Source organism: Lampetra planeri, chromosome 27 (genome assembly GCF_965212315.1).
Source record: "Lampetra planeri chromosome 27, kcLamPlan1.2.h2, whole genome shotgun sequence".
NCBI classification, from domain to species: domain Eukaryota; kingdom Metazoa; phylum Chordata; class Hyperoartia; order Petromyzontiformes; family Petromyzontidae; genus Lampetra; species Lampetra planeri.
Genome location: NC_136133.1, coordinates 3,696,136 through 3,765,210, shown reverse-complemented (window position 1 = coordinate 3,765,210; position 69,075 = coordinate 3,696,136). Strand labels below are relative to the sequence as shown.

At 47.0% G+C, this 69,075-nt stretch overlaps 1 protein-coding gene across 1 annotated transcript; it reads left to right on the top strand.

Moving 5' to 3' along the window:
- Positions 1–11,452: 11,452 nt before the first annotated feature.
- Positions 11,453–67,247, top strand: LOC144728038 (epidermal growth factor receptor kinase substrate 8-like). The gene is made up of 22 exons (XM_078607257.1): positions 11,453–11,760; positions 28,627–28,660; positions 38,461–38,528; positions 40,153–40,214; positions 42,066–42,227; positions 43,211–43,354; positions 43,750–43,832; positions 45,393–45,520; positions 46,047–46,090; positions 46,695–46,824; positions 47,832–47,920; positions 50,690–50,764; positions 51,203–51,351; positions 52,085–52,355; positions 53,458–53,495; positions 55,277–55,373; positions 56,439–56,525; positions 57,134–57,197; positions 58,285–58,320; positions 59,982–60,159; positions 61,292–61,424; positions 62,600–67,247. Exons 2-22 carry the CDS (start codon positions 28,635–28,637, stop codon positions 62,657–62,659), a joined length of 2,124 nt encoding a protein of 707 aa, XP_078463383.1. The 5' UTR covers positions 11,453–11,760; positions 28,627–28,634; the 3' UTR covers positions 62,660–67,247.
- The last annotated feature ends 1,828 nt before the right edge of the window (positions 67,248–69,075 follow it).

Below are 69,075 nucleotides of genomic sequence, written 5' to 3'. Positions count from 1 at the left end.
AGACGTGTGAATGAAGAATGAGTGAGATCCAGTGGCAGATACAGGCCAAAATGCGCTTATTTTCAGCAATCAATTAATTCGCTCGTTTCTCAAACCGCTTGTCCTGGTGAGGGTCGCGGCAGTCATTCGTGTAAAGTAAAATATAATTTAATTTATAGTTATAATTGAAAGAAAAAAAATCATATATTTTTTTTAAATGCAATAGTGTTCATTTCCTATGAGGAAGGACCATTGCCCGAAACGTCGCCTATTATACATACTGTATTATACATATGGCCCTGCATTTGGGGGTGGGGCCTGCACTTCGATGTCACGGTGTCAAATGTAATGTTTAGTTTGAAGGTGTGGAGGGGGAGCAGGCGGTGTGATTTACCCCAAGATCTGGCATCCCCTCTATGGACGGCTCTGACGATACAGGGGCTCCTGTACTTACGAACGAGTTAGGTAACAAAAGTATGTTCGTAAGTAGATTTGTTCGTAAGTCCAACTTTACTCCTGTCGATTACAAACATGCTGTACGGCGTATACACTAAACACGGGGAATGGCTTTAAACTTTGAATAATCTCATGTAGATATAGATGCCACTGGTTATTCATGTTCTACAGATGTATATGCCACTGGTTATTCATGTTCTGCAGATGTAGCTGCCACTGGTTCTTTAAGTTCTGCAGATTTAGATGCTAATTCCAGAGGTGTGGACTCGAGTCATGTGACTTGGACTCGAGTCAGACTCGAGTCATGAATTTGATGACTTGCGACTCGACTTGGACTTGCATAACAATGACTTTGTCCCACCTCTGGCTAATTCCCTTTGGTCCTTCTGTTTCCTCTCTACTCTCTTGGAAAACTAGGAAATGCGAACAGGTTTGTTCGTATCTCTGATAGTTCGTAAGTCGAATGTTCGTAAGCAGAGGAGTCCCCATACGTATAAAACAGGTGACGACGTTTCAGGGACTTAACCAGTTACTTTAGCGACCCCCAGACGCACCCTTATCGTGGTAAACTTGTCGGCCGGATGTGGACGTAGCAGTTGCAGGTGGGACACGGTGCACAATTGCGGGGGCGATTTGGTTGCACAACTCAGCGCTCACGTGAGGACCGGCCTTCGGCCTTCAGGTGCGGGCCCGACTTCAGGTACGCACCCGACTTCAACATCGCGGAATGCAGTGCGATGATGATAACATTGAAATGCGTGTGCTTTTATTTACCAAAGATGTTTACCTTCCCCCCCCCCATGTAAAATCTGAGTGGAATATATATATATATGCATGGCAGATAAGTGTTTTTAGATATGATTAGGGCATATCTACAACAGTCCCTGGGTCTGGGTATGACTTGTTTGCTCGATGGGGGAGGGAGGGACTCAGCCAGGCAGTGGAGTGGCCTCCAGGAGTCGAGCGATCAAGGGGACGAGGAGGCCTAAGAATCAGAATATTGACACTGGAGAAATCCGATGCGCTGTAAAGCTCTTTTTTCACAGATGTCCAGTAGGGGCACGAGGTCAGAACGTTATAACAACAAGCAATACAAAAAACACGAAAGGAGTGCAAAGTATAGGGAAAGTAAACAAATAACTTACAAAGCACATACAAATAAAACTAACCTTTTTTATATCTTACCAGGTAAAACCCACTGAGATATTAACTTGTTTACCAGAAGTTACCTGGCGACAAATGATAGCTCAACAAAGTGGCTTGTCACGTGCAAATTTAAAGCAGCAAAATCATCTAAATAATCTAAATGCAGATGGTGGGATGCTGGCAGGGCAGATCTTGATGGTGGCATCAATGGCTTTTGGCCACGATGGCATCTTAATCTTGAACCTTGAGAGGGGTGTAGAGAGTGTGCATTTCAGTTTAACACGTAGGAGGCTTCCACGAGCAATATCCACAAGTGTTTTTTGGGTTAGATCGTGTAAATATAAATGTGTCGTTAAACCCGCCACCACCCAACACAGCCAATTAGTAAGGTTTGTCACGTAAACTAGCATCATCATCAGGCCTGATGATGATGCTAGTTGTAATTACTGGCGAAAAACATCGTACTCAAATTGTACATGTTGTGGATTTACTCTCCAACACACCGTTGTGCTGAACTAGTAGCGATAAAACACCTCTATTAGGGTTGTATTTGTGTTAATTTTCTATGTTTGGACTATGCCCAAATCACCCGGAATTGCTAGCAGATTTCAAAAGCTAAGCAGAGGGTTGAGCCTGGGTCGTGCACCTTCACTAGGCCACACTAACCGGCTTACGTAGCCCAACTCATGTCTTGCAGGACTCGCCAACGACCTCCCAAAATGTCTCATCTCCAAACTCCAGATGATCCCAAACGCCCCTTCCAGTCTTCTCATCCGGACCCATAAACGACGCCACGTCTCCCCCCAGTCCTCGTGTCCCTCGTACCCGCTCCCAATCCAATCCCAGATCAATTTTGATATCCACACTCACCGTTTTCGGTATCCTTCATCAACTCGTCCCTGCCTCTCCCCTCTCATCTCACTCCGCTCCCCTCCACGCACACTCCTACCTCTCCCCTCTCATCTCACTCCGCTCCCCTCCACGCACTCTCCTACCTCTCCCCTCTCATCTCACTCCGCTCCCCTCCACGCACACTCCTACCTCTCCCCTCTCATCTCACTCCACTCCCCTCCACGCACTCTCCTACCTCTCCCCTCTCATCTCACTCCACTCCCCTCCACGCACTCTCCTACCTCTCCCCTCTCATCTCACTCCACTCCTCTCCACACACTCTCCTATCTCTCCCCTCTCATCTCATTCTACTCCTCTCCACACACTCTCCTACCTCTCCCCTCTCATCTAACTCTACTCCCCTCCACGCACTCTCCTACCTCTCACCTCACTCCACTCCCCTCCACACACTCTCCTACCTCTCCCCTCTCACCTCACTCCACTCCCCTCCACACACTCTCCTACCTCTCCCCTCTCACCTCACTCCACTCCCCTCCACGCACTCTCCTACCTCTCCCCTCTCATCTCACTCTACTCCCCTCCACGCACTCTCCTACCTCTCCCCTCTCATCTCACTCCACTCCCCTCCACACACTCTCCTACCTCTCCTCTCACTCTACTCCCCTCCACACACTCTCGTCGTTCTCCCCCTTATCTCACTCCACTCCAGCAACCCCGGCCTTCCCATTGAATACCCCAGTCAGCCTTCGGTCAGTGGAAGGTCACTCACGCACCTTCGATTAGTACGGTTGGCTATATTCGGTGCGAAAGAAGTTAATCATACATACATGGTGTAGTTAGTTTTGTGTATTGATTACCATTGTCTGGTGACGAACAAGAAACTACACAATACAAATCTATCCCATGTAAAATAGCAAAAGTTATCACCGGTCAAGCTTATTGTAAATCACGTGTTTCTTCTTTTTTATATGTTGATGTTGGTTGAAAAATCTTCCATTGTGTCACGAGGGAGCTGGTTTCAATCACTGACTGTACATGACACGTAAAGGAGCATTTTCCTGGATCACAGGGTCTGGAATTCCCGACCCAAGCTAGTCTTGTTTGAAAATGGAGACGTGATTTAAATGTTACCTGCTCAAGGAACTAAACAAATACGTCAATATAATGTGTTTTCCTGTTGCTCACAAAAGCGGCATAAGTGCATTGGAGGAAGTCAGTGTTTAATACAATCATCTTTTAAGGGCATGCACTGAACTCAAAGATCAATTTTTTTTTTACAATTTCCTTGACAGAGTCATGACAGTTTTTTTTTAATTGCGTTACAAATGGGTTCTGGGGGAGGAGGATATGCATACTCATTATTCTGCAGCAACAAAGCCCTTCCGCAAAATCCCCCAAAACAACCTTTGCTCAGTCGGACGTCACTCCTCCTCCTCCTTTGTTATCCCCATGAGTCTGGAACTCACTTCCCGAAATCGACCGTGCTGTCAATTATTGGCTGCAATCAATATCTGCGTGATAAGCCACTTTCGTTGAGCTATCGTATATGTGGCCAGTTCGATTCTGAAAATGAGCTCTGTAGCTCAGTGGGCCTTACCTGGTAAAATATCAATTCAGTAGAACCTCGGAGATCGAACGCACCAGAACTCGAAGAAATCGGTGTTCGAATTGCCTTCTGGAACGAATCAAGTTCGATCTCCGGGGTACCACTGCAGTTCAATTTATAGTTCAGTTTTCGTTCCATATTGTGTCTGTCTCCAGTCGGGTGCCACTCGATGTGTAAATGGAAAAGTGAGTTTTCAGTTCCCTTGGATCACACCCTCCTCTCAATTGATTACTTTTGGTGTAAAATATCAACAGCTGCGAATCTCATTCGACTCTGTTCATCTTCTTGGTTCTTTCGGTAAAGTCGCGTAAAAGGGAAGTAATAAAATAATAAAAATAAAACATACTAATATAATAATATAATATAATCAAATCATATAATAAATAATTCTCACGACGTTTCGGCCACAACGCACTTCCCTTCTACGTGACTTTACCGAAAGAACCAAGAAGATGAATCCCTGCAGTCACGAAAGCTTTAAATCGAGACTCTGTTCATGTTTACACGGTGCTCATAAGTCCCTCCTCGTCTGCGCCTATGTCTCTGATATGCCTTTGTGTGTATTAGGTTGCGCCCTACTGCCCACCAACTCACTCACCTACTCACTTCGATACCCATTCACTCACCTCATAATTCAGGATTCCACTCCTCCTCGTCTCCTCTGCACCGATGCCTCTATGCCTCTATGTCTCGACACCAGGGGTCGGCAACGCGAGGCTCCAGAGCCTCATGCGGCTCTTTAATGGCTGCTTTGTGACGTTATTCATTAAGGACCACCGTCTTAAATTCACATGCATTGTGGCTCTTGAAATATGGATTTTTTTTTTAACCTAATTTGATTAACGAGAAATATTGTTACTTTTTGGCCGATCCCATGGGAGTCCACAGTTTACCATGGAACTCTAAAACTACGAACTATTTTTTTAATTTATCAGATAGGGCCCACAGAGCTATATAGCTCTTTTTCAGAAGCGACGTGGCCACAAATGATAGCCCAACGAAGTATAAGCAGCCAAATACTCTAAACGCGTGATGTTGATTCTAAATGTAGAGGGGTAAACCGGAGGACCCGGAGAAAAATCCACGTGACCACGGGGAGAATATGCCAACTCGAAATATACAGCAGCAGGCGTCAGGGTCGGGATCGAACCCACGACCTCCTGTCTACCATGCGAGGTAGTTAACATCTCCTAGCCACCGTGATGACGATGAGAGAGGCGCAAACTCCAAATATACAACAGCAGGCGTCAGGGTCGGGATCGAACCCACGACCTCCTGTCTACCATGCGAGGTAGTTAAGATCTCCTAGCCACCGTGATGACGATGAGAGAGAGAGAGACGCAAACTCCAAATATACAACAGCAGGCGTCAGGGTCGGGATTGAACCGACGACCTTCTGTCTGCCATGCGAGGTAGCTAACGTCTCGCCACCATGGCGCCCCACAAATATTCTCTCCCTTGGCTCCCACTCTGTTAATTATTATGAGCCATCGGCCATCGTCCTTTCTAACCATGACATGTCCTGCCCAGGCCCCGCTAAGTTTTATTCACCGTCGGGATGATGTCATTAGCCTGCGCACATTCTGAAATCTCGAATCCACGTGGTCGGTGTTCGTGTCTCGATGCGATTCCCAAGGAAGCCTCTCTTTTTTTTCTTCTTGGTTCTTTCGGTAAAGTCACGTAGAAGGGAAATAATAAAATAATAAAAATAAAACATAATAAAATACAATTCTCACGACGTTTCGGCCACAACGCAAGCAGCCGTCCTCAGGTGAAGAACAGGTCTGTCGGAAAGACAGCGTTGTGGCCGAAACGTCGTGAGAATTGTATTTTATTATGTTTTATTTTTATTATTTTATTATTTCCCTTCTACGTGACTTTACCGAAAGAACCAAGAAGATGAATCCCTGCAGTCACTTTGCCGAAATAACGTCGTGAGAATTGTATTTTATTATGTTTTATTTTTATTATTTTATTATATCCCTTCTACGTGACTTTACCGAAAGAACCAATAAGATGAATCCCTGCAGTCACGAAAGCTTTACATCGAAAAGCCTCTCTTTTCCACGCATCTTTGCGCGGTCAAATCACGGCGGTGTGACATTGCACGCCCGACACTGTCGCATCTCAGTGTTCGTTAAAAAAAAACCGGGGTGTGTTGGGGCTTTATTTGTTTTCTCGCCAGTAAGCATGCAGATTGCTGGGCGTTTCAAACATCGAGGCAGTAAAAACCGTTACCATTTAAAGTTCGTGAATTATGGCTTTCGTCGTAAAAGCAGAACAGCCTGTTGGCTCGCACGTAGCGCGGCTGAAGCCGTTCGGGCGTTTCTGAGTGAAGTTTCTGCACCGGATCGGTTCGCCGGCCTGCCCAGGTTCGACGCGTTCAGTCCACGAACTGGCATCCGCGTGGCAAGAATTGATGGTACTGTGCCGTGCTGATATCTGGTGGCATTGTTGTCGGGGAGAGGAACACTCCATTAGGTTGAGAAATCACGACGGATGTCACCATCGGCCCGGCGACCGAACATCGATCAAAACCATCTCCCCGTCTCCAGAGGAACGGCTCAACGATCCGCAGCGCAATGTTGACAGACCTATAGCATGACTGAGGAATACGTCTGAGTTTGATCTGGAGTGAGAATTAAACATTGACGGTCGAATTTAAGATGTGGTTTTTTTTCTTGCACCATCATGTATAATTCCTACTGTGACATCCGCTGAGCACACGACGGCTGTGTCCGTTGTCCAAACTTTTCCTCCAGCACACGCGAACTACCGATTGATCAATTGGTGTCGCACCTATTATGACTGCTGCGTCGACAGAGGAAGAGTTGTGGGGAGTACGACTTCACAAGATTGGCTATCGCATGATGTTTCTGGTCATTGTAATCACCAGCCAAATGTCGTACTCGAATTGTAAACGTCGCGGGTTTACCCTCCAACACACCGGTTGTGCCATTGGAACCTCATTTGCCAGTAAAAAATATGATAATTGTTTTTTTACCCTTTTATCTGGCAACAAAACTGACACCATTTTTACAAGGAGTCATGTTTGCATAGACAACAATACCTGCAGTCATAATGCAAACCAAAAAACATAACTCTGATAATGTATGCACTGTCCTTGAAGTTGATTGGTCCACACCCGAGACAGCTTTAGTATAAACTCATGAGCACGTGTTGTTAACGTGACAAACCTTACTAATTGGCCGTGTCGGGTGGTGGTGGCGGGTTTCACGACGCATTTATATTTGCTCGGTCCAACCCAAAAAAACACTTTATTACGGAGAATATTGGTCGTGAAAGCCTACTACGTGTCCAACTGGCGAGAGTAGGTTGGTTCAAGGGTGGGGCACGAGCTCCAAGCCCCACCGGGATAAGTCGTCTATGAGGACGACGCGACATTTTTTTATCCTTTATATTAAGTTCACTTGCTTGCTTGCTTGCGCGCTTACGACCGTGCAAATCTTTCGGTCGTTTTTTAACCCACTTCCCGTGATCCAATCGAGCTGACATTTTGCACACAGACTCGTTGTGCGTGACAATTTATTTTCGTGAAAAATTTTTTCCAAAATTTTCGACTTTTAGGAAAAAGAAAATTTCACTAACACAATCATATATTTTTCCTAAACACAGAAAATTATTCAAGAAAACAACAAAAATGTACAATATAAACAATCATACAAAAACTGAAAACCTTATAATCCTTATATACGACTTTCCTTATATTTAATTTAAAATACTAATGTGATAAAAATGAAACTCTTACTCAAGAAAAACAGAAATGAATAATAAAATAAAACCGATGCCACGCATATAAAGGATTTATAGTGAAAAACTTTGTTTTTACGGGTTAATTTTTTTTACGAGTACATCTGACACAGACTCAGCTTCCCCATACGTTCCTGCGCAGTTGTAACCGCTTGGCCAATAGTAACCACTGGCAATGACACGAGGCTCAAAAGACGCAGTGACATGGCCCAGCGGTAGCGCGTTCGCCACTTTGGTTGAAGAGGTTCGCGGTTCGAAACCGGCAGGCCGCCCTGGTTATTGCTGCCGGTGTAGTAGCCATGAAATATGAGCTGTATGCCTCACGGTGGACGTTTAATGATCCCCTGACGTCGTTCGAAACGAGTAGGCCATTGTGTGTCGGCATCATGGTTCAAATTATCAAAACTATTACAATTACCCGCAAAACTACTCACTTGGAATTACACGCAGCAGCATCAGCATCATAGCCACCTCCTGTGAAACTACTGCAGACTGTGTCTGTGAAACACCAGTGCCTCAGCTTAGCACTCTAAGAATGACAGCACCAAAAGAAAATGTACTGAATCATCATAATGTCAACCTATGTTATTAATTATAAAAAGTGTATATTTTTTTTATATCTGGCTAGCATGCACCGCCCAGCACGCAATCGTGACTGGCTGGAGGCCATGCAACGCACTCCATCCATCTCTCCGTGTCTCCCTTCATGTGTACCTCTCTCCAATGTCTCTCGCCACGTCTCTCGCCATGTCTTTTTTCATCTCTCACCATGTGTCACTTTCGGTGTCTGTCTTTGTGCCTGTGCCTCTCTCTTTCTCTCTTCACGAAGGGTCCAGATATCGCAAAGCTACTACCTCTGCTATCCCGTCAAGCGACCCTGGCTATCCACACATCTTAAGGGCCGCTTTATCTTTCCATATCTGATCGCGAGACGGGGAAAATGCCCATCGAATGGCAGTCCAAACCCCATATTTCTCATTCTCGGAAGTAACGTTTATCCAAATTTAGCGAAAATAAAATTGAATACGATGGGATTTCTTTGGTGCAGTTATTGGTAATCGGAGATTAAAAGATCAACCCCCCCCCCCACCCCCCATCGATACGAGAACCCGCTTGAATCGTGGGCCTGCCCGCACTGTGCCGAGGGTTTGGGCGATAGCTGGTTAGGCGCTCCGCTGACCTCTGAACCGCCCAGCCTCCATCCACAAGGACCAGGTTTGGTATCATTCTTTGGTTCTTTCGGTAAAGTGACGTATAAAGATAAAATAATAAATTAAATTAAATACTAGCATACGACGTTTCGATTGCAACACAAGCAATCATCATCAGGTATGAATGAAATAGAAACACAAATCTAGTATACTTAGAAATGTAATGTAATACAACAGAGAGTCGGATAACATAACAGTCAACACCCTATCTGGTTGATTACGTTCTTCCTGAGAATGCTACATTACATTTCTAGGTATACTAGATTTGTGTTTCTATTTCATTTATACCTGATGATGATTGCTTGTGTTGCAATCGAAACGTCGTATGCTAGTATTTCATTGAATTTATTCTTTTATCTTTATACGTCACTTTACCGAAAGAACCAAAGAATAATTCCTGCAGTCACGAAAGCTCCAAATTAAGGCTCTGTATCGCCGCTCGGTGTGCACAGCCTTCCTTGATAGTGAAGGTTGAAGTTCCACCGTGCGGCATTGCAAAACAAATTTGCGCGGTGCGCCGCAGAAAAAAAAACCGTCCGCAACATGAGAAACTCGCGTGCTTTGTGGGTGTCCCTCCCCCCCCCAAAAAAAATGACATGCAAATTATGTGGACATGCAAGTCACTGATATATTTAGCCTAACCTTTCACAAATAATTGGGTACATACGTACCGACTGGCGGTGCCAGTGACGGACGTAAACCGTCACGTGGTGACCGAGACGGGCTACAAAGTTGAACTCTGGCACACATGGCCACGCTCATTTCTCGCGATGTGTCTTTTGGGTCGTACCACCGCATGTCGTCGGATCACGACGTCCTAACGACGCAGAGCTACGCGTGTTTGGCGTTGCTCCGTTTCCAAAATAACCTGAAATAAAATAATAAAATACAAGCGAAGCGTTTTCAGTGAAAGCTTCAAATTTATTTTTTTACACTTTTCCTATTGGAGAATCGTAATGATCAGACCCTGAGTTCAAATTTACTTGATTAGTTCCTCCGCTATTACTATTGATCGTCATTATCGTCATTATAATCATGACTGTCTATGACCAAATCATCCAAAATATGCGCCAACTCATCATATTTCTCGTGAAGCTAAGTTGTGTTGAGCCTGGATAGTGCTCGGATGGGCGATCACCAGAGGTGTGGACTCGAGTCATGTGACTTGGACTCGAGTCAGACTCGAGTCATGATTTTGATGACTTGCGACTCGACTTGGACTTGCATAACAATGACTTTGTCCCACCTATGAGATGTGGACTCGAGTCATGTGACTTGGACTCGAGTCAGACTCGAGTCATGAATTTGATGACTTGCGACTCGACTTGGACTTGCATAACAATGACTTTGTCCCACCTCTGGCGATCACTATGCACACTTAACAGGTGTCATATGCTGCTGCAGGACTACCACGTGGGCAGCAGAGGAAGCAAAACTCCATTGTTGTACTGTACGTCTCACGACTCGCACTGACCAGGGTGGTGAAGTATGGCGAAATAACCCACGTCGTGTTGCGAGGCCCTCATCCAGCAGTGGATTGACAAATGGGCTGTATGTCAGCATGATCGTCAATACCAAAACTGTTGTTTAAACAATATGCCCGACCAAAACCAATTCTTATTTACAGTCATCATAATCGTCGCTCTAGGGTCGGTCACGTGTTGGCCGTGACTGGGAGTCAAACTCACGCGCCTGGTTCACAACGTAGTGCGCTGACCACTCCGTCACTGCTTAGTCCAAGTTAACCGCCTGCATTATTACTTTTTATTTCATCAGTCACATCAAAAGGGCAAATATAATATACCTATCATCATAGAACCGATTGAGCCTGGTGTCATTGCACAGAACAGCCCGGGAAGATGACACTACAGAACTAGTCCGGGAGACTGTGTAGAGAGACTTGAGAGATGGAAAAATGTACCTGTGGATCAGGCCAACGAAGATTAAACAGAGACCCCGTTGACGAATAAGCATTCGTTTAACAAGCCTGACTGCCGATGAGACCCAACAAGTCAAAACCGGTCCAGAGTTTGGATGCTTTAACTAGCGCTGCTGGATAAACACGCATCTCGAAAGCCAATCGGCTCACGCGCCGTGTATGTATTAATATGCGGTGAAGCAACATAAGCCTGCTTGTGTGTGTATATATAATCATTTAATCAGTGTAAATAAAACCTGCGCTTTGTTTTGTCAAACCAGCCCTGTGGATTCCATTAACTCCTTTCCTTCTTGCGGTCTGCTGTGAATGGTAAGCCGGCAGCCATTTCTGAGGTCACTTCTGGGTTCAAGGTGCAGAGAAACGGGTGCACTTCGGTCCACCTGAAACCTCCGGCAGAGTCTCCGTGCGGGGCAGGGTTTTTTTATTGGGCAACTCGAGCCCAAGGTGCTCTTTGATACCCGCGAGCGGCCGGAGTGGGGCTGGGCAGAAACCGCGCAGCTGGGAGACGTGACGCGGGCATCGGGAGGGCACTCACACTCACACACGCACTCACACTCGCACTCACACGCGCGCGCACGCGGCTTACTCGCAGAGGCATCAGAACATGGAGCCATCTCTGCCCGAATAGTACGGCGGCTGCGTGAAGCCACAGTTCGCGTTACATAGCTCTGATTATTGTTGGAAAATATTTTTTTTTTAAATTGTGTTTTTCGTGTTGGAGTAGCCAGTGGTGTTGTTGTCGGAGAAGACGGCCCGGTGTTTTTTTGGAAATTCAAGCACGCAAGACTCGGCAAAGACAGGTGAGGGCTGTTCTTTTTCAGTTGTTTACACCGTGACTGCAACTGCTGCTGCTGCGACGTCTCGATTACTACTGCTCGCGGTTTAAGAGCGACTGGATATATCAGTGCTCAACGCTTGTGAAGGGGGGCATGGGGTGGGTGGTGGTGATGGTGGTGGTGATGGGGGGGAAGAAAAAAATAAAACCACGCTCCATTGGCGAGTGGTGGCAAGGTGTTCAAATGGTTCTGACAAGCCAGCCAGCCTCGGCCAGCCTCCTGTAAACGTTAACGCAGCGGCATCTCGAGGATTTGTAAAATTCGCCGGGTGGTGATGACTGTGGTGGTGGCGGTGGTGGTGGCGGTGGTACGGTCAATGCGTGTCCTCCCCACGCACGTTTTGTGGCGCGGGGTATATGTGTGTGTACGTTGCACGTGTGTGTAAATGTAGTTGCTTCAGCTCCATACTATTAACATTCCTTCCCTTTATTAATGCTAACTCTACTCCCTCCCTTTGATGCTGCTAATCCTGCATAACGCACGGGCATAATATGACTTTGAAACCCCCCGCCCAGCTCCTAGGCATTTCACAAGTAGTGACTAATCCCATATCTGCATTTCCAATAAATATGCTAAATTCCTCTTGATAGGCAAATTCCTTTGTCAAGGCGCTCTTCCCCCTCCAACCCAGCTTAAATATACGCTTCCAAGCTTGGTGGTGTTCATTCATACGCTGTCTTTCCGACAGACCTGTTCTTCACCTGAGGACGGCTGCTTGCGTTGTGGCCGAAACGTCGTGAGAATTGTATTTTATCATGTTATATTTTTATTATTTTATTACTTCCCTTCCACGTGACTTTACCGAAAGAACCAAGAAGATATAAATATGTCGTTAAAACCCACCACCGCCCGACACAGCCCCCATCAGTAAGGTGTGTCACGTAAAACGGAACGTGGCCAATTCGTCACCAGTAACGGCACACCGGTTGTGTCGGAGAGCAAATCCACAACATTTACAATTCGAGTTCGACGTTTCGCCAGTAATAACAACCGGCATCATCAGGCGCCGGCCACATGCACGTATATGTGTGTTGAACTTCTTTCGCACCGTACGTATCCCGACCGTGCTTATGAGGTTGGTGTGTAGCGAAGGGTCGTGCTGGGGCACCGTCAGCGTGGTTGGCCTTTGCGGTGTCGACACAAGAGCTCGAATAGACGCGGGGGGGGGGACCGAGAGAACGCGGCCGGTGGTGATTTATTGATGGCGGAGATGCAATCGAGGTGACGGATGACAGAACGAGATGTTTCGGGAGAGGTTTTGAATGAAGGAGCCTTCGCCCTGATCGTATGTTTGTGTGCCCACGTGACCGCGATATTACCATGCCGTTTGATTAACAGAAGCTGACCCGTGATAATGGCAGCTTTTTTTTATTGGTTCTTTCGGTAAAGTCACGTAGAAGGAAAATAATAATGTAATAAAAATAAAACATAATAAAATAATTCTCACGACGTTTCGGCCACAACGCAAGCAGCCGTCTTCAGGTGGAGAACAGGTCTGTCGAGAAGGCAGAGTCGAGACGGCTGCTTGCGTTGTGGCCAAAACGTCGTGAGAATAATTTTATTATGTTTTATTTTTATTATTTTATTATTTTCCTTCTACGTGACTTTACCGAAAGAACCAAGAAGATGAATCCCTGCAGTCACGAAAGCTCTAAATCGAAAAATGTCAGCTTTCATAAATATTGTCAAATCGCTGCACGTTTTTTTTGCTGTTAAAAGCTTATTACCCATTAAACTAAAAGTCAAGCATAGACTATTGCGGTAGTTAATTTCATTGTCTTGTACCGCTGACCTATCACGTGTGCTCGAAGCGTTATGGATTTTAAGGTGACAATGAATATAACGCTTATGTTTGGGTGAACTGCCGTTGAATAACTTAAAGATGTTAGGCCCCCTACATGTAGAGCCCGTTTTGTAAATTCGCTGCTGGGTGAGGAGGTTTCCACTCCTCGCGACCCTCAGGGGCCTTTGTCCATACTTGACCACGCCGATGAGTGATCGTTCCACCTTTGAGAACAGCGATGGATTTGACTGCATTTCCCTCTGCTGCCCGCAATGCCTATGACACCTACCTATGACACCTACCTATTACACCTAACTATGACACCTACCTATGACACCTAACTATGACACCTACCTATTACACCTACCTATGACACCTACCTATTACACCTAACTATGACACCTACCTATGACACCTAACTATGACACCTACCTATTACACCTACCTATGACACCTACCTATGACACCTACCTATTACACCTACCTATTACACCTACCTATTTCACCTACCTATGACACCTAACTATGACACCTACCTATTACACCTACCTATGACACCTAACTATGACACCTACCTATGACACCTAACTATGACACCTACCTATTTCACCTACCTATTACACCTACCTATTACACCTACCTATTACACCTACCTATTACGCCTACCTATTACGCCTACCTATTACACCTACCTATTACACCTACCTATGACACCTACCTATTTCACCTAACTATGACACCTACCTATTACACCTACCTATTACGCCTACCTATTACGCCTACCTATTACACCTACCTGTTTCACCTACCTATGACACCTACCTATTTCACCTAACTATGACACCTACCTATTACACCTACCTATGACGCCTACCTATTACACCTACCTATTACACCTACCTATGACACCTACCTATGACACCTACTTATGACACCTACTTATGACACCTAACTATGACACCTACCTATGACACCTACCTATGACACCTACCTATTACACCTACCTATGACACCTACCTATTACACCTACCTATGACACCTACCTATGACACCTACCTATGACACCTACCTATTTCACCTACTTATGACACCTACCTATGACACCTACCTATGACACCTACCTATGACACCTACCTATGACACCTACCTATGACACCTACCTATGACACCTACCTATGACACCTACCTATGACACCTACCTATGACACCTACCTATGACACCTACCTATGACACCTACCTATTACACCTACCTATTACACCTAACTATAACACCTACCGATTCCGCACGGTGGTTACACACCCAAGCACTGTCCAGGTCCAAGGCTGCTTAGCCTCCTAGTTCTGATGATACAGTCATGCTGGGTGATGTGGTCTATGTTAGTCATCTTTATTCGCGCTGGAAGTTTAAGTTACATGTTATTTTATTTAACTCGTTGGCAAGAACTCAAGGAGACCAGAATACATTGCATGGAAGTATGGCAAGGCGCAACAACAATGCGGATATCAATCTTGACTTAAAGCTTTCGTGACTGCAGGAATTCCTATTCTTGGGTCTTTCGGTAAAGTCACGTAGATAGGTTCAAAGAAAATAACAAAAAATAACAAAAAACGACGACGTTTCGATCGCAAAACAAGCGGTCGTTTTCCTGAAGACGACCACTTGTGTTGCGATCGAAACGTCGTAGTTTTTTGTAATTTAATTTTAACCTATCTACGTGACTTTACCGAAAGACCCAAGAAAAATGCGGATTCAATGTCACACTTTTGGGAAGCTGGCATTGTAACAATCGTCATATCATTGTGAAATATTTTTAGGAGTGGTGCACAAGCGTAATTAACAAACCAAAAAATGACTCAACACATTCATCGATAACACCGTGGCCTTAAGAGTGTAGTGTAAAAATATATAACGTGACCTTCCGCAACGGTCCTTCATATCACACGAAGGGTGCAATTTATGTCCTATGAAGAAGGGCCATCTGCCCGAAACGTCAACCGGTACGTTTACTTATTAAGGCCACAGTCTTATTGACGATTGTATTGATGTTCATTTACATGACTGTGTGAAAATTGAGATGTCGTTTCGGGACAATGATATCACAGGCAACCCTAGCGAGCTTGCGGCGTCGGTCACATGACACGCGGAGTCAAGTAACTGGTCTCTACAGCAGTGCTCGTTAGCGGTCCTGATCCACAGGTGGAAATTCCAGATTTCAATTGTTGGGGGGGGGCCCATCCTCTTCAGTTTCATTTATTTGGTATAGCCCTGTGAGCCATTCGGCTCTTGAATCGGGTGCAACCGCAACAAACAAAAAACAAAAACATGAACAAGAAAACATCTTAAAGTGACTATGCGCAAACAGAAAAATCCAGGAAAAAAAACTCTTACTACTTGTAGAACACCGTAATGGAGCTTAAATCTCGTAAAGTCGAATTAATTTGACCTAACCTGGAGGAATCATGAGCGACGTCAAGCTCCTATTTTGTTAGTGTTTCGAACTTGCGACTTTCCAAATGATTTGGGTTAATAAAACGGTCAATAGCCAATAAGAATTAATAGTGGCAGCCTAGGAACTAAACGCGTCAGAGAATTTTCTCTACCACCGAGGAAGATTAAGCGACGAAAGCCAATTCACGATGCAGGTACCGGGTGGATCGTTAACATCGGCAAGGTTCGTGAGAGGTTTGGCGGTGGTTTCAGGAGGCCTTCGTCCATCCAAGGACTTTACCCTTCCCTACTTGCATGTCGCCAACCCACACTGACCAGCGTCACGTGACGCCTCGTCTAGCAGTGGAGTGCCACAGGCGCTGTGCACGTGCAGACACCGTGGCATTATAGTTAAACACGACTGCAATTCGCGCTTTATTTAATCGGGGGAGGAGGGTGGGGGTGGCGAGCGAGCGAGCGAGCGAACGACGGACGTACGAAATATGATACCCTTCTTGGACTATCTTCGAGTACAATATTAAGTTTCGCGGACAGGTATTATTCGTTTTATTTGACCTACTGTATGTGCACGCTCAGTTTTAATTGGGCCCCATATATACCGTATATATATATTTTCAAAATACTGTATATTAGAATTTGTTGCAATGTATTCTGCGGCGTATAATTATGACCGGCGTAAAAATAAAAACAAAAATCGCTTAACGATTATGTTTTTTTAACCGATGTCTATCCTTGCCGTCTGAATTACTCCGTGGCATTGTTACCGACGGTCCATCGCGTGGTGCAGGGAATGAATTAATTAGTTGCCGGTTTCAGTCATCACTCGCAACTGATCAATCAGCCTCGGCCAGAAATCGATCTCGTCGATTATCACGGCTGGCTACGTACGGCGCCGACAGAAGTTCAACACGCATACTCGTGCATAACAGCCTCATCGTGTGCTCACCATTGGGCCCTCCCTCGACAATCAAAATATAAAGAAGCAGCCCTCCAATTTCTTGCACACGCCGCGGCTGGCGGAAGAGCCTGAGCTAATCCATTCTGGCCAAAGCTAAATGATTCAATACGGGTCACTGTGGAATGTCTTGGTGACAACAAAACGTACAACAAGCGGTGTTCTTGACGAACAACCGAGGGGAGGAAAAACAACTGAGTAGACTTTGTCACCGGCTGTATACGTGCCGTGTGTGTGTGTGTGTGGACAAGTAGCTCTGCGTGTAAAGCGGCACGATAACTATTTTTGGTCATAGACTAAAACATTAAAAATGTATCTTCATACACCTGTCAACCCCCATATCAGTGTCCTACCTTATTACAGACCTTACTGGTCACCCCCCGTGTCTCTTATAAATCTCAACGTTCATCCCACAAAGACCCATCGCAAGGGAGAAACACAAACAAATAGACACCATTAGCACATTCACCACCGCTACACTCACCACTACGTACACTCACCACTACTACACTCACCACTACGTACCTGTCAACCGCTTATTTACAGACCAATTCAGACCTTACTGGTTACCCCGTGCCCTTATAAATCTCAACGTTCATCCCACAAAGACCCATCACAAGGGAGAAACACAAAAAAAAATGCCAGTATTGAAACGGCTGTACGCCGTATGGATCTGAAAACTCAATTTCCCTGTACAAGAATACGGGGTAAACCGTATGGGTTGACAGCTATGCATCATATACTAACTAGTGCTGTACTTTACCCCTATTATACTGCGTGGTGGACTGAGGCCGTTGAAACGCGTCACCTATTGCCGTATATATTCCTGTTTCGGCCACAGTGTTATTGGCGAATGTGTTGAGTTCATTTCGAATCGACTGCGCTTACACGTTTCGTCTCGTCAGCCTCCGATCGTAGTCAAATCCGAAATGTAACGTAACACTGCTTCGCCTCCATTGGAACCTCATTTGCCAGTAAAAAATATGATAATTGTTTTTTTACCCTTCTATCTGGCAACAACAAAAAAAGGTGTCAGTTTTGTTGCCAGATAGAAGGGTAAAAAAACTATTATCATATTTTTTACTGGTAAATGAGCTCTCATACTCTGATGGTGCATTGTCTTTGAGTTGTGCGCCTTTTGGCGTCATCTGGTCCAACCCATGTGAGACTAGGCTCTAAGGAAAGCTGTCTCGGGTGTGGACCAATTAACTTCAAGGACAGTGCATACATTATCAGAGTTATGTTTTTGTTTGCATTACGACTGCAGGTATTGTGGTCTATGCAAACATGACTCCTTGTAAAAAAAGGTGTCAGTTTTGTTGCCAGATAGAAGGGTAAAAACCAATTATCACTACTTCGCCTGGCATACATTTTTTCCCTTGCTTGGCCTAGCGGTCAGCATAATGACAGGCGAGTCCCAACAACCCTTGAAGTGTCAACATCATAACTGGCGACTTACGAGCCACATTGCGCCCAATCGGAGCTTGAGCAATGGGGGGGGGGGGGGCTAGGCGATACGTTTAACCGAACTTGCACACTACGGCGCATAGGCCGCGTGTCATAAACAGCTTGTAAATATCTCTGAATTGCTCCTTCGCCTGTAAGGTGAGGCCCCTCCGTGCTGCGTGTCAGCCCTTCAAGTGACTCACTCGAGCACTCCGCCGTGGCTGAAAGGCCTCGACTAAAATGGCATAACACTCACAATTGGTATTTTTGGACCTGTTCTTCCACGCTTTGGTATAGATATAATTAGTTTTTTTTTTACTCAACGAATGCGAAGTCCCAAAGGCCCAAGCCGTGTCGAGGGCGAGTAGACCTCCGCTCAGTTTGTGAATCGGGCAGACTTCAAGGATTCATACTCTTTGTTCTTTTCGGTAAAGTCACGTAGGAAATAAATAAATATATTTCTATTTAAAGCTTTCGTTACTGCAGGGATTCATCTTCTTGGTTCTTTCGGTAAAGTCACGTAGAAGGGAAGTAATACAATAATAAAAACATAATAAAATAATTTTAATAATATTTTTAATAATATAATTTTATTATGTTTTATTTTTATTATTTTATTACTTCCCTTCTACGTGACTTTACCGAAAGAACCAAGAAGATAAATAAATAAACTCACGACGTTTCGGAGGCAACACAAGCTTCCATCTTCAGGTGGAACCGTCACAGCAAAATTACTGTATCAAGTCACCTACGAGACTTTACCGAAAAAAACAAAGAGTATGAATCCTCGATTTAAAGCTTTCGTGACTGCATGGATTCATCTTCTTGGTTCTTTCGGTAAAGTCACGTAGAAGGGAAGTAATACAATAATAAAAAATAAAACATAATAAAATAATATAATAATATGCTTTATTTTTTATTATTGTATTACTTCCCTTCTACGTGACTTTACCGAAAGAACCAAGAAGAAGTATGAATCCTTGCAGTCACGAAAACGTCAAATATAGAATTAGACTTCAAGGATGTCGTCGGTTGAATGGTTTTGCTCCACCCCACAGGCGCTGAGCAGGGGGGGGCTTGCTCTTATGCCCGCGTCGGTGGATGGTTGACGAGGCGTGGCCCGTGACCAGTTCTGAACCTGTTGAGAGGGTGAACCACTCCTTCCTGGGAAGGTTGACACCAGGGGGGCTGCTGTTGTGTGGGGGTCGTAACGAGGTGCCCGTTCGCCAGGTCCAGTGACAACCACTCTGGATCGGCGTCGTGGAAGAGGATACTGTGTACGTGTTTGTAGCGGCTAAGCGGGTCTCCGCTGCATTCCGTCGGCCTCATTGTGTTTTAGTTTGTTTTCCTTCACCCCCCTCCCCCCCCTAGTCAGTAACTGCGATGAACACGGTTGGCTACGTACGGTGCGAAAGAAGTTCAACACGCATACGCTCCACAGGAGGCAAATTACTTGATTCACTGGTCATAATGATGATGATATTTGTACAATGTATTTGTCATCATTATGGCTGATTATGAAGATTTATTTAGATTTTTTGCAGTGGAAAGCCTCGCTGAGTCTTAAGACTCGTTTTCAGGAGGGTCCTGCTACATTAGGACTTTTGGCCATGATTTCCTTGAATTAATGTGGGACTGTGTAAGTCTATCGGGCTCTGTGTGAGTCAGTGGCTGTCTGTGAGTCTGTGGGTCTCTGTGTTAGTCAGTGGCTTTCTGTGTGGGTCTATGGGACTCTGTGTGAGTCTATGGGTGTCTGTTTGAGTCAGTGGCTTTCTGTATGAGTCTATGGGACTCCATGTGAGTCTATGGGTCTTTGTGTGAGTTTGAGTCTTTTTGTGAGTCAGTGGCTTTCTGTGCGAGTCTATGGGACTCCATGTGAGTCTATGGTTATCTGTGTGAGTCAGTGGCTGTCTGTGAGTCTGTGGGTCTCTGTGTTAGTCAGTGGCTTTCTGTGTGGGTCTATATGATTCCGTGTTAGTCTATGGGTCTCAGTGAGTCAGAGGCTTTATGTGTGAGTCTATGGATCTGTGTGTGAGTGTATGAGTCTTTGTGTGAGTCAGTGGCTTTCTGTGCGAGTCTATGGGATTCCGTGTGAGTCTATGGGTCTGAGTGAGTCAGAGGCTTTACGTGTGAGTCTATGGGTCTGTGTGTGAGTCAGTGGCTTTCTGTGTGAGTTTATGGATCTCTGTGTGAATCAGTGGCTTTCTGTGCGAGTCTATGGAACTCTATGCGAGTCTTTGGTTCGCTGTGAAAATGCGACATTTCAGCTTTAAGTGGGATGAAAATTACGTTTCGGGAGAATTATGCCCAGTTTTCACAGTCGGAGGCGATGTTGCTATGCATTTCCGAGTTAAGTAATGTGCAAGTAATTTTTCCCACTTTGGCAAATTTGGATCATGACACTGACTGGCACACAAATCTCTTACTCTTCTTCGAACGAAATCTGAGGATATTTAATGTCGAAGCAGACGGTGCATAGTATTGCACGATCAATTGACGAGCAGCGTTAACCAGGGCGGCCTGCCTGATTCGAGGCGCGATCCTCCGTAAAAAGGCAGCGCTGGTGCTGCCGCTAGACGATGTGTGTACGATGAACTTCTTTCGCGCCGTACGTAGCCAACCGTGCCAATCGGAGGTGCGGGGGGAAAAGACAACAAACTAAACACAAAAAGCAGTTTTAAAGAAATTAATTTTCAATCTACATTTTAAAATTACATAGCTCCAGTGGCTTCCTTATAGTCAATGGCTCAATGCCCCATTTGTTTGGGGGAAGGGGTGGTTATGACTCAGTGATGCACGCACAGCACTCCTTACCTGACATGCTCCTGAATGAGTCTCATGCGTCATGAACAAGGACGGTTGCCCGAAACGTCGGCCATTATATAGTTCACCTTTTTAAGACCACCGTGTTTTTTTAGGAGCGTGTTGTGACTTTTCTGTCCTTGTTGACCTCTCGTCAACGCACCACCAGCAACGAAGAAGCAGCTGCTGCTGCGGCATCGCCAAATAATTTGTTTATAAGCCGAATTGAGGAGGGTGGTGGCAGTGGTGTAGCTAGGATATTTCACATACAAAATGTAATTACATGACATGTAGGCTGTGTGTGGCGGGATATATAAACTTTTAGGTTGAGGTGTAGATTTGTGCAGTAGTTTCAGGCTGCTGCGCCCGCCGCAATAAGTTATAATGTGACGTTGTAAGCCTCATTTTGGCGCCCCTTTACCTTGGCGCCCGGGGACATATGTACCCCCCTGCCCCCCCCTAGCTACGCCTCTGGGTGGTGGGGGGGTAGAGAGTTGGCGAAGCGTGGCATCACCGCCTAGCCCACGCCGGGCTACAAAGTCGGCTTGCCAATTGTCGCTAAGGGCATCGTAGGATTTACACAGCCAAACGTACTTCACTCGGGCACGTCTGTCCGTGAAAACGGTGCAAACAAAGTGGTTTGGCAAGCAGTGATGAATGATTTTCTTTTTGACTATTTGACCAGCGTCACCTCTGAGCATAGCTGTATGTACAACGGACACCCCCCCCTCCTCTCTCCGCCGCACGAATAATATACTCACTGACCCCCCGCGGTCGAGTGTTCCGTGTCTTTCAGCCTTCTGCGTGCACAGCACAAAGATGTAAACAGTGGTTATTTACAGGCCTTTGGCAAGGACACTGCAGGTTCAAGGCTGGAGCCCCTGCCCCCCCCCCCCCCCAGGTCGCCGCGCGGTGCGCTAACCGCTGCGCCACCGCTCAACACACGAACATAAGAATAGTGCACCAAAGTAAGGCGAATGAAATTGAAAAGGGAAGTCTTCTTGGTTCTTTCGGTAAAGTCACGTAGAAGGAAAATAATAAAATAATAAAAATAGAACATAATAAAATAATTCTCACGACGTTTCGGCCACAACGCAAGCAGCCGTCCTCAGGTGAAGAACAGGTCTGTCGGGAAGATAGCGCTGTCTTTTTTTATTATTATTTTATTATTTCTCTTCTACGTGACTTTACCGAAAGAACCAAGAAGATGAATCCCTGCAGTCATGAAAGCTTTAAATCGAAATGAAAAGAGAAGGTCAATGCGCAAAGCATAACCCTGCGACTCGAGGCATTTACAAATGTTTGTATATGCTTATGTGTGTGTGTGTATATATAGAGTTAAAACCCAAAGTTCCAAAACGATAAAAACTCAACAAAATTATTTTTTACAGGTAAGGCCCACTGAGCTATACAGCTCTTTGTCAGAAGCGACCTGGCCACAAATGACAGCTCAACGAAGTGGCTTATCGTGTGGGCATTTCTAGCAGTAGCCAAATACTCTGAACGCACGTTGTTGATTCTAAATGTGGAGGGAAAAAGCGGAGGACCCGGAGAAAAATTCACGCGACGACGGGGAGAACACGCAAACTACAAATGTACAGCAGGCTTTCGATTTAAAGCTTTCGTGACTGCAGGGATTCATCTTCTTGGTTGTTTTGGTAAAGTCACGTAGAAGGGAAATAATAAAATAATAAAAATAAAACATAATAAAATAATTCTCACGACGTTTCGGCCACAACGCAAGCAGCCGTCCTCAGGACGGCTTTTTTTATTATTTATTATTTTCCTTCTACGTGACTTTACTGAAAGAACCAAGAAGATATACAGCAGGCGTCAGAGTCGGAATAGAACCCAACACATTCCTGCGGAGGGAGCTGGTAGGAACGTTGGGTTGCTCGGTCAATGGCCAGGGTCAACGGCGGCGTGGTGTATTCCGCAAATATGGCCGACTGTGAGGGCGGGCACAAGCCGGCGTGAGTAGGTTAAACGTTGAGTTTTATAAGGGCACCACGGGGTGAGCAGCCCCTCCCCACCCAGCCCTACCCCTCCCACCCCCCACCCAGCCCCACCCTCCCCACCCTCCCCCTCCCCACCCTCTCCACCCAGCCCCACCCCTCCCATTTTTGGAGGCTCGACGGACGGACGGACACAATAATCCCCTGTGGGCTGGTGGAACCAGGTGGTTCCTACCAGTATAACCTCCTTCATAGCAGGCGAGGGAGTTAACATCTCGCCACCGCGACACAGCCAACGTCAAAGTGTCCAGCAGCGAACAGCACAATCCAAGTTGTAATCAAAGTTACAAAGAGATGAGCACGGCTAGAAGAGCTTGGGCATATTTGTGTTGAACCAATGTTGCTGAAATTATGCACACCCAGAAGGCCACGTGGCTTACGTGATAGTAACAAAACGATCTTGTATTGTTCAAGTAGAGGGACATACATGTGAAGGAGGCGTCTTGTCTATGTATTGTGTGCCTGTGAATCGCGTTATTTATAACGTTTTACTTGAATCGTTACACAACAACACTATACTAGGTGTGCAATACTGTACATCATTGACTTTTCTTTCCAACTGTTGTTAATTTTTAACGTAAACACCCCAAGGGAGGCACATTTTTGTACTCTTTTACGGCAATTATATTAGAACCGTGTCATCTACGGTGCCGTGTCACGAGACAAAAACATTTCCCATTTGCAAATCTCGCGTAAAGTAGAACACCTTCGCTACACGGGAGATAATGACCCGTGGAAGATGATATCGCTGAACTACTACCAGGCTCTCGTATATTTTCCTTCTGTCCGTATCCGCAGTAGGTGCTCGTGAACTCTCGCACCACATGACCCCTTTCTATAGAGATGTATGTCACATCTATATCAGCTCAAGCCTCCTGTACGTCACGTGACCTCTGTGTGACCACGCCCACTCTGAATGCCTCTCCCCCCCGCCAGCTGTGAAAACGGACGCCCAGGGCCGGCCCGAGGCATAAGCGAACTAAGCGGCTGCTTGGGGCCCCCTGGCCACCAGGGGGCCATTTGTGTCAATAATCTTCTAGCACAGATGAGTCTGCGTGGTGGGAGGGGGGCCCCCAAATCAAATTCTGCTTAGGGCCCCCAAGAGGCTCGGGCCGGCACTGCGGACGCCGCTCCGTACGGCAGCGTCGAGGCCCTTACGTAGCCACTTCCTCGCTGCCCTCATCTCTCCTGACCCACACCCAAATCAAGGTCAACTCAATTGAAGGCCATAGTCAACACAAACGGTTTTTTTTAATGGTACTTAAATCGTGAAAGGGACTCAATTTGGCGAATATGGAACTGGGATGTGCTTTCCGCACGGTGGGAGCTGCAGATGGGAAGGCGGAATTGTGCCTCCCACTGTCTTGCGTTTAACTTGAGGTTGAATGAGCAGCTCCATACTGGATCTACGTAGTACTCTTGATGGATGGATGGATGTTAAACTTCAGTATGGGGAAGGGTGGTGGGGGGGGGCTCAGCCTCATCCAGTCCCCCGTGGCTACACGGCTGCCAACGGTAGAAGTTTAGCCACGCAACGAACATTACTAAAGTCGAGTTGTGGCAGCCGCCGACATGAACTTTGAGAGTGGAATGTGTTAACTCGTCACTGGAATGTGACTTTGGCAGGCAATACGGTGCCGGGCCAACGCCTCTCGTTTCACTGCCAAGGCAGGGCAGGCACTCAAACGGAGCGTGAGCGTTTGGTAATGTTCATGACCCAGCGGTGCCTTGTTTTGGCGAGCCGTGGTGAGCAGTGGTGAGAAGTGGTGAGCAGTGGTGAGCTGTAGTGGGCGGTGGCGAATTGTGCCCAGGGCAGCAGAGGTAACCGCGGGAGTTGAAGCTGCGTGTCCTACTCGCACGTGGTTCACGGTGGTCATAGCTTAGATTTTGGAGTCAAAGTATTTGCCGGTGTGAACGTGGCCGCTCTAGCGAACAAATCTCTATGCAGGGGAGCAGCCACATCAGACGTTGGAAGTGCCCTACCAGGGAAATGCTCACGGTTGTTATTGGTCACATTACTGATTGTCCACTCCACACTTCTTCACGGATGAGAGAAGTTGGACTGCGCCCATACTTACGCGACATATACGCAACTACTGGCTAAATGATCAGCGGTGAGCCCCCACTACTGCTCGTGCGCTGCCGTGAATGGAAAGGGTTCCGTCGTCGGCACACTAAGAGTTTTACGTGCTGAAGGGAGAACAACGAGGATGTAAAAGTGGCAGAGATGATGTCCACAATGTCACGGGAGTCTCTTAGCGATGTCGAAATTTTACAAAAATTAAACTTTTGTTTTTATTAAACCAGGTAAGGCCCATGCATAGCCACCCGCGCCTAAACAGAGTGAGTCAGCGAAGCATATTATAAAGTTTCAAATGATGTGAATACTGAAAACAGTATATCTTATCTTCTTGGTTCTTTCGGTAAAGTCACGTAGAATGGAAATAATAAAATAATAACAATAAAACATAGTAAAATAATTCTTATTTCCATTCTACGTGACTTTACCGAAAAAACCAAGAAGATGAATCCCTGCAGTCACGAAAGCTTTAAATCAAAAAGTATATCTCATCTCATATTTATATCGCGCTATCATCCAAGGCGCTTTACAAGGGTGACGAGTGATACAATTAGGGTAGCTAAAAGTGATACGGTGAATAGGGATGGGGTATAGGGGTGTGTATTCTTAGGTTTTTTTCCTAAGAATATGAATCCTTGCAGTCACGAAAGCTTCAAATCTAGAATATAGGGGTGTGTTCGAGAAAAATTTTAGTGGGGGGCGGAGGTTGTCGGCACCCCCACGATACCCCCGGTAGCTACGCTCGCTCCTGGCTGTGACTCTGCGCGTTATTTTGTTAGGTCAAGGCGGGTGGGCCCCGCACCCCGCAGCATTCAGGGCCCTGGGTTCGATATCTGACATTGGCACCTCTCTGTGTGGAGTTTGTACGTTCCCAGCCTTCCCTGCTCCGCACGGGGTTCCTCTGGGTTGCCTCGTTTTATTCCACGGCTAAAAAAGAAACACCATGCAATGTTGATTTAAAGCTTTCGTGACTGCAGGGATTCATGTTATTGGTTCTTTCGGTAAAGTAACGTAAAAGGGAAGTAATAAAATAATATAAATATAAAACAATAAAAATTCTCACGACGTTTCGACTGATGATTGCTTGTGTTGCAGAAAGAAGCAAGAATAAGAATACCATGCAATGTGTCTGTAGCTGGTGTGAGCCAAACATGCCAATGATGAATAATACCTTCAAATTATTCGATTAGGATCACAGACAGAAACATTGCCCACTTTGTACTATTCAACATTGTTAATAAGTATGCATTGTGGATTTTTTTGTTTATTTGGACAAATTGTAAACGTATTCTTGGTTCTTTCGGTAAAGTCACGTAGAAGGGAAATAATAAAATAATGTAAATATCAAACAATTAAAAATAACATTTCTCACGACGTTTCGACTGCAACACAAGCAATCACCATCAGGTGTGAAATACACAGCTTGTGTTGCAGTCGAAACGTCGTGAGAAGTTTTATTTTTTATTTTTTATATTTATATTATTTTATTATTTCCCTTCTACGTGACTTTACCGAAAGAACCAAGAATATGAATCCCTGCAGTCACGAAAGCTTTAAATCAAAATTGTAAACGTTCAACATTCCAGCAAGTTGCATCTAAAAACGCGACAGAATGTGTTAACGCGCGCAGAGCTAGCACGGGTAACTACAGACAAGGGGTATAGCAATCGGAACCGGCACCACCAATTGGCTAAACGCTGTGATCCTATACCGACTATAATCACCCAGGACTGTATGTCCTTAACGCTCGTGACGTCACTCCACATCGACCAGCCCCCCTCATTAATATTCATGAGCAGGTGACGTCCTCCAAATGGACCCCCCCTCCCTCCTCATTAATAATCATGAACGGGTGTCGTCACTCAACATGGATTCTAGATTTGAAGCTTTCGTGACTGCAAGGAATTATCTTCTTAGGTTTTTTCGGAAAAGTCACGTAGGTAAAACATCAAAATGAATGAAAATAAAATAAAATAAAATCAAAAATCACGACGTTTCGGAGGCAACACAAGTCTCCGTCATCAGGTGGGACCGTCACAGCCAGATTTTTGATTTTATTTTATTTTATTTTCATTCATTTTGATGTTTTACCTACGTGACTTTACCGAAAAAACCTAAGAAGACTCAACATGGAGTACTCCCCCCACTGATGGAATACAGGTGGAAATTAATACTAAACTTTTTTTATTTGACCACGTAAGGCCCACGGAGTTATATGGATCTTTTTCAGAAGCGACCTGGCCACAAATGGTGGCTCAACAAAGTAGCTTAACACGCGTAAATGTATAGCAGCCAAATAGTCTAAAAGCGTAATGTTGATTATAAAAATCCACGCGACCACGGGGAGGACACGAAAACTGCAAATATGCAGGCGTCGGGGTCGAGATCGAACCCACGACCTCCATGTATACCAGGCGAGGTAGTTAACATCTCCTAGCCGCCCACTGTACTGCAATACTGTGGCAAGCAGGGAGATGGTGAGTTCCACCATCACCCACGTGTAGGGAGGGAGTTTCACGAGCGTGTGCAATGCACCACCCAATACGCGCTTCCAAAGTGCTGGATTACAGGCGTGCATAGCCAGCCACCCGTGGCTGGCATGAATTGCGTAACAGAGTCAGAATCATCTTCTTGGTTCTTTCGGTAAAGTCACGTAGAAGGGAAATAATAAAATAATAAAAATAAAACATAATAAATTAATTCTCACGACGTTTCGGCCACAACGCAGGCAGCCGTCAGACTCTTAATCTTTCCCCGGAGAAATCTGACGAGGCCCTTTTTCACAGACGTCCAAACTATTGTCATTGTAGTGCGTATTTAATATAGCGATGCACTCTGATGTTGTAGGAGAAAACATTTATTAAAAAGTCTATTCAATTAAGTAGAACGTGTTGTCTATATTTATTTTAATTTGCGCATTTTTACGTGACGTCACATTTCTCAAACCTCCCCCGCCCTCGTCACACATCTTCACAAATGTCTGACCCCCCCACCCCCTTAGGTGCGTGACGTCATTTAGATTTGAAAATTCGGACGGTCCAAAAGCAATGTTTTTGTGGATTGATCCGAAAGGTGGTGTCACGTGACGTGACTTCTGAAAGCACGACATGTATTATACTCTGTGATGTAATCCCAAAACCCCAACATCTGACATCCTCAATTGTGCTTTAAAACAAAATGCTGAAAACCCATAATCCGATATTTTAAAAATGTGAAACTCATCCCGAGTATGCTGTGCATATTCGCCGCTGGTCCATTTGTCATTTATTTACAATATCTGCTTTTGTTTTTCTTTTCAGGACCAACAATGACTTCATACCCTGGCGGCCATGGGTAACGTATTTACATTTTTAATATTAAAATCGAAAATTATTTGGTGCATGTCGCTTGTTAATCTTCCCAAGAGAAACATTGAACATTTGTCACACAGTACCTTACCTCCGTGTCTTTAACATTTTTAAAGGGCCATGTTTCATTCAGCCTTGTTAATCCACTGCTGGATGAAGGCCTCCCATATGCCGCGGCGATCATGGTGGACGTTTGACCACTCAGAGGTTCCTGGTGGCCTGGGGCGGAATGTCACGTGGGGCCCTCTCATCCCACAATCCACAGGCCCATTGTGGGGCCCTCCTTTGTTGTTAGACAGCTCTGCGTTGGGCGTATCATAAACATAACAATAGATTTATCGACGTACCGTCACACGCCTAATTATAACAAGACCTCTGAGATGATGTTGCGATCGGAATTCCACTGCTGGATGAAGGGCTCCCAAAACTGCGTCGGTCCACGGAGGATGTTTGACCATACTTCACCATGCCGGTTCTAGATATCACTCGGCACCCATGTTAGCTCTGGTTGGGAATCTAACTCAGGTCGCCGGGTGCAGTGGTGTGCTAACCGCTGCACCACCGATCCACACCGAGGATCAGCTACATCCACACAAATTATTATCCGACGCCGTTCTCACCGGTCGTGCGATCACCACAAAGGCAATAAGCTCAAACGATTGTTTCGCTCTTCAATTTAATTGCAACCCTGTAACCCAGGGCTTAATTTTTCATGGAACATTTTCTGAGCCCTCCCCCCGCCCTGTACCCATTAGTCGGGAGCGGGGTTTGGGGGGGGGGGTGCCCAAAGGAGGGATGGGTGGGTGAATTGTTACATGTACCCGTATAGTGTAGAACTCGTACCCAACACAAACAACATCTCTCCAAGACTGACAACGAGGTGGGATGAGCAAAGGGGTTGTCGCAGTAGCACTGTACAACTCTGTGCGATGTGCTGCTGGGTTGTCCCGTGTTTCCCGAAGAAGCTCCCGACACGTGCAGCGAAACGTCGGACATCGTGCCAGACAGCGCCCCGGTGAACATGCCACGTCGGGCCAACGTTGGCCACGTGGTTGGAACCATTGAGTCGACGTTGAGCCAACGTTGGGCCAACCCAACGTTCCAACCCAACGTTCCATGCAACCTGCACACGCAGCGGAGAGTTAGCCAGATGTATCGTCGAGCAAGGCGTGGGGTTTTTTTTTTTCTTTTAATTGTCAAGATGAAAATCTTGCCCCGTGCATCCCGATTGAGGCAGTGCCCTGCCGTAAAACATGGAAGCAGAGAGAGATATATATATACACGCGGTTATCCCTCTGGCACTTGGAGATACGTTATCTCACACCTCGCTCTTACGCCTTCCACGCGACCGACTAAAGTTCTCAAGCACGAGGCACCAGTCGTAAATGCCGTAATGGCGAGGGCCAGCGTTGCGCGTGGTGCATTATTAACTTTTATTTCTACCCAGAAAAGGCAGCCTCACTGGGTCTCAAACAGGCCTCGTGCTGAGGGGTGGGTCCTGTGTCTGAGCCCTCCGTTGCCAGACATCAGTTTGGCCCACCCCAAGTTAATTCGCCTTCGCGGTCTGCCCCACAACTTCAACCGCAACCGCTCCAACTGGCCTCATTGGCTAAAGCCACGCAGCAACATTGCATCCCCTACTGCGGAACTACTGCAGACGACAAGGCCGTAATTATAATATATATTGTGGGGGTGGGGACATCCCGAATAACCAAAACGTACCGATGATTTGAATTCGTTGTTTTTATTCAAATATGTTCAAAATGTCCCCCCCAATATATTGCTATAAAATACAGTTCTGTTTATATGATTGTGGTTATGGTTGTACTTTAATAATCCCTAATTTTTGCCATTACATACAGTGAAACATGAAAAGGTAAAAATAAACAACAGAGCAATGTAATACAATACACTATTCTACATTATTGTAAAAAATAAATAAAAAGTCCATCCCATGTGTTGGTGAATTTTTAAATATTCTAGGCAGGAAATGGCAGGAAATTATTTTCAAATTTAGATTATTATTTTTACTGGGGGGGGGGGACCCCACACCGCCTGGGAGATTTGGTCCCCCCCAATGTTGACTCCATGACTACGGCCTTGGCAGACGATACTTGCACGTGAAATCACAGCAGCGCCGTTCCTTTACGATAACCCTGACACTCCAAGAATATCCCGAATAACCAAAACGTACCGATGATTTGAATTCGTTGTTTTTATTCGAACCATGAAATGATATTCCTACAAGCCACCCGGCGCTTCCTGTATATTTTCCACACAAAAAAAATCATTCCAGTTGTGCTATCAAGGTCATGGTGTCATGAGACAAATTATAATCCAATCTTGATTTGAAGCTTTCGTGACTGCATGAATCCATACTCTTTGGTTCTTTCGGTAAAGTCACGTGGGTAGAAAAATAATAGATCACGACGTTTCGATCGCAACACAAGCAATCGTCATCAGGTGGGACAACCACAGGAAAAAACTGCTAAAGTAGGCAGTTTTTTCTTGCTGTGGTTGTCCCACCTGATGACGATTGCTTGTGTTGCGGTCGAAATTATAATCCGTTTGGAAATGTCACAGAGGAATGTATCCATTGTCTTCTTGGTTCTTTCGGTAAAGTCAGCCCTGTCCTTCACCTGAGGACGGCTGCTTGCGTTGTGGCCGAAACGTCGTGAGAATTGTTATTTTATTATGTTTTATTTTTATTATTGTATTATTTCCCTTCTACGTGACTTTACCGAAAGAACCAAGAAGATGAATCCCTGCAGTCACGAAAGCTTTAAATCGAAACGCTTCTTGTTGTGTTCAGTTGATTGTCCTTGCCCGAGGCACATTCGATTAGCACGGTTGGCTACGTACGGTGCGAAAGAAGTTCAACGTGCGTGCATGCGTGCACACACGGTCTGAAGACGATTTTTTTTTATCAGGAGGGTCCTGCTAAGTTTTCACAGTTGGATGTAGCCATAGCACTGTGGTTCTATTCAATGAGGTAATTTGCGGGTAGATAAAAAAAATGTGGCAGTTTGACCCTGACGCTGGTAACACGTGGCCTACTCGTTTCCGAGTGACGTCATGGGGATCTTTAACGTCCAACTGTGAAGCAGGCGGCGCGTGGCATTTGCGGCAAATAAACTCACGGTAGGAATCCTGACAAGACTACCGGATGTGGCCACGCACACCAGAATTTGGTGATGCACACCACTATAGGATACAAATGCAAGTTCATTTATTAGGTATAGCCCTGTGAGCCATTCGGCTCTTGAATCGGGTGCAACCGCAACAAACAAAAAACATGAACAAGAAAACATCTTAAAGTGAATATGTGACTACGTGCAAACAGAAAATCCAAGAAAAGACAGCAAAATATTGCAGAAAAAAAGCACCATACACCAACGCTGTGCAAAAATCCCAGTGGGATGCAAGCAAAGCAACAACAACAACCACAAGACAACTTAGATTAAGGCCATCAGTCTTACTCCGTACTACACTTACAAAGATCGAGAAAAAGAAGAAGCAGAGACGGAGAGAGAGACAACGCGTTGGATTGAGGATGCGACGAGAGAGGTCAAGCAGAGGGGATTGGTGATGGGCAAAGCCGTGAAAGAAATTGTGGATGACAGGCAGCAATGGAGGGACTTCACCCAGACCCATCATCGTTGTCGAGCATGATGGACTGGAGCTGGAGACGAAGGAAAATTAACAAGGGCGGCCATTAGGGCTCGAACCGCGGGACCTGTGGGCCCATTCACGGCGCCATTAAGGGGCCGTCCATACATGACGTCACGCACCTGGGGGGAGGGGGGGTCAGACATTTATGACGATGTGTGACGAGGGGGTGGGGGGTTGAGAAATGTGACGTCACATCAAAACGCGCAACTTTAAATAGAGTGCAGCGCCACATTAAATACGCACTACAATGACAATAGTTTAAAGCGATTTGAAGCACGTTTTATTTTCAAAATGGAAATATGGTTTTGGGCGGGGGGGGCAGAGCTTTGTGACGTCATACTAGAGGGGGGGGGGTCTGACTTTTTGTGACGCCGCGTGACAAGGAGGGGGGGGGGGTCAGAAATCGTCAAAAATCGCGTGACGTCATTTATGGACGGCCCCGAAGAACGCTGCACGCTCGTTTCCCATTTGCCAGGGCTGTGGTTTCGTTCGGGTGAATGCTTGTCGTTAAATTCATTACCATGTCGCACGAAATAACAATTTATTCACGGAAAGGTCACGGAAATCGGGTGGGGCAGGATCCCACCTAAAAATCAACTTTAATTTATTTCACTTTAATTGAAAAAAATATGACATACACCACTATTGTTTTTAAATAATGATAATTATTATTATTATTTTAAAGTTAAATAGCCAGAATTTAAGTAAAAATGGCAAATTTTACGAATTTTCTTAAGTCTTTTTGGGGAATTTCGAATTAATTCAGATAGCGTACGGTGTAAATTATCGATTGTAAATGCTTGTTTGCACGACATTACACGCTTGCTATGCACGTGTGCAACCGCCACGCAGGACACCTTCGCAAATGGTGACGTTCTGCCCGAAGGGAATTTTCCGGGTGAAATCTTTTGACAGAGCAAGTGGCTTACCACGTGGAAATTTGTATCAACCAAATACTCTGAACGCGTGTTGATTCTAAATGTGGAGGGAACACCCGGAGGACCTGGAGAAAAATCCACGCAAGCATGTGGAGAGAGGACGAATCTCCTCCACCTGTCCCATCAGTGTGGGATCGAGTGTTGCACCCTCGCACACGTGTGTGTGGTCCTGGTGCTCTGGTTTCCTCCGACACATGTGAACGCTCATTATTCGGCTGAAAACATCTCCGTATACAGAGGACCGCAGAGCTTGGGGAGAATGGTGTGCCTCCTCACCTTTCCACATGCCTGTGGTGACGAAAGCGAGCAAATCCGTGTCGCACACTCTTAGGTTTTTTCGGTAAAGTCACGTAGGTAAAAAAATACAATTTAAATTAATAAAAGTTAAATAAAAAATCACGACGTTTCGGAGGCAACACAAGCCTCCGTCTTCAGGTGGAACCGTCACAGCACGATTGCTGTATCGTGTTGCACGTCACAGGTTGAAATTTCCGTTGCGTTATCTCGCAAGCGGTCTCGCCCAGGTGAAAGCAGGATGATCTAGAACCCACCTCCACCCATTGCCGTCTTAATCGCAACTTATCATTGGAAACTAATTATCTCTGCCTCTCGACCGCCTATCTCCACCATACAACAAGTGCCTCATCACAGCAGCTAATAAATAGTCTTGGTTGATAAACGTAGACATGCCAGACTAGGGTAAGGGTCGGGGGTGTGGGGGAGGTGTGGCGCCTCAGTAGTTAGGGGCCGTCCATAAATGACGTCATGCACCTAGGGGGGGGGGAGTCAGACATTTGTGACGATGTGTGACAAGGGAGGGGGGGGGGTTTGAGAAATGTGACGTCACATCAAAATGCGCAACTTTAAATAAATATAGACAACACGTTCTACTTCATATTCTTGGTTCTTTCGGTAAAGTCACGTAGAAGGGAAATAATAAAATAATACAAATATAAAACAATACAAATTCTACTTCATAAAATAGACTTTTCAATAAATGTTTCCTCCTACAACATCAGAGTGCAGCGCCACATTAAGTACGCACTACAATGACAATAGTTTAAAGCGATTTGAAGCATGTTTTATTTTCGCCGTGTGACGAGGGCGGGGGGTCAAAAATCGTCCAACATCGCGTGACGTCATTTATGGACGGCACCTTAGCAGACTGAAACCATGAGCTTTACCTACGTTTGAGTCCTGTCCACGGCTTCCATCAGTTGTGATCTGGATCTGGAGTTCCCCTCCTTCACCAACACACGCTGACCACCGTGACACTATTTCCAATGTCACGTGCCTCAGTGCCACTGGGGGGTTAGGGCATGCAACTCGCAAGGAGAAGGAAATTAGTTCAAATGCCACTCGGGGGAGTCGGACCATAATAATTTTTGGGATAGATAAACGATTACCACTTTGTGGGAAGTTAAACGTGGTCGTCTTATGGACAGAATGGTACTCGGCATAGGAATATCGAATTTTTCTGGTGCAGCAATTTTCGATTTAAAGCTTTCGTGACTGCAGGGATTCATCTTCTTGGTTCTTTCGGTAAAGTCACGTAGAAGGGAAGTAATAAAATAATAAAAATAAATAAAACATAATAAAATAATTATTATGTTTTATTTTTATTATTATGTTTTATTTTTATTATTTTATTACTTCCCTTCTACGTGACTTTACCGAAAGAACCAAGAAGCTGGCGCAGCAGTGTCAAGGGAGATATTCACTGCCCCAGAATTGAGTTGGAAATCTTCGTTCTTTTCACTCTGAATTAGTGAAGTATACATTTTGACTTAAAACTTTCGTAACTGCAGGAATTCATATTCTTTGGTTCTTTCGATAAAGTCACGTAGATAGAAAATATATGTATAAACTATCCGTTAATAATTTAAATATAGAGCCAAGCCACATTTATGTTGAGGCTTGGCTCTCCAACACACCGGTGTGCTGCTGTACTAGTAACGAATTGGCACGTTCTGTTTACGTCACAAACCTTACTAATTGGCTGTGTGGGGTGGTGGGGGTTTAACGACACATTTATATACTTACGCGATCTAACCCAAAAAAAAACCTGTATTATGGATGATATTGGTTGTGAAAGCCTACGTGTTAAAAATTTAATTGTTATTAAATACTGTATCTCCAAGAGGTGGGTCCACACCTGAGTGCTTCAAATGTTTTCAGCCAAATAACGAGTCTTCATACGTGTCGGAGGAAATGGATCACGCGGAGAAAATCCACGCGTGCGAGGGGGAAACACTCTATCCCCGTGCAGATACAGTCTGTTCTCCTATAACGCGTGTGGTTTTCAAAACGCGAACTGGATATAACGCTCTGGATGTATTCGGGAACATATATATTTTTAAATCATTTATATTAAGTTCACTTGCTTGCTTGCGCGCTTACGACCGTGCAAATCTTTCGGTCGTTTTTTAACCCACTTCCCATGATCCAATCGAGCTGACATTTTGCACACAGACTCGTTGTGCATGACAATTTATTTTCGTGAAAAAAATTTTCCAAAATTTTCCACTTGTTAGGAAAAAAAAAAATCATATTTAATTTAAAATACCAATGTGATAAAAATGAAACTCTTACTCAAGAAAATCAGAAATGAATAATAAAATAAAACCGATGCCACGCATATAAAGGATTTATAGTGAAAAACTTAGTTTTTACGGGTTAATTTTTTAATGACGCTGATGTGAATTGAATACAACGCGATTGTGTGAACAGAACTTCTGCGCGCGAGTAAGACTGAGTGTTCGTACGGCTGCCTGGGCATAGCATCACACAAGGCGGGATGCTGCTGGATGTTGCTAGACGCTACCCACGCGCCTCAGCCTTTGTTCGGTCTGCGTGCACACCTCACGTGCTATCGCGGACTGTGCTTCATTTGATGTTGTGCGCCGTGTTCTTCAGGAAGGCAACAGCTACCGCGTTTCGATGTAAAGCTTTCGTGACTGCAGGAATTCATCTTCTTGGTTCTTTCGGTAAAGTCACGTAGAAGGAAAATAATAAAATAATCAAAATAAAACATAATAAAATAATTCTCACGACGTTTCGGCCACAACGCAAGCATCCGTCTTCAGGTGGAGAACAGGTCTGTCAAGTAGGAGGAATTGGATCACGCGTAGACTACTTGACAGACCTGTTCTCCACCTGAGGATGGCTGCTTGCGTTGTGGCCGAAACGTCGTGAGAATTATTTTATTATGTTTTATTTTTATTATTTTATTATTTTCCTTCTACGTGACTTTACCGAAAAGAAGAAGCTACCGCGTTATAGGGGAACAGGCCGAAGGACCGATTTTACTTATCCACATTTTGTGTAGCGACTTTCTCCTGGCGATGCGGCGCATGGCATCCCCTTGACATACACGGGAAGGGCGTTTCGCAGCGTTCGTGCGATGATCCGCCGACACTCGCCTACCCAGGGCTGATTGACAGGCCGCGTTCCGTAGCCGCCATGGCCGCCGCGGCTACGGAAGCCAAGCTTCGCAAAGTCCGGACAAGAGCGCGGCCGAGGCGTTGCCAGCACCACGTGGCTTGCCCAGGGGTTGCCGTCGCTTGAACGCACGAGGTCAAGAAGCGGAGCCAATCGGTGCGCAAATGTGGCGATACGCGCCGCCGGTGCAACAAATTGCCACGTCAGGTGGACGCTTGACAAGTCCAGTCTGTCTCCGCTGCGAGCAACCGGTTGCAGTTACACGCAGCCGATCGCTCGGGCGTGGACCTGGCTTAACCGACAAGGCTCGGGGGCGTTTGTCCGTGCCCGCGCGCACGCGCGTCAGATCTCGCTAAATTTAGAGGCGCTGCACTTTGCCACAGGGCGCTATTTGCGTGTCTTATCGAGGCAACCTTAGGACCACATTTACGGCCGCCTCCCGGGCTCGTTAAGCCGCACCGCGTTCGTGAAACCAACCGCGTCGTCGCGACCACCTCCTTGGGGGTGGGGGGGGGGGGTCGGTGTAAGGTTCAGTTACTGAATCGGTGACACGGAGCGAGCGGCAGCGCATCGCAGGGGGCTCGCGGTTTCGAAACCGCACGGCCGCCCTGGTTAATGCCCGAGGCTGTGTGAAGAGCTGTCTGCTTCGCGGTGGACATTACATGTCTCCGGACGTCATCGAAACGTTACTCGAAAGGAGTAGGCCGTTGCGTGCTGCCATCATGGATCGAACTTTGTGAATTTAAATAAGTGAATTTAAAAAAATGCCCCTAAACCGGCAATAATTATTTGACAAGCTCGGCTCTGCTGATGCGGTTGCAATGTGGACTTGTGTCGCGTCTAAATGCATTAATGTCTCGGCAGGCTGTACAGAAACAGTGGGCACGTTTACTTTGCGGGCAGAGGCAGTCAGCCATATTCAGAGGAGAAGAGGCAGTTCCTGAGTCCGGACTTGAACTGGGACAGCAGGGATCCAAGCCGCACTGATGACTGGGGGATGGGAGTTGTAGACAGTAGGGGCAGCAGAGCAGAATGAGCGACCCCCCCCCCCCCCCCACAGAGCGAAAGTTGTCTGGGGGTTTAGACAGAAATCCTCGGTTGATGGATCAGAGAGTGCGTGGAGGGAGGTAGAGTGAGATGAGAGAGGAGAGGTAGGAGAGAGGGCATCCATGCATCTTAAAGACGGTGAGTAGGGTTTTTGTCTTGATTCAGAATTGGATTTGGAGCCTAGTGGGAGGGATTGGAGTACTGAGGAGACCCTGAAGGTCAAAACCAATCAAGATTTTTCGATTTAAAGCTTTCGCGACTGCAGGGATTCATCTTCTTGGTTCTTTCGGTAAAGTCACGTAGAAGGGAAATAATAAAATTATAAAAATAAAACATAATAAAGTAATTCTCACGACGTTTCGGCCACAACGCAAGCAGCCGTCCTCAGGTGAAGAACAGATCTGTCGGAAAGACAGATGCTGTCTGGTGAAGAACAGGTCTGTCGGAAAGACAGCGTCTGAATGAACCAGACGCTGTCTTTCCGACAGCCCTGTTCTTCACCTGAGGACGGCTGCTTGCGTTGTGGCCGAAACGTCGTGGGAATTATTTTATTATGTTTTATATTCATTATTTTATTATTTCCCTTCTACGTGACTTTACCGAAAGAACCAAGAAGATGAACCAATCACGAGTTTACTCGCTTACCTGCCGATATTCTGATCTTGCGTGAAATCTGCTCGTGTCGCAGGGGCTACGGGGCGCCTGGGGGAGGTGGAGGTGCCGCCTATCCCGAGAAGAGCGCCAAGACAATTTACGGTGAGCGAGTTCTTCGACAGAACCAGAGGTCGCAAACGGGTTTTGATTCCTTACCCGTACCCGTACCCGGCCGCACCAGGGTCGCAAATGGGTACCCGTACCCGTACCCGGCCGCACCAGGGTCGCAAATGGGTACCCGTACCCGTACCCAGCCGTGTACGGGTACCCGTTCCCTACCCGTACCCGTACCCTACCCGAAATGAGTGACAAACGGTTACTCACCAGTGACTCAAGGTAGCCGGGTATCGGGTAGGGTACGGGTATCGGGTACCCGGTTGCGACCTCTGGACAGAGCTCAACGACAGAGAGTGTGTGTGTGTGTCCCCTCTCCCCCATCGATCGTCACCCACGGCTCACCCACCGTGAATTCATCCCCGGGTGTAAGTTTGTTTTGGGTACGTCAATTGTGAGGAGGGGTGGTGATTCTACCATATTGGACCAAGGGGCCGTCCATTAATGAAGTCACGCTATTTTGGACGACCCCTCGTCACACGGCGTCACAAAAAGTCAGACCCCCCCCCCTCAAATATGACGTCACAAAGCTCTGCCCCCCCCCCCCCCCAAAAAATATAAAACATGCTTCAATTCGCTTTAAACTATTGTCATTGTAGTGCGTATTTAATGTGGCGCTGCACTCTGATGTTGTAGGAGAAACATTTATTAAAAAGTCTATTTAATTAAGTAGAACGTGTTGTCTATATTTATTTAAAGTTGCGCATTTTGATGTGACGTCACATTTCTCACCCCCCCCCCCCCCTCGTCGCACATCGTCACAAGTGTCTGACCCCCCCCCCAGGTGCGTGACGCCATTTATGGACGGCCCCCAAGCTGGCCTGTGTGGGTTGTTAACATCTCGCCTAGTATGCAGCAGGTCGTGGGTTCGATCCCGACCCCGACGCCTGATTATTTGGAGTTTGCATCTCTCTCTCCCCGTGGTTGTGTGGATGTCTCCGGGCCCTCCAGTTTCCCCCTCCACATTTAGAATCAAAGCGCGTTTAGACTATTTGGCTGCTATAAATGTCCACGTGGTTAGCCACTTCATTGAGCTACCATTAGTGGCAAGGATCGCTTCTGAAAACGAGCTATGCAGCTCAGTGGGCCTTATCTGGTAAAGTAAAAATTATGTTTAATAGTTTAGTTTGGTGAAGGGAACGCATTTTGTCTCACCACCTCGCCCAGTACCTGACTGAAATGAGGGGGGAGGGGGGGATGTCAGTACAGCAGCTCAGGCCTACAATGCACTCAAGAAAGCAGTACCCTAAGGGTGAAGGAGACCTTCATCCAGCAGTAGAACGCTTTTGGGGTTGCCACCTTTTCCACTGTAGACCAAACCCGAACACATTGCTCGCTCAGCTTTGGCCCGTTATCAAAACAGTGCATTCAACAATACCGGTGCCAATATCTCGATACAAATCGATTACCGCTAGCCGAACGCTGCAGGTGCCCATCCCCGGACTTTCCTGCGTTAAAAAAACAATAATCAATACCAATAATGTGGAGAAACAGCAATGGAGTGCCGCTTAAATTCGCTTCTAACATATCACGAGAATCACGAATGCCTTGATGATGATTATGATGATGATGGTGGTGGTGACGACGACGACAACGATTTCTCGTGTTGCAGAACAAAGGAAGAAACTGGGAAGAGGCACGCTGCAAGGAGAGACGTCACAGTACCACGTGGAGGTGCCCCCCCCTCGCTCTGCGCACAACGCCTCGCCATTCTTCACGGGCACAATAAACCACCGCCACCTTTACTCCTGTGGCGACAAATACGTCCATCGCTGCCCAACCGTCGCCTTCGCGAGGAGACGAATTCGCTTTGAAGCTCGTGAATGAGTAACGTGCGGCTGTTTGAAAGGAACGTCATAACGGGGTGGGGTGGGGGGGGGCATTAATCCAAGGCCGTAGCCATGGAGTCAACATTGGGGGGGGGGACCAAATCTTCCAGGGGGTCTGAGGGTCCCCCCCCCCCAGAAAAAAAATCTAAATTTGAAAACTAATTTCCTGCCTAAAATATTTATAAAATTCACTTACACACGGGATGGACTTTTTATTTATTTTTTACAATAATGTCTAATAGTGTATTGTATTACATTGCTCTGTTTTTTTTCTTTTTTACCTTTTCTTGTTTCATTGTATGTAATGGGAGATAATAGGGATGAATAAAGTACAGCCATAACCACGATCATATGAACATGAATACATTTTATAGCAATATATTGGGGGGGACATTTTGAGCATATTTGAATATTGGGGGGGATGTGTTCCGCCCAATATATATGATAATTACGGCCTTGCATTAATCCCACCCTGCACATTATAAAAAATATATATATATATTTACACATTTGAGAACTAGCACGTGATGGTGGGAAACGTCAATCTCAGCGGGTTTAAAATCGTGACCGAAAAACTCGATTGAGCCAGTTTGTCGAGCACAGACACACACACACAAAGACACGATACATACTGCACAGAATAATAACTTTAACTTGTAAAGCGCTGCACAGTGTTGGCTCACTCTCGAAGAGAGAGAATTCATTAAACAAGCGGCAAGACAGTCATACGGAAGGGACAAATGACATCAGTCCACATTTTTGCTGTACCGCCTTCTGCTGGCAAGCCGTGGTATGGCTCCTCAGTGCCCAGGAGAAGGGAGTTTCACAACATTTGTGTCATCCACCAACCCTCGGCTGCGTGGCCGACCACGCATTCGCGACAGAGGGAGTTCAAATGGCCGGTGAGGGGGGGGGATGACGACCGTCTGCCGTATCGCTCCGAGATCGATGGATAGGGGAGGACGGGATACAGATGGGAACTGAAATCAACCACTGAACGGCGTGGATAGTTAATCTGTCCTCGCTTGCCAACAGTGAGGTTCGTTTCTTGATTTGAAAGCTTTCGTGACTGCAGGAATCCATACTCTTTGGTTCTTTCGGTAAAGTCACGTAGGTAAAAAAAGTCGCCTGGTGACGATCGCTTGCGTTGCGATCGAAACGTCGTGATCTATTATTTTTTTTACCTACGTGATTTTACCGAAAGAACAAAATAGTATCGTGAGGTTCTTCGCAATAATTTCAGAATATACCGCAGCATACCTGGGACGTCTGTGGGGCACACTGGTGTCTCGCGGCACGCCAGGTGGCGAGATGTTAACCACCTCGCCTGGTATACAGGAGGTCGTGGGTTCCATCCCGATCCTGACGCCTGCTGCTGCTGCTGCTGTATATTTGGAGTTTGCGTGTCTCTCCCCGTGGTCGCGTGGATTTTTCTCCGGGTCGTCCGGTTTTTCCCTCCACATTTAGAAACATGCATTGAGAGTATTTGATTCCACGTGATACGCCACTTTATTGGGCTATCATTTGTGGCCAGATCGCTTCTGAAAAAGAGCTACATAGCTCAGTGGGCGTTGCCTGGTAAAATAAGAATCGTTTTTAGTAAAAAAAGAAATATGTACAAATGTGTTAACAAACGCAGTGTTTCACCTTGAGGCTCACTTGCTTGCTGGGGTTGTCCCTTGGTCGTGGTTGTCAGCACCTGGTGACAATCATCCTGGACCCGGATGAAGGCCTGGTCACGGTGAAGGATGCGCTGAAACGCCTCGTCTTTCTCAACACCACGGGGAGGATCTGGGTCCAGGAGATGTATCTGCAGGTGGAGCCCAACAGTATCAGCTTGCTGGACTGTCACACCAAGGTAACCTCAACCACCCAGTTGAGGCTCTCTCCCTTTAGTGGGCTGGCAACACATGAACTGATCTATTATTTTTCTACCTACGTGAATTTACCGAAATAACCAAAGAATATGGATTCCTGCAGTCACGAAAGCTTCAAATCAAGAATAAACGGAACAATTTTTTTTTATATTTTGCCATGTAAGGTCCACTTAGCTATATCGTTATTTTTCAAAAAGCGACCTGGCCGCAAATGATAGCGCAACGAAGCGGCTTATCACGTGGACATTTATATCAGCCAAATACTTTAAACGCACGTTGATTGTAAATATGGAGGGGAAAACCAGAGGACCCAGAGAAAAATCCACGCAACCACGGGGAGAGAGACACGCAAACGCCAAATATACAGCAGCAGGCATCAGGGTTGGGATCAAACCCACGACCTCCTGCATACCAGGCGAGGTAGTTAACATCTCCCAGCCACCGTGACACCCTACCCTCATCGTGCCACAACGCCGGCCTTAACAGGCTCTCGCTCACAGAATTCACCCCCGTCAGTCTACGGGGCTAACGAGCAGAGGTCGCAAACGGGTTTTGATTCCTTACCCGTACCCGGCCGCACCAGGGTCGCAAACGGGTACCCGTACCCAGCCGTACCTGTACCCTACCCGTACCCGGCCGGGTACGGGTAAGGTACGGGTATCGGGTACCTGATTGCGACCTCTGGGATGAAGTCATGTTGCAGGCGCGGGTGGGTTGACTCTAGGAATTTGAATTGTGAGCAGATACAAGACTTTGGGAAATGAGTGACAAACGGTTACTCACCAGTGACTCACGGTCTACCCGTACCCGTACCCGGCCGCACCAGGGTCGCAAATGGGTACCCGTACCCGGCCGGGTACGGGTAGCCGGGTATCGGGTAGGGTACGGGTATCGGGTACCCGGTTGCGACCTCTGCTAACAAGTCGGTGGGGGGGGGGGGGGGGTGTCGTTTGTGTGTTTCCAGGAGCAGCTAGAGAAGTTCGACATGCTGTGGATCCAGCAGTGCAAGGTGGAGGCTGGGGACGCCAGCATTGGTCGACTGCTGGCGCTCGTCTTGAAAGACCCGCAGGAGGACTTCCCCGACATTTACCTCTTCCAGACGGCAGAGGTAAATCCTGTCGCAGTTAGTTTTTTGCATTGGTTTGTTGTTGTTGTTGTGACTTGCTGACCCGCCCATCGTTGTTCGGCAGCGGTGGTGGTGGTTGTGACTGTTGTTGTTGTTGTGGTAGTTGTGTTGTTGATCACGTGTGCTGTGTGGTGGTGGTGGTAGTAGCGAAATATTTTTGTGATTGTTGTTAGGTGCTGGAAGTGTTGTTGCGGTAGTCATGGCGGTTGATGTGTGCTGGCTGTTTTGTGGTGGTCGTGGTGGTGGTAGCGTGGTGGTGTTGTTGTGGTTATCGTGCTTGCTATGGTTTTTGCAATTGTGTTTTGTTGCGGTGGCTTTCGCGTGTGATAGTTGATTCCCGTTGCTCTTAACGCTGTCCGCGTGTCCGCCCTCCAAAGGCCAACATCATCCAGTCGGACATCGAATCCGGAGTTGCAGATGCACGCAGCACAGTCAAGAAGATCAGGCCTGAGACGTTACGGTGAGCACTCGATGACCGGTGACAATACATACACGCTTCAGCAATTTGATGAATCCTTACGACACTGCAGGTTTATTGTACGTTTGTATGTTGAACTACTACTTACTACTTGTGCATGCATACGCACCGTCGGCTTTGCAGCAGACATTAAAGAGTTCCCTCTGGCGTCGTTGGAGCGAGAGTAGACAATGAGTGCCAGTTCTAGATTTGAAGCTTTCGTGACTGCAAGGAATCATATTCTTAGGTTTTTTCGGTAAAGTCACGTAGGTAAAACATCAAAATTAATGAAAATAAAATAAAACAAAAATCACGACGTTTCGGAGGCAACACAAGTCTCCGTCATCAGGTGGGACCGTCACAGCCGAATTAGCTGCATCAAGTGAGGCAATGATTCAAGAAGTAATCCCTTATAAGCAAGTTGAAGGGGGGAGGAGAGGGGGGGGGGGAGCTCATCAGAATGTGGTAGCCAATGAAAAACAATGGACTACGGCTTGGACGAGGTTGCTGCTGTACACGCCAACACAATGGACAGAGAGGGGGGAGGGGAGGTCTGATACACATGATAGACAAAAGAACGAAAATGCCCATGTTTATACCAATGCTGGCTGAACAATGAAGAGAGCACTGCCAAAAAATAACTGGGGATGTTAACACTCGGTAAAGTAAAGTAAAATAGTGCCTGTCAGATAAGATGGTCCAAAAAAGTGTAATTAAGTCTTTTTTGCGTGGTTGATAACATCTTTCCAATTATTACTACGTTTGTACCCATCATCACGGTTGAAATTATGTCTGTGTTTACAAATATACAAACACAGACATAATTTCAACCGTGATGATGGGTACAAACTTAGTAATCATTGGAAAGATGTTATCAACCACGCAAAAAAGACTTAATTACACTTTTTTGGACCATCTTATCTGACAGGCACTATTTTACTTTACTTTACCGAGTGTTAACATCCCCAGTTATTTTTTGGCAGTGCTCTCTTCATTGTTCAGCCAGCATTGGTATAAACATGGGCATTTTCGTTCTTTTGTCTATCATGTGTATCAGACCTCCCCTCCCCCCTCTCTGTCCATTGTGTTGGCGTGTACAGCAGCAACCTCGTCCAAGCCGTAGTCCATTGTTTTTCATTGGCTACCACATTCTGATGAGCTCCCCCCCCCTCTCCTCCCCCCTTCAACTTGCTTATAAGGGATTACTTCTTGAATCATTGCCTCACTTGATGCAGCTAATTCGGCTGTGACGGTCCCACCTGATGACGGAGACTTGTGTTGCCTCCGAAACGTCGTGATTTTTGTTTTATTTTATTTTCATTAATTTTGATGTTTTACCTACGTGACTTTACCGAAAAAACCTAAGAAAAATGAGTGCCAGTGTCACGCTCCAAATTTGCCGGAAAAAAAAAAATCACCTGATTGGGCAGAGCTATGAAACTACCGCAGACTGTATCCATCCGTGAAAACAAAATCGCCTTCCTCCGCGACAAGCTAGCTCTGGAACAATGGCACGAATGCCAAAACCGCACCCCAGTCATGTGATCTGATCGGCGTTTCCAGGCTGAACAAGGAGAAGTTGGAGCGGATGGGTATTCGAGAGGACGGCACGGACGTTGGCTCCGCACCGCTGTCCCAGGGCCGATCACGGGGCTCGTACTCACGCCCGCCCATGCCCTTCATGGACCACGGTACCCATCTCTCTCCGCTCACAGCGCGGGCCTCATCCGGGATGACAAAATTCACCGGGGCGGACTTTTTGTAGCATTTCCGAACCTGGAGCGATGAGCACCTTGACTGCCGCTTATTGCAGATGAGCATGGTTCAAGCCCCCCCCCCTTCCCGGCCACGCCACGCTGGCGAAATGTTAACGACCTTGCCTGGTAGGCAGGAGGTTCATGGGTTTGACCCCGACACCTGATGCCCGTCGTATATTTGGAGTTTGCATGTCTCTCTTTCCCCGTAGTCGCATGGAATTTTTTACCGGGGCCTCCGATTTTCCCTCCACATTTAGAATCAATACGCGTTTCGAGTATTTGGCTGCTATAAATGTCCACGTGGTAAGCCACTTCGTTGAGCTATCATGTAGCTGGTAAAATAAAATAAAAATTTTTATAGTTTATTTGAATTCTTCTTCAACACTAGGACAGGTGACAACTCAAGGAAAACTCCAGACTGATGGCAACGTGTAACATTGAGTGTGTATGCGCTGTGCAGGAATGCAACCACCCCCATCGTCGCAAGACAAGGACTCAAATTTGGTGAGTGAGGCTGCGGTTCTGACGACGACGGCGATGGTGGCGTTTACCATGACAATTCAACTTTGAGGTTCACGCTTCGAGCCCTGTGGGCCACCCTGGTTAATACCGCGGGTGGGTGTATTCGCCATGAATACTGTTGCATGCCTCGCCTTGCTTCACACTGGACGTTGACCGATCCGGTGACGTCATTCGAAAGAGCGCAGCCCACGTTTGCCGGGCGCTGCGGTCCAAATTTGCCAAATTCTAAAAATCACACCGCAAATTACCAACTCGGCAAGGCCCACATAGCAACATCGCCCCCCTACTTAGTAACTATGGCAGACGACCGCCGTCTGAAAAACGCCACCTGAGTGATAACCTTGCGCTATGAGAATGGCACTAAAACCAAAATGTACTCAGGATTTCAACTGCTTTGATGGGATTGCAACATTTTCAGCTTGATTGGCACGTGGCGAACGCCTCTAAAGCAGGACATGACGACGGGATATCGCTAATGATGCCGCCGCTGCTGCTGTTGTTGACGACAAAGACGCTACTGCTACAGGCAACGATGATCATGATGATGTAATTGACGACCACGACGACGATGATGATGTGAGTGCAGAAGTTGATGAACAGCTTGCTCGACGAGATCGAGGCATTTGTCCGGAGGCTGCAAAAAATGCAGGAGGCGCTGAACGAAATGGGTAAAAGGAAGAATAAAAAGTCCAAAGGAAAGAAGAAGAGTTCTGGCGGTGAGTGGACGCGTGCACGCGCGCACGTGTGTGCGTGTGCGCGTGTGTACGTTTGTGCGTGTGTGCGTGTGTACGTGTGTTCGTGTGTACGTGTGTGCGTGTGTGCATGGGGAATGGTGGCGTAGCGATAAGCGTGTTTTGCTACGAACTCGGCGACCCGAGTTGGTTTCCCGCTCCCCTAGGTCGACTCAGGCGCAAATGCCTACGCCGGCGCGTTGTGTAAACATCGCCACTGGGGAGACAAAAGGCGGCAAGGCGTAGCGGCTTTCATAGGTGCTCCTGCTTGCTTGCAGCATTCGTCCCGACAGTCTGTTATAGGCTATATCGGGAGTGTCTTTGTCTTGTGCGCAGGGAGAGATGAAGTCCCACAGCTTGAACAGCATTGTGGTGTAAGGGGTAGCTGACCCTGTGAGGGTTTGCGGAGCCCCAAAAGGTTGGAAGAAGTCGCCAAACCCTTGTAACCGACTGGCTGCTGTGCCACCTCAACTTAAACTAAACTACCTCGGCAGGCATGAATGGAAACTCGCGGTCTGGAACTGGTCGAAGCGTTGGGCAAGGGACATTAAGGGAGGTTGTGATTGTTACTCTTAGTTCTTTCGGTAAAGTCACGTAGGTAAAAAACGAAATTAAAATTAATAAAAATAAAATAATAAAATCACGACGTCTCGGAGGCAACACAAGTCTCCGTCATCAGGTGGGACCGTCACAGCACGATACAGCAAATCTGGCTGTGACGGTCCCACCTGATGACGGAGAATTGTGTTGCCTCCGAAACGTCGTGATTTTATTATTTTATTTTTTATAAATTTTAATTTCATTTTTTACTTACGTGACTTTACCGAAATAACTAAGAGTATGAATCCTTGCAGTCACAAAAGCTTCAAATCTAGAATTAAAGGTTGTGATTGCACGCAGGCTGCTTTGCATGCCAAGCGTGATGCTCGCTAATAGCACCGGTGTGCCTAAATCTGGATTTTTTTTATTGCTGCCTTTGTGTGTGTGCATAGAGGGCGTGCTCACACTACGAGCCAAGCCGCCCTCCATAGAAGATTTAACAGACCACTTTCAGAAATACAAGCTCCTTCTTAACCTTCTGGTGAGACGGGGCAGCATCATGGCTTCATTGCGTCTTCTTGGTTCTTTCGGTAAAGTTACGTAGAAGGGAAATAATAAAATAATAAAAATAAAACAATAATAGAAGGGAAATAATAAAATAATAAAAATAAACATAATAAATTATTATTATGTTTTATTTTTATTATTTTAAAACATAATAAAATATTATTATGTTTTATTTGTATTATTTTATTATGTGTGCCTGTGTACGTGTGTGTTTTATTTTTATTATTTTATTATTTCCCTTCTATTATTATGTTTTATTTTTATTATTTTATTATTTCCCTTCTACGTGACTTTACCGAAAGAACCAAGAAGATGAATCCCTGCAGTCACGAAAGCTTTAAATCGAAATTTTATTGTGTTTTATTTTTATTATTTTATTATTTCCCTTCTAAGTGACTTTACTGAAAGAACCAAGAAGATGAATCCCTGCAGTCACGAAAGCTTTAAATCGAAATTTTATTATGTTTTATTTTATTATTTTATTATTTCCTTTCTACGTGACTTTACCGAAAGAACCAAGAAGATGAATCCCTGCAGTCACGAAAGCTTTAAATCGAAATTTTATTATGTTTCATTTTTATTATTTTATTATTTCCCTTCTACGTGACTTTACCGAAAGAACCAAGAAGATGAATCCCTGCAGTCACGAAAGCTTTAAATCGAAATTTTATTATGTTTTAATTTTTATTATTTTATTATTTCCCTTCTACGTGACTTTACCGAAAGAACCAAGAAGATGAATCCCTGCAGTCACGAAAGCTTTAAATCGAAATTTTATTATGTTTTATTTTTATTATTTTATTATTTCCCTTCTACGTGACTTTACCGAAAGAACCAAGAAGATGAATCCCTGCAGTCACGAAAGCTTTAAATCGAAATTTTATGATGTTTTATTTTTATTATTTTATTATTTCCCTTCTACGTGACTTTACCGAAAGAACCAAGAAGATGAATCCCTGCAGTCACGAAAGCTTTACATCGGCTTACTTGCGGTTGGCTCACACAGCACTGCTTAGCGATCGTGCAACAGGAACGCACACGACGCACCGTCACCGTCATCTGACCAGGCGTTTTACGTATGTACGTTGAACTTCTTTCGCACCGTACATAGCCAAGCGTGCTAATCGGAGGTGCGAAAGGTGGTGCAACTGCACCAGGGATCCACGGGCTGGAGGGGTGAGGGGGGCGAGCGCTAGGGGGGGTTCGCCATGCTTTCAACGCAACGTCGTTGGCATTTTGTCAGTGAACTCGGGAGGGGCAGCGATGTCAAGTTTCGCGGCCAAAATGGCTCCGATCGGCGGGTGGTGTGTCACGCGACCTGCTCATGCCGTCGTTGGGAGGAGAGGCGCTATCGACACGCGGCGGCGCAAGGAGAGAGAATATTTCAGAATCGGAATCAGAATATTTATTTAAACTGGAGGAATCCGATGAGCTACGAAGCTCTTTTTCACAGATGTCCAGTAGGGGCGGGTCAGAATTTTCGAACAAACAATACATAAATACAATAGGAGTGCAAAGTATAGGAAAGATAAACAAATCACTTTAAAAAAACATACAAATAAAACTGAACTATTTTTTTTTCTTACCAGGTAAAGGCCACTGAGGTATTGACTTATTTTCCAGAAGCGACCTTGCTATCACAAACGATAGCTCAACAAAAGTGGCTTATCACGTAGAAATTTCCAGGAGCTAAATGCAGGGGGCTCCGCTTCATTCACAAGGCCACCATGGCTCTGTCCCCCGTAAACCCCCCGTGCGACCTACTTCAAGTTTAAGTTCAAGTTCATTTATTAGGTATAGCCCTGTGAGCAGAGGTCGCAACCGGGTACCCGATACCCATACCCTACCCGATACCCGGCTACCCGTACCCGGCTGGGTATGGGTACGGGTACCCGTTTGCGACCCTGGTGCAGCCAGGTACGGGTACGGGTAAGGAATCAAAACCCGTTTGCGACCTCTGCCTGTGAGCCATTCGGCTCTTGAATCGGGTGCAACCACAACAAACATAAAACTAAAACATGAACAAGAAAACATCTTAAAGTGACTATGTGACTAAGTGCAAACAGAAAATCCAAGAAAAGACAGCAAAACATTGCAAAAAAAGCACCGGACACCAACGCTGTGTGCAAAAATCCCAGTGGGATGCAAGTCAAACAACAACAACCACAAGACAACTTAGATTAAGGCCATCAGTCTAACTCCGTACTACAACAAACAAACATGGCCGCCGTTGAGAGAAGAGCGCCTCAGCTCAACAGGCCTTGCCCAAATTAAACTGACCAAGTGACTTGCGAAAGCCTTCACCATCCGTCACCCCGAACCACACCTTTGGCAGATTACCGGCGCGCGCCACCACTTGTGGCACACTGCCCATGGTAAGATGCCATGGTGATGAGATGTTAACTACTTTGCCTGGTATATGGGAGGTTCTGGGTTCGATCCAAATCCTGACGCCGGTATATTTGGAGATTGTATGTTCTCCCCGTGGTTGCGTGGTTTTTTCTCCGGGTCCTCAGGTTTTTCTCTCCACATTTCGAATCAATATGCGTTTAGAGTATTTGTCTGCTATACATTTCCACGTAATAAGCCACTTCGTTGGGCTATCATTTGTGGCCAGGTCGTTCCTGAAAAAACATTTATAACTCAGTGGGCCTTACCTGGTAAAATAAAAATACAAATTTAAGACGCGTGTCCTGGCATCTCACGCCTTGGTTGCTTTTGTTTCGTTGGTTTGATCTTGCAGTCGGATATGAAGCTTCAACTGAAGAATCCTCCCGCCAACGACATGCTCCATCACCTCATGAGGCCGCTGCAAATGGTGAGATCGATGGCGTGTGTGAATGAGTGTAAGCGAGGGCTGAGGCCAGAGTTCTACGTCACGACTTGGCTCATGCTTGGATCTGACTCAAGTGAGCCACGGCTCAAAGCCACGCTTAACCTGAGCCGGCTCAAAACACGGTACCAGCCAGGCTTCAGGATCTCCGTGAACTGAGCCTGAGCCAGGCCACAGCTGAGCCGCTCGTGCGTCTTTATAACCACCTGAGCCGCTCAAGCCTGAGCTGAGCCGGGAATAAGCTGAGAGCCCATGGTGTGAGTGCGCGTGTGTTATTGTGATGGCAGTGGTATTGATGATGATTATGTTGGTGATGATTATAGTTGTGGCGGTGGTGGTAATAGAACTGATGGTGGTGGTGGTGATTATTATAAAGATGGTGACGATGACTGTTAATTATGGTCGATGATGCTGCTGCTGCAGATGGTAGCTATGACTGCAGGGCCAGATGTGGGACGGACAATCTTGTCACCTCCTCTGTCGAAGAGCACGGTGGATTTTATGAAGGCGACCCTCACATCGCAGGAGAAGATGCTTTGGAACTCCCTGGGAGATGCCTGGACTAAGCCAGAGTGAGGCCCTTTATCTTTGTCTGAGTGCACACACACACACAAAGACAAAGATCCCCCGTATAGCCTTCACAGACTTTTGGGGCAAGTGCTGTTTGTGAGCACCAATGAAGGCCGGCACGGCACGGGAGGGGGTGGGTGGCCAACATTACGTCCGGCCGCCATTGTCGTCCCAGTGGCGATTTATACACACCGCACCAGGTACTCATTTAAGGCTGAGTCGACCTAGGGGAGGCCCAGGACCGGTTCAGATAATCGTCACTGGTGCTGGTCGTGAGTGGGAATCGAACTCGGGTTGCCAACCATTCCACTACTGCTCCCCCCACACACATGCACACACGTATACATATACACATTGTACACACAATCCGAAATCAGGCCTTGGATATACGTAATTTTGGGCGACCTATTTGAATTGCATTGAACAACAAGTACTGATGGCAAAGGCAATGACGTTACACATCTTTACTCATTTAAGGCTGAGTTCCCCGTGGGGAGGACCGGGATTGGTTCTGCTTTCACCCACGACTGATGTTTGCCGTGGCCACGAATCGCAACTCAGTTGGCCGGGTTCGTCCGCCGTCTCACTTCTCACCTACCCCGTCACGTGGCAATGACACTGACGCACCCAATCCTGAGATCTCTTCAGTTGCCATAGGAATGCCGAATGTCCACGGGAGCCCCGGCTAATCGGCGGGCTAACCCCCGCGTGGTACCGCCCCGTTTTCACGCACAGGTCCGAGTGGCCAAAGGGCTGGAAGTCGAGCCCCTACACCCCCCGACTCAAGGAACCGATCGGGAACCAGCTCGGCTTCCCAGCGCAGCCGGCGCATCACATGCCCCCATCGCCCTCCACGGCGCACCCCCCCACGGCGTATCCGCCACCAGGGCACCCGCAGCCGGCACACCCGCCGCCGGCGCAGCCCGCGCCCACGGAGCCGCCGGAGTCGGCGGCAGTGGCGTCGCACGCCGTCGCCCACAAGTCGGGGTCGCTGGATCGCGGGGAGGTGAGTGCGGGAGAGAGACCACGACGACGGAGGCCGGAGGGGGGGAGGTCGTTTTTCCCACTACGCTAACTCGAGCAATGCCAGGGCCCGTGCCAAGCTGGCCCCAGCGTGGGTCAGGTGGCACCAGGTCGTTTTTTCCACTACGCAAACTGGAGCCATGCCGGGGTCTGTACCGAGCTGGCCCCAGCGTGGGTCAGGTGACACCAGGTCGTTTTTTCCACTACACAAACTCGAGCCGTGCCGGGGCCCGTGCTGAGCTGGCCCCAGAGCGGGTCAGGTGGCACCAGGTCGTTTTTTCCACTACGCAAACTGGAGCCATGCCGGGGCCCATGCCAAGCTGGCCCCAGGGCGGGTCAGGTGGCACCAGGTCGTTTTTTCCACTACGCAAACTCGAGCCGTGCCGGGGCCCGTGCCGAGCTGGCCCCAGCGCGGGTCAGGTGGCACCAGGTCGGGTTTGTTACCCGCATCCGCTGTTGCAGGGAGAAAATGTCGGTGCATATACAAATGTGTTGGTGTGGGTGTGCAAGCGTGTATGTGTGTGTATTTCCATAGGTGCTCGCTAAGAACACTTGCCCCAACAGTCTGTTGAGGCGATTTTGGGGATCTTGCTTTGTATTCGTGCGTGTATGGGGAGCGGTGGTGTAGCGGTTAGCGTGCCACGCTACGAACCCGGCGACCAGAGTTCGACTCCTGCTCATGACCGGAATATCTGAACCAGTCCTGGGCCTCCACTGGGTCGACTCAGCTTTAAATAAGTACCTGGTGCGGTGTGTAGACACCAGCACTGGGGAGACAAAGGCGGCCAGGAGTGGTCCTGGCCACATCACTCCCTCGTGTGCCATGCTGGCCTTCATAGGTGCTCACTAACAATACTTGCCCCAACAGTCTGTGCAAGGCTATATGTATACGTATGTTGAAAGAAAAAGCGCACTTAGCCTGGTACAAGTGTCGTGGTGACATCACCGCCACTTAGTGGCGAATGGCGGTTATTGTGTGATTGAAAACTGAGCGCAAACCAATAAAGATGCTGCTGATTATATGTGTCATTAATAATTATAGCTGATAATGATGCTGATGAAGGGTTTGCTTTGTGTTTTTTCAGAGGCTGAACCCAGGCATGGCAGCATCTCCGCCACAACCGTACGTCCAACTCCCCCACCACCAAGGCCTTGTGTCACCTCAGAAGCCAACCTTGAAGTCCAACTTTTTTGATAATTGATCATTGGTTTTTTACCCTTTTATCTGGCAACAAAACTGACACCTTTTTTTGTTTACAAGGAGTCATGTTGCATAGACCACAAGGCACGCCTTTTGGCGTCATCTGGTCCAACACCATGTGAGACTAGGCTCTAAGGAAAGCTGTCTCGGGTGTGGACCAATCAACTTCAAGGACAGTGCATACATTATCAGAGTTATGTTTTTTGTTTGCATTACGACTGCAGGTATTGTGGTCTATGCAACATGACTCCTTGTAAAAAAAAAGGTGTCAGTTTTGATGCCAGATAAAAGGGTAAAAAAACTATTATCATATTTTTCTACTGGCAAATGAGGTTCCAATGGTCCAACTTTTTTGTTACTCATCGCGTTTTTTCTCAATTTCATTCCGACCGTCCTACCAGCGTAATTTCCTGAGACGTGAGCGTCCCGTTCGGAAACCATCGCAGAGAGCAGTGCATCACCCTGTGTTGGAGAACGGCCCCGACAGGACCGTGACAGCGGCCCAGCGGCAGGGCCTTCGCCGCTTGCTGCGGAGGTTCTCAGTCCGAATCCATTGGCAGCCCCAAATAATGATGATTCCAAGAACACAGGATGAGATGTTACTATCCTTTGTGCAAGCACTTCCAAGAGTTCATGAACAGTGAGCCTGGTGAAATTTTGGGAGCGCATCGTCAGTAGTGTACCTTTGGTTCCTAGGGTGTTTCGGCCTTTCATACTATACACCCTCCCCAAAGGCGGCCAGCGACAGGGTGATCAATCCTACGCTTGCGTCCCATTCCCAATTAGTCATAGGAGTTGCCTTGTTGTTGATAGCCAACATCCCATGGGACTATGCATGGCAGGGGCGTCCTCCTCCCTGAGTCAAGCATTGTTGACCGCATACCTCCTGGCCCTCTCACTTCAGGGCCCAGCTGGGGTCTTTCCTCTTCATCCAGAGCCACTGACTGCTGCCTTCTGCCGCCTCCGATACAGCTCTGATTGCCGAACGCTGGCTCTGGCCCTTAATTCCCAGGTCTCTAAGCAGTCTGGTTGTAGATGTTGCCACAAAACCTCTGCAGCCCACCTCCACCGGTCGGACTTCTGTGTTCCAGCCATGATGCCGTGCTTCGGCAGCTACATCGATCATAAAATACGGGCTATCGGCTTCACAGTGGACGTTAAAGATCACGTGACATCACTCGTCGCGGGCCAAATGTGCCAAATGTGAAAAAAAAACACCCTTTTAAAATTACAGTACAGGGACTCCTCTACCTATGAACGAGTTAGGTTCCAGAGGTCTGTTCGTAAGTCGATTTGTTCGTAAGTCCAACTTTACTCCTTTCGATTCCAAACGCGTTGTACGGCGTGTACACTAAACACGGGGAATGGCTTTTAAAGTTGTACAATCTCCTGTAGATGTAGATGCCACCGGTTCTTTACGTTATGCAGATGTAGATGCCACCGCCGCCGCCATCTATTGCGCGGCGGTTGAACTTTCGACTCTCGGTCCGAACAGGCGACTGGACATACGAACAGGTTTGTTCGTATCTCTGAAAGTTCGTGAGTCGAATGTTCGTAAGTAGAGGAGTCCCTGTACACAGCAATCATCGCCTCCTTACTCTGAAAACCCACACGTTTTAAGTTTCAGTTCACGCTGTCGAACACGTACTCATTCAGTAACGTCCAATTCTATCTTGCGTGTCTCGTCTGTTGCGTCTTATCAGCTCACGGCCTCCGCTGGTAAAGTTCGTGAAGGCAAAGTACGATTTTGTGGCCCGGAGCAGCGCAGAACTGTCAATCAACAGGGAGGAGACTCTCGAGGTAAAGCGAATCGTTCGGTGACGTCGCTGCGTTGGCAGTGGTGCAATCAAGTTAAGTTAGAAAAAAAAGGCGATTACATTACTCGGCGCAAAAATACGCCTCCTGACGCATATCTGTCTGACCCTGCAACAAAACATTTTTGTACGAATGGAAGGGTTGCCACTTTTTTGCACCGAACAAACCCAGAGACATATTTCTTAGTCAGCCGAGACCTATCCGAACTGTGCTGTATTCAAGAACTGTAATAAAGTTCTACGCGATACCGCTGGCTCAACGTGCAGGTTGTCGCAGACAATATTATGTTCAAAATTTACTTTTGGGTTGAACCATGTAATGATCTGGGAATGACGTGTCATAAGACCCTTCACCACCCGACATAGCTATATGAATGAAATGGCAATTTGTACAAGTAGTTTAACGTGCTGATTATTGTGTTAATTCACCAGTAAGTTTGAAGTACAATTCTCACAAACAAATGTATGTGGCAACCTGAACATACATGCATATACAGAGACCCCCCCATATAGCCCTCACAGACTGTTGGGGCAAGTACTGTTAGCGAGCACCTATGAAGGCCGGAATGGCACATGAGGGGGTGGGAGGCAATGTCCACGCATCGCACCAGGTACTAATTTGAGGCTGAGGCGACCTAGGGGAGGCCCAGGACCGGTTCAGATAATCGTCACTGCTGTCAGCCATGAGCGGAAATCGAACTCGGGTCACCGGGTTCGCAGCGCAGTGCACTAACCACGACACTACCGTTCCCCTTATATATGATGCTGATTGTAATTACTGGCGAAACATAAATGTTGTTGATTTGCTCTTCAACACATCGGTGTGCTGTACTAGTAACTAATTGGCACGTGCTGTTTACGTGACAAACCTCACTAATAGGCTGTGTCGGGTGGTGGCGGGGTTAACGACACATTTATATATTTACGCGATCTAACCCAAAAAACGATTCTATGGATGATATTGGTCGCGAAAGCCTACGTGTTCAACTGACATACATAATAAGGACTTGCACAAACGCCTCCAGTGACTGGCCTCTTTGCTTCCTCCCAGGTCCTGGATGACAGCAGCAACTGGTGGAAGGTGCAGAACGAGAACGGATCCGTTGGCTTTGTTCCCAGCAACATGGTCGAACCCCTGGTGAGCGGTCAGCGGCGTCTTGTGATCGGAGCGGGTTTATAACTGCGGTCACCAGAGCCAGACCATGGATCGCACGATCCAGCACTACCCGTGTCACTAATTCACAGACCACGTGCTGTCGAATTCACACAGGTGGTGGTGGTGATCATTTTTTCGATGGAGTGACAATGATTATGATGGTCTTGAAACTGGGTGGTGGTGGTGGTGGTGGTGATGATGAAGACGATGATGATGATGGTGGTGACGATAATGACCATCACAATGACAATGGTGTTGATAATGACGATGACATTGATCATATTGATGATGATAGTGATGATGAGTATTACGATAATGCTTATGGTGGGGATGATGTTTATGGTGATAGTGGGGATGGTGGTGGGATTGATCATGATGATGGTGGTTGTTGTTGATGATGATGATTGTGCTGATTGTGATAATGATGATGATGATGGTAGTGGTGATGATGATCTGTCCCGAGACCTCCTGTCAGCGAGCCTTCAACACTTCACGTGGCCTCAAAGCACACCTGGCCTGGCACAGGCGCTGTGGTGAATGGCAGGTATTGGTATTGGATGATGATTATGATAATGATGATCTCATTGCAGAGGAAAGGCAGAAGCCCCCATTCCGCCGGACTGGATAGGCACTTCTTTGACGACAACGCAATCTGTGAGCACCACCATCACCACTACCTCTACCATCACTACCACCATGACCACTACCACCACGACCACTACCGCGACCTCTATCACTGCTCTCAGCACTACCACCAACAACAACCACTACCACTATCAATACCATCAACAAATCTAATATATCCATCACCACCATCACCACTAAGACCCACCATCACCACAACCACCACCATCGTTGCTACCTCCACCATTCCTACTATATCCATCACAGGGGATTATTGTGTCCGTCCGTCGTGCAGGGAGGGGCTGGTTGGGGGGGAGGGGCTGGGTGGGGAGGGGCTGGGTGGGGAGGGGAGGGTGGGGAGGGGCTGGGTGGGGAGGGTGGGGAGGGGCTGGGTGGGGAGGGTGGGGCTGGATGGGGGGTGGGAGGTGTGGGGCTGGGTGGGGAGGGGCTGGTCACCCCGTGGTGCCCTTATAAAATGCAACGTTTAACCTCACGCCGGCTTGTGCCCACCCTCACAGTCGGGCATATTTGCGGAATACACCACGCCGCCGTTGACCCTGGCCATTGACCGAGCAACCCAACGTTCCTACCAGCTCCCTCCGCAGGAATGTGTTATTTCGTGTTACGAGAGAAATGCTATTTGCTCTGAATAAGGGCCATTGCCCAAAACGTCGTCTACTACATACCCTTCCTTTAAAGGCCACAGTGTTGTTGACCAATGTGCTGAGTTTTACTAAATGCACCGTGGAGTGAGTCGTGCTCACCGTCGTATGTGTGTGTATGTACGTTGAACTTGTTTTGTATGTAGCGAACAAGAGCGCTAAAGAAATTAGTTTTAAATTTAGGAGCCTCGTTGGGGGTTGACGCCTGGGCCCCATGGGGCATGAGTCACGTGGCATTGCCACTGTTCTCGCAAATGAGGAACTGGTGGCAGAGGGTGGCATCAGTGTTCGAGGCGAGGCGGAGGCCCCTGTCTCACCACTCGCCTCGCCCACCATGGGTGAAAATGTTGATCTCAATTTGCGGACGTTGAGAGAAGCGTCACAATTTGCCGTGCTGCGCACTGCGTGGTCGGCAGCAAAAACTAATAATGCCCGTCCCGTCCTTCCAACGACAGACAGCGCGCCTGATCGAAAAAAAGACCCATTCGACCGTAAGTATTCAAACATAAAATCGGTTAACATTCAGGCACCGTTTTACGCCATTTGTTTGCTAGGCGCCCTGGCAATTTTGAGTCTTGAGGGGGGAGCGGGGAGGGGGGAGGGCTGTGCTCGGCAGCCGTGGTGGAACTCCGAATCGGAGCTTCGGCTCAATTGTGGAGGGTGCGTGGGGCATGGTCAGCGAGGCTGCCCGAAAGAGGAGCACAGCCAACCTGCAATGGCCAGGCAGGACGTCGTTGTTGTTGGCCGTCGCCTCAGATCGACGATGACCGGCCTGAGAGAAGGTTCGGTGAATATATCCTAGGCACATGGCACGCTATCTCTCTTGGCGTCTCAGTCGCTCAGAATCGACCGGCGAATTATTTTATTTCCGGTTTAAAAAAAAAAACTGAAACATGATCAATAAATAATAAAAAAACGACCAGTTGCTACATCACCAATGGCTTTACTTGTTCCGACGTCTCCTTTCGAATGGCAAAGTGAAGATTTGCAAAAATTATTTGAGGACATCGAGAGGGAGCAAGATGGCATGACCTTCATGTGGTGTTCTTGTCGAGAAAGAAAGAGAGTTTCGATTTAAAGCTTTCGTGACTGCAGGGATTCATCTTCTTGGTTCTTTCGGTAAAGTCACGTAGAAGGGAAATAATAAAATAATAAAATTCTAACAATTAAATATTTTATTACATAAAATAAAAAAATATTTACCGAAAGAACCAAGAAGAGAGAGAGTCTCTCTCTCGATCTGATCAGCGCACAGTCAGACAACACAACGATCTGATCAGCGCACAGTCAGACAACACAACGAATGTAGTAAAATAGCTACCGCACCATCGTACATTTGGTATGAGCAACGTTGTGGCTTTACTCTAGGCATTCAGTGGTGCCGTGGTGGCTAGGAGATGTTGTCTCGCTTGCCAGGTACACAGGAGGTCGTGGGTTAGATCCCGATCCTGACGACGCCTGCTGCTGTATATTTGAGTTTGCATGTCTCTCTCTCTCCCAGTGGTCGCGTGGATTTGTCTCCGGGACCTCCAGTTTTTCCCCTCCACATTTAGAATTAACACGCGTTTCGAGTATTTGGCTGCTTTAAATTTCCAGGTGATAAGCCACTTCGTTGAGCTGTCATTTGTGACCAGGTCGCTTCTGATAAAGAGCTAACGGCTCAGTGAGCTTCATCTGGTAAAATAAAAAAAATTGTTTATAAAAAAAAAGTTTCTTCACAAGCACGTATCTACACCATTGTAACCTCATTTGCCAGTAAAAAATATGATAATTGTTTTTTTACCCTTCTATCTGGCAACAAAACTGACACCTTTTTTTTGCGCCTTTTGGCGTCATCTGGTCCAACCCATGTGAGACTAGGCTCTAAGGAAAGCTGTCTCGGGTGTGGACCAATCAACTTCAAGGACAGTGCATACATTATCAGAGTTGTGTTTTTTGTTTGCATTACGACTGCAGGTATTGTGGTCTATGCAAACATGACTCCTTGTAAAAAAAGGTGTCAGCTTTGTTGCCAGATAGAAGGGTAAAAAACCAATTATCAAGCACGTATCTCTGAGTCACCATCTCTCTGCACCCACCCCTCCCATCTCTCTTTCTCTCTCTGCGTGTGTTCTGTGTCTCACGTTTGCTCCCCCCCCACCCCTCACTCCAGGCCGCACCACACAGATGGACCTCCTCACGATGGAGCTGCAGAACCGGCTCAGGCTGGTAGCCAATCCGCCCGTGAGCCAGCCGAACCACGTGACCCGGGATCCATTGTCCGAGATCTCAATCCACTCGCAGCCAGCCGACGTTCAGCTCTGGCTCAGCACGCAGGGCTACCACCATCGGTGGGTCGCGAACAAACTTCCGCCGCCACGTTCCCGTGTCAAACGTCAGAGCTGGAAAAAAGGCCAGAGCAGAGGTCGCAATCGGGTACCCGTACCCAGAGGTGTGGACTCGAGTCATGTGACTTGGACTCGAGTCAGACTCGAGTCATGAATTTGATGACTTGCGACTCGACTTGGACTTGCATAACAATGACTTTGTCCCACCTATGAGATGTGGACTCGAGTCATGTGACTTGGACTCGAGTCAGACTCGAGTCATGAATTTGATGACTTGCGACTCGACTTGGACTTGCATAACAATGACTTTGTCCCACCTCTGCCCGTACCTGTACCCGGCCGGGTACGGGTACCCGTTTGCGACCCTGGTGCGGCCGGGTATGGGTACGGGTAGGCCGTGAGTCACTGGTGAGTAACCGTTTGTCACTCATTTCGGGTAGGGTACGGGTACGGGTAGGGAACGGGTACCCTTACCCGGCCGGGTACGGGTACCCATTTGCGACCCTGGTGCGGCCGGGTACGGGTAAGGAAACAAAACCCGTTTGCGACCTCTGGGCCAGAGGGCGCTTGGCGTTGCCCACCCCCTGTCCTGGGTTTTAAACGATGAAACGAGCGTGTAATGCAGTGGTTAGCGCACTGTGCTACAAACCCAGCGACCCGAGTTCGGTTCCCGCTCACGCCCAACACCAGGGACGAATATCTGAACTGATGCTGGGTCTCACGACGTTTCGGCCACAACGCAAGCAGCCGTCCTCAGGTGGAGAACAGGTCCGTCAAGTAGACAGAGTCTTCCCTTCTACGTGACTTTACCGAAAGAACCAAGAAGATGAATCCCTGCAGTCACGAAAGCTTTAAATCGAAATTTGATGCTGGGTCTTCCCTAGGTCGACTCGGCATTAATTGATTCCCTGGTGCAGTGTGTAACCATCAGCACCGGGGAGACAGAGGCGGCCGGGCGTGGTGCTAGCCAACCACCCCTTGTGTGCCATGCCAGCCTTGTGTGAATGTACGTTGAACTTCTTTCGCACCGTACGCAGCCAACTGTGCTCATCGGAGGTGTGAGGAAGGACAGCACTTGCCCCAACAGTGTGCTAAAACTATACGGGGGATCTTCGTATTTGTTGTGGGTATACAGGACTCAGGCCCACCTGACTGGCATCAATGGGGATCAGCTGTTTGCCATGTCACGCGATTACATGATGGTAGTCTGCCCTGAGGAGGGAGCTCAGCTCTACAGCCGCCTGGACCAGTACAGACCTCACAGCTGGGTGAGTGGACACAACGATCCCCCCTCCCCTCCCGCCCTCCCATCCTTACCAAGCAACAGGACTCACGCGCACCATCTCCACCACAATAACACTAAACAATTTTCATTTTTAACCAGATTATGTAGCTCTTTTTCAGAAGCAACCTGGCTATCACAAATGATAGGTCAACGAAGCGGCTTATCACATGGAAATCTATAGCAGCAGCCAAATAACTCGAAATGCGCGATGTTGATTCTAAATGTGGAGGGGAGAACCGGAGGACCTCGGAGAAAAATCCACGCGAGCACGGGGAGAGAAAAATACGCAAACTCCACACCCGAGACAGCTTTCCTTAGAGCCTAGTCTCACATGGGTTGGACCAGATGACGCCAAAAGGCGCAAAAAAAAGGTGTCAGTTTTGTTGCCAGATAGAAGGGTAAAAAACCAATTATCATATTTTTTACTGGCAAATGAGGTTCCAATGGTGTAGATACGTGCTTGTGAAGAAACTTTCTTTATATAAACAATTTTTTTTATTTTACCAGATGAAGCTCACTGAGCCGTTAGCTCTTTATCAGAAGCGACCTGGTCACATATGACAGCTCAACGAAGTGGCTTATCACCTGGAAATTTAAAGCAGCCAAATACTCGAAACGCTTTTTAATTCTAAATGTGGAGGGGAAAAACTGGAGGTCCCGGCGACAAATCCACGCGACCACTGGGAGAGAGAGAGACACGCAAACTCAAACATACAGCAGGCGTCAGGGTCGGGATCGAACCCACGACCTCCTGTATACCAGGCGAGGTAGGTAACACCTCCTAGCTACTGTGATAATGATGAGAGAGAGAGACACGAAAACTCCAAATATACAGCAGGCGTCAGGGTCGGGATCGAACCCACGACCTCCTGTATACCAGGCGAGTTAGTTAACATCTCCTAGCCACTGTGGCGCCCAACCACCGCTGGTCACGGCAAGACTCGTAAACACACCACGACAACACCCACAGCTGCACGCCCGATACCCACAGCCACCCACCTACAAACCGATGATGCCCACAGCTACCCGGTAGCCATGGATGGTGCCATCGTGTAACAGTGGGCACGCTGGGATTGCAATCCAGCGCGCCGTACCGGGTGACGGCCTCGTGACGTGCTGTGAGTTTTCATGTTGGATCATGTTTGTGTTTTCGCTCAGGACCAGAATTTCAGCAACGACCTGGGGAAGCGAATGCTCACGATGCCGAAGTACAATTAGCTACAAACCCATCATCATTCCAAGAGAAAACATTTCAGTCACCATGACTCTACCAGGGCTCCAAACTCTGACACCTTAAAGACCACTCCGAACCCAACGTTCCACATCCACAAACCTTCCCTGTTACAAGTTTCATCCCGGTACAGTGGTGAGCACGCCGATCTTTTAAAGCAAATGAAATGAGTTTGAATCCCAGTCGAGGAAAGCAAATTTCACACAATACGCCAACTGCCCGTTATACTGCAGTTGGTCGATTGGCGACATCGAGTACAGCAAACCCTTCCGTCTCGCCGGTTTAGCTATCGTGGTTTTGTAACTGTGCGCCAGACTTGTTGAGGTACAGAGTTCGCCGATGATCGCGCCCCTGTGGCTCGTCGTAACTGCGCTGCTCGCGGTGACGCTGCCGCAGAAGAACACACCCGGCGCCATCTTGTCTCCATCTTGTCTGCCAAGTGGCCCATCGCGGGTGCCAGGCCACGCGGTGTTCCCAGCTTCCAGTCAAGAGGAGGCAGCAAGGTTCAGCCACTATCGATTTTTCTTCCTGTTTTGTACAGCACTGCACACGGATACTACGCGTACAGTCTTGTATGCTACATTTAAAACAAAATCATTATATACATTTACCGTACAAGTTATATTTTAACACTACAAAACATATTTTACACTCAAAATGCTTCCTGTTTAATGTGTTGGGTCATTGTAGGGCAGCGTAAAACAAAAGCAGGGGGAGGTGGGGCAAGGGTTTTGCTGTTTTGTGGTCCGGCGAAGTGTAGATCCTTGACTTTTTTTAACAACCTATGTGGTCGGATTTGTTCATGCGCAACAGCTGAACGTCTCCTTGAGCCAAACACATGTTGTGTGCGAATGACATTAGGGCGTGGGCGATCAGGATAACACGCGCAAGACTGCAAGGGTGTGCCAAAAACGTATAAATACAGTGAAATTCCACAGTTTTAACTGATTTGACAGATGCACCACAGAGGTGAGGTGCTTCCAACAGGTAACACACATTCTTTGGGTCTTACGGTAACGGTAAAGTCACGTAGATGGGTTCAAAGAAAATAACAAAAAACTACGACGTTTCGATCGCAACACAAGCGGTCGTCTTCAGGAAAAGGGGGGTTTAGCTTCCAAAGGCAAACAATGTATAAAGTTTTGAAATGGGCGTGGCCCAAATGTCAGCAGCCAATGATAATGTAAGTGTTCGGCAGCGAGCCCGCCGGTGGTTCGTTTTCCACCAATCAAAGGGCTGCCTGGTGAAAATTAGCATGTTAAAGAGAGATTAGCATGTTAATGATAAATCTCAGGGAGGCAAACCGAGGGGTCGGCGCGCGACGTGACTGTGAAAGTGCAAGTTTGAAATGGGCGTAAAGCACAACTAACATCGGAAGGTGGTAGGATGGGAACATCATAGCCAGTTATGACTTAGACTGGTTGATAACGTCCTTCCAATGATTGCTCGGTTTGTACCCATCTTCTCGGTTGAAATTGTGTCTGTGTCTATATATAGAGTATGGATGGCTTCATGAACGAATCTTTGTTGATAGCCCTTATATATAGTTTGCCTTTGGAAGCTAACCCCCCTTTTCCTGAAGACGACCGCTTGTGTTGCGATCGAAACGTCGTAGTTTTTTGTTATTTTCTTTCAACCTATCTACGGGACTTTACCGAAAGACCCAAAGAATATTAATTCCTGCAGTCACGAAAGCTTTAAGTCAAGAGGTAATACACAGTTTAACATGTAGTAGGCTTTCGTGACCAATATTGTCCATAAGAGGTTTTTTGGGTTAGATCGCGTAACAAAAAGTAGTACAAAAGTAGTACAACAGCAGAACTAGAATTGTAAATGTTGTGGGTTTACTCTCCAACGCCACCGGTGTTCTGTACTCGTAACGAATTGGCATGTTTTGTTTACGTGACAAACCTTACTAATTGGCTGTGTCGGGTGGTGGCGGGTTTAACAATATTTATATTTTTGTGGAGGTAACACAAAAAACAAACAAAGACAAGATACTTGACGGGCCCATTCTGAAATTAGGAACATTTATTTGTGCGTATTGGACGCTTACACAAGCACCAACATCTTAAACAGCCTTGCACGATCCAATGCCTAGCTTTAGTTGTTTTTATTTTCGCTTGGAGGGGATCCGCCTGATGACAACTGTCTCCAGGTTAGACCCAAGATTACGATTCTCCCTTAAGGGGGCTTACATTCTTCGATGGACTCAGGGTGCCGTTTAAGCTCAGGCTGGTTCCTTGAGTCAAAACCTCGTTCGACGTTGCCACTCCTCGCCGATTGTCGGATGTGGAAATGCAGTCTGTGTGTGGTCCCGTGTGGCTGCGGTCTCTCGTAGTGCTAAAACTGTCTGGGACTGGTGTAGATAAAGCAGAAGTGGCTATTGGTGGGGTGGGTGGGGGGTGGGGGGGCACTGTTTGTTAATATTGCAATCATGGTGAATCGCTCACGGGTAGAAAGTAGAATTTAGAATCGCAATCATAGAGAAAAAACGCAAGAAAAATCATCGCACATGGCTTCCATAATCCTTTTTCTCACGTTGCATGCTTGGCCTCGCAAGTATTTCATTGGCAAAGAGTTACCTTTGTTACCTTCCGAGCCACACAACGAGATGACGTCACACGGCGCAACCTTTTGATCAATTTTGTCGGGTTTCCCCGAATAGTAAAGCTAGTTTACGCTAACATTACATTATATGGTGTAATCTTTACGTGCGTTATCCTGACCTCCCTCTACAGACAGACGGAGACAGCTAATGCATTGTTGTCCTTCCCCCACACACATAGCATGGTTGGCTACGTACGGTGCGAAAGAAGTTCAACATACATGCACAACGCTTTCAACCTCGGTTGTGAAGTGATCCACGTTTGTTCTTGGGTTTTCGGCCACGTGGTAATTTTTGCCAATATTCTTGTCATTAATGCTCCACCACCGGACAAAGATTTTCACATTGACAACGATATTATTTCATAGGTGGCTTTTCGCTCCTACTGATTGGGAGCGTCATCAGACCGTGAACTCAGAAATCGAGGAGCGAAACGCCATCGTACGCCGATGTTGCATTCGGTCGTGAGAAATCTTAAGCCACCGGAGAGAGACGACACATTGGCCAGGTCTGAACATTAATATCTTTGTAATCGTGGCAATATTGTCGGTTTGGTGGAGGGTTAGCGACACGAATATTGGCCCATATATGAATATGGACCATTGTAATCGGTTATGAAAGCGTGTTGCGTAAAGATCGATGTAAAATGTTCGTGACAAATGTTTGCGGAACTGTAAACTCTAAAAGTGAGATGCAAAGCAAAAGTGAAAAGGAAGCAACGCGAACCAGGATAGAGCCGAGTGGAATCATCGATCAACACGTTGGCCAATTGAGTGGGGCTTGGCACACGGGAGCAGGAATTTGAAAGTCGCCAATGGTGACAACAACAAAAAACCCGGGGAGCCTGGATTTGAGCAGTGAATCGGGAAAATAATGCCCCATTGCCGTTGATCGAAATTAATGTTCTCGTCGAGTCAAAATGGCTCCCAATTATGTTTGCGGGTCACGCGGTCTTCCTTTGAACATGTAGAGCAAGCTGTGATTATTTGCTTCAGTGATCGCTGCATATGTATAGAGAAAGAAATGTGCTGCCGGATGCGGAGCCGAGATGCGGTAATTATCCGGCGCTTTCAAGCCATATGTCTTAACGCGTGCGCAATTTGTTCAAATGTAGCGTGCCCGCTTTGTCTTTATTTATCGTGATACGAGGTGGCTGAGTGGCTCTGGGGGGACTCAATGGCCATGCCAGAGCAATAGCCAACGCCACTGAGATTCTGGGTTTGAAATCCGTGCCAGCCACCCATGATTAGAACCGTCTTCTCCAGTGCAGTGAGATTTGATTGTAATGACCTAGCCACTGCGGACTGCACACAAAATTAATCGTAAAAGCACTGCTTATTAAATGTACAGAAATAATTGAAATGAAGTTGGAATTTTCATTTCGCGTAAAAAAACTAATACAAATATACGTGCGTTTCGAATTCTTAAAGCCATAAGTTGTGCAACGTGGTTGCAGGCAACCGGATCGCTCTTTTGTAGACGTCATTGCAAGCGGTTGGGAGCAGTTGCGCAACCGGTTGCTCACAGTAGAGGGACTCTACTTTAAAGTAATCTATCTGCTCGGCAATTTGTGGCCACGTATTTCATTTGCAATTTGTATTGATCGCTGCAATCCCTGACCAGGGTGGCTTTATTTCCTCGTTGCGCAACTACCCGCTCAGATGTGGACAAAGCGGTTGCGGGCGATGATCTCGCTTGCGAGGAGATGCACAACTCATCGCTCGAGTGTGGGCCCAGCTTTAAACAGACACACACACTACAATCGGTTGGGATTGGTTCGCAGTGGGAAAATTGAAGTTGTGAGCACTGCCCATCCCTGGTAAAGGAATGTTTTGATATTTGAATGCATGCATACGCAATAAGGGCATGGGCAGATAATTAGAACGGGCCGTTCGTGTCTCACAAAATAACAGCACAATATAGTTAAATTCCGGTTTGTTTCACGCCGCATTAAAACACAGAATGAATCTTCACTTGTTGGCCTGCTTTATGAGCGTGTTTCACATCACACCAGGTTAACCTCGGAGTTAACCTCGGGGTTAACCCCCAGTGCATTGGTTATGCAGCGGGGGGTTTTGGCCATACTTGACCATGCCGGGTTGGTGAAGGGAACGCTCGCCCCTTTGCGGAGCACCTGGCTGCGGTGGTTCACCCAATCGAGTGGCGCTGCTTGAGTCTACAGGCACTCAAGCCTCGTCACCTCGACAACGAACGCGTCCCATCGTCGTCCCCGCCGCTGTCCATCTCACGAGGTTGACATCTGCGTTGATCGGTGCGCCGGGATTGCTTCCCGTCGATGGCCGAGGAGCCCAAATATTCTGACGTTCAGATCTTCCCGCAACTCGGGACACTCCGGCTGCTCACACAGTGGACGTCTCGCTTCGAAGCTCCATTGTAATGAAGGTGGGTCGATGAAGGGCAAGGATAAGAACGGAGTGCTCGTCAAGCGGTAGAACGCGATTGAGAAGGATGCCCACCGAAGAGATGGAGCGGTAAAATGAGTCCGTGCGCGAGTGCTCGGGGGATTATGGCATTGTAGGGTCGTGAGTGAGAAGTGACCTGGGCACGTTTTTCTCCAGCAGTGCATTAATCATGGCTGATGATGAATCCCAAGTGCCAATTCAACACAAGATTCACGTTGCTATATACAGCGGGCACTGGAATGACAATACATGTGTATGTTGAACTTCTTTCGCACTGTACGTAGCCAACCCGTGCTAGATCTGAGGTGCGGGGTTCGTAACTGTGGCTGTAGTGTGACCAGCAGTCATCAGCTATCGGTAAACTTATCCTAGTTTATTTCAAACGCAACATAGAAGACCAAAACCGCACAGTCTCTGACGCAGCAGCTCGTAGTTGTTTGTGCGTTGAAATAGCCGAAAATAGACGAGGATAAAAACTAATAGTTTGGAAAGGGACAGGCACAGGAAATACACCGAAGCACTGACGATGGCACGACATGACGCCTATTATTGTAATCGCCATCAATATGAACCCACTCGCAAGCAACGCCAGAGTCCATGACATTACGACCATATCGGGGATCGGGCATGGTGGCATTGGTATGGGGCAGGGGCGGTTTCTTCATTAGGGCGATTGGGCGACGCACCACCAAAGTGTGAAAGGGACTTTTTCAATCACATTCACAACCTCATTCAACCACAGAGTTACGCTAGCCGTCACTGTGCCTCTGGATATAGTCCAATCAGCGTCATATCACGTTCTGTGGAGTACCGCCTCTTTTTGGGCGATTTCACTCTGGCTGAGAATCGCACAGAGTGTTCCCATAGACTTACATTCAAAGATGGTTTTTTTTCGAACTTCAGGCGCTGCAATGCATTCTCTATGGCTTCCGGGAGGGCTCGCACTAACGTGCTTACGTCATCATACGTAAGCACGTTTCAGTCAACAATATTATTTGTCGCCACCTAGTGGAATCTTTAATAAAAGAAACTGAGTGGATTGAAAATACTGTACATTTACTGGTTAAAAACCCTTGTCAAACTCCATTTGAGCTTGAATTTTGGTAAAATGTTAATTAACGTAATAACATACACACACAAATCATCGCTGTCAGACGGAAGCCTTGTATGTCCAAAACTGTGACTTTTCAGGAAACGAAAGAAAACCTGTTTTTTCCCCAAAATAATTTCCAAGCTCTTTTAATGCTTTTCATTGGTTAAATATTTGTAAAACACATTGACAGATGTAAAGGGTGACCAAAAGCATTAATTTTTGAAAAAATATGGAGATATAAAATATGGATTCTGCCTGATACATTGTTGCTGTCGGGAT

What these genes read in the sequence shown, in the direction of transcription:
- LOC144728038 (XM_078607257.1), top strand. Translation starts at nt 28,635, where the DNA reads ATGACTTCATACCCTGGCGGCCATGG. An exon ending in GGTCGCTGGATCGCGGGGAG is followed by an intron (nt 52,356 to 53,457) that starts GTGAGTGCGGGA and finishes GTGTTTTTTCAG; the next exon opens with AGGCTGAACCCAGGCATGGC. An exon ending in CTTTGACGACAACGCAATCT is followed by an intron (nt 57,198 to 58,284) that starts GTGAGCACCACC and finishes TTCCAACGACAG; the next exon opens with ACAGCGCGCCTGATCGAAAA.